A 72,089-nucleotide genomic window follows, 5' to 3' on the forward strand; every position below is an offset into this window, starting at 1 on the left:
ACGCTTAGAACTAAGTATTTGATTGATTTGTCACTCTTCGAACGAAGAAAAATACGAAATATATAGTTAAACATTGAAATATTGGTGTAGCAAATAAACGTTTCATGGCATCCGGCTTATCGCACTGGGAAATCCGGAAGAGCACTTGGCAAGGCTCGGCATCCGGCGAACCAAAATGGGGTTGTCACTGACATTCCTGTGTATGAAACACTCAATAGCACCGCCAACTTACAAAATATTCCCGCACCAGCATTAGCTTAAAACGTAAAACTTGTTTAATTCTTCAGATTCTCGTGAAGCATCACGCGTTTGTCTCCAAATCATGCATCACTATGCATGGTCAAGTGCAGTGCATACCATGGCTGGTACCAGCTTGAGATGATGAGGTGAAATGGGGTTTAACGTCGCGTCCAAGATTATTGCACATATATAGCGACGTGCATGTACGTACAAATGTATGTGTGTTTGTGTGGCTGCTTGTACTAGTCCGGACTGATGCCGATTTATAGTGCTAGCTCACTGAGATACCATGCCGCAGTTTAACATGAATACCCCACTCAGACACAGTATACTGACTCCGAGCCGACCAGTCGTTGTTTTTAGCCCCTAAATGCCGAGCGCCAGACAGGGTAACAACAAGTACCATCTTTTAACGTCTTTTGGTATGACGCGGCCGGGGATCGAACCCCGGACCTTCCGCTCTCTCGGCGTAAGCTCTACCACTAGACCACGGAGGCGGGCTGCTGCTGTCAAGAGTTGGCTATAGTGAGTGAGTGAGTACTGTTTTTACGCCGCTTTTAGCAATATTCGAGCAATATCACGGCGGGGGGACACCAGAAAAATGGGCTTCACACATTGTACCCATGTCGGGAATAGAACCCGGGTCTTCGGCGTGATGAGCGAACGCTTTAACCACTAGGCTACCCGACCGCCCCTAAGAGTTGGCTATAACTGCCCTCTCAGATGACAATAAAGAATTAAGAGATGTATGCATGTTGAAGTTGAAAATATGTCCCCCCCCCCCCTCCCCCCCCCCCCCCCCCCCCCCCCCACCACCACCACCACAACCTTATTTAGAGGAGTATGATCAGCTCTAATAGCCATCGCTTTCACGCTGGTCTTGTTCTGGGTATCAGTCAGGCAGCAAAGACTGGAAGTGGGCTGTTTCATCATAGGCTATGAATAGAGAAATCGTAATGGGTGTTCCAGAACGGAAATTATTTCTGTAGATATACATTGGACTGGACTCCTTGTGTATCCTTTATGCGCATAAAGGTATTGGTATCCGAATCTGCCCTTCGTAATTAGAACTCCTTTATAGGTATCAGTGGTTTTGTTTTTTTTTGTTAACAAAAAATATAATCGTTCGATCATATTTTACTAGCCCTACGTTATGGAAGATGCTATTTGCAATATGTATTTAAATTGTTTTGAGATTATGACGCTAACCAACGGTGAAGGTGGTAAGTTGCTTTGTACTATACGTTTGTCTCACGTTTGTGGTGGTTCTTAGACTCTCTCGCGCGTTGTCAATAACGCGTGTACATGCACATCAGTCAAAATCAATGTACTGCAAAAACTACGAGATTGACTACAAGTTTCAGCGAGACAGTCGGGCTAGCTTTATGGAAATGTAACTAGCCCAATTTAAGAGGCACCGGCATTTGGCTAGCGGACAAACAGCTATTTCGAACACTGGTGTCTATACGTGTCTACTTTTCACGGGTCTCACAGAATCGATGTCTAAGTCCATGTCACCAGAATATACGTGTCTAGACGTCATCAGTATACACGTGTCTATGACACCAGTATACACATGTCTATGTCGACAGTACATACGTGTCTTTCTCACAAGAATACACTTGTCTGTGTCTATGCTACCAGTATACACGTGTCTATGATAGCTGGAATATTGCTGAGTGCGGCGTTAAACAACCAACCAACCAACACGTGTCAACGTTACAAGTACACACGTGTCTATGTCACCAGTATACACGTGTCCGTGTCATCAGTATACACGTGTCTATGCCACCAGAAATCAAGTGTATGTGTCTGTGTCTGTGACTCCAGTATACACGTGTCCGTGCCACTACACATGTCTATTTCACCAGTACAAACGTGTCTGTGTCACCAGTATACACGTGTCTCTGTCAACAATGTCCACGTGCCTTAGTCATCAGTATACACGTGTCTATGCCACCAGAAATCATGTGTCTGTGTCTATGACTCCAGTATACACGTGTCCGTGCCACTACACATGTCTATTTCACCAGTACAAACGTGTCTGTGTCACCAGTATACACGTGTCTCTGTCAACAGTGTCCACGTGCCTTAGTCATCAGAATACACGTGTCTGTGTCTATGTCACTAGTAGACACGTGTCCTTTTCACCGGTATACACGTGTCTGTGTCTATGTCACCAGTATACACGTGTCTTTGTCACCAGTATACACGTGTCTATTTCACCAGTATACACGTGTCTGTGTCTATGTCGCCAGCATACACGTGTTTGTCACCAATATACACTTGTCTGTCACCAATATACACGTGCCTATTTCACCAGTATACACGTGTCTGTGTCTATGTCACCAGCATACACGTGTCTGTCACCAATATACACGTGTCTGTGTCTATGTCAACAGTATACACGTGTCTTTGTCACCAGTATACACGTGTCTATTTCAACAGTATACACGTGTCTGTGTCTATGCCACCAGCATACACGTGTCTGTCACCAATTTACACGTGTCTGTGTCTATGTCACCAGTATACACGTGTCTTTGTCACCAGTATACACGTGTCTATTCCACCAATATACACGTGTCTGTGTCTATGTCACCAGCATATACGTGTCTGTCACCAATATACACGTGTCTGTGATACAAGTATATACGTGTCTATGGCACCAGAATACGCGTGTCTTTAAATTTGTCACCAGTATCCACGAGTCTGTCACCAATATACGCGTGTCGGTGTCACCAGTATACACCAAGTGATTATCCAGCGCTAGAAATTGGCACTCGTCTTGTCGTCCTTGCCAAACTGCCCAATAGTTAAGGTATCACAAGGAATAGTAGAAATGTGAAAATTTTAAAGGCCTTGTTATAATAAGGACGATTTGACAAAGAAATTTCTTCCGCTTGTGATTATGATACACGTACCTGGGCCACTGCTATGTCTGTGACAACAGTATATACCTGTCTGAGTCACTCGCACACGTGGGTCACCAGTGTATACACGTGTCCGCATTACTAGCATGCACCAGGCTCTCTGGTACCTCTGGTTTTAAGCACACGTAAAGGAACAAAATTCTGCTCCCCAACGAATTACGCGAATAAAAGCTGACGCCCCGACCAAGAAGGGAGTTGACTCTTGTTTCCGGACACATAAGGGGGCATAACTCGTGTGTCCCTACATGTGCAGGAACATAATTGTGTTGCCGATGTGATCACATTCCTGCAAATAAAACATCAATATCTAATGCAAGCCCTTCCGACTGCCCCATATACCTAATAAAATAGTTTTTCCACACCGACGAGCACTTTGAACAGGTCTGAATATTGTTCGAGAATAATAATCTTTACAATGGTATCACAATCGATAATTATGCCAAGTCTTGCACCTTCAGGCGCTCATCGATCACCCGTATTGTGATTGCACTTTTGTGTAAGATCAGTACGTTAGGAATCTAATGTATTTTTGCTGTTGAAGATATTTTGAGTGCCAGGAACGGCTATCTAGAGAATAACATATCCGTAATCCCAGACATTAAAACATACACATCCCCTTCCATGTGTTGTGCTCGTTACCCCACCGCTGTAGAATCTCACTCTGTTATTGTTACGTGTGTGCGAAGTGTTTTAAATACAAGTTTACGACATCTCATAAACCGTCTCTATGACACGCAATATCCCCTTAGTTCCTTCAGTGGAAGTCAGACAGCACATGGCTCGCTAGATACTTAACACACTACACTCATGTACTTACTGCCTGGGGTGTAAGTGGAGGTGAGAGATAGGGTACGTTCATTAACTGATCATGAAATGTACAACAGAAGCAAGCAGGGCTGTTAGGTTCAATCTTGGAATAAAAAGCTCGTGAGAAATTTCCTTGCAAGACTGTACTGAAAATTTTACGATTTTTCGCCTCTGTGTCTATGCTTTTGCAACGGATTGTTAGTCAGTCGGATCGTAGCTACCACGTAGCACAAAAAGCAAGTACTTACGCTTTGAAATCGTTACAAAAATTAAATGCAATAAAATATTTTTTTTCCAATGTGCTTTAGTGTGTTGTTCTTTCAGTTGTTTGTTATAGGTACATGATCTTTTGTTAATTGACAGGTTGCCCCGCCTACCAGTGTCAAAACTGTCGTTGATGAGTGAGTTAGTGAGTTGGGTTTAACGACGCTTTTAACAGTATTCCAGTTATATCACGGCGTGTCAGCTTGATGTGGGAGGAAAGCCCGAAGTGATGCAGGTCACAGACGTTTACCACTTCGGTGAAACCCATGAGCACGGGTATGGTGCTGACAAACCTAGAAACATAATCGGGGCGAACCGGGATTCGAACCCACAATCATAGGTTTCTGGCGAGCCCAAGGGACGCAACTCTGCACAGCGAATCGCGGCGCCTTAGACGACTGGGCCATCCGTCCCCCCCTGACGTTGATGAGTTGGTTCGATGTTATGGTTTGCTTGTAACATTTCTGTAACATTTCCTTTACCTTTTCGCGAACACATGGTGGCATCACTGATTTTCAGTGGTCCATTCATAATATTTTCACTGCTATTTGCCCTTTACGCCTAATGGAATGATTATCTGTTTCGGTGGATGCTCTAGTGTGATTATTCTCTTGCATTGACAATCTATATTTTATGAGGATATATGGGTTTGATCACAAAAATCAAACTGTATTATTCTGAAATGTGTAATTACAGAACGAGAAAAGGATATTTAGTGATATTTCTTTTTTAGATATGTTACACAGACCTGCTTGTGGTTGTGTTTGATAAGCGTTATGAGTGTTTAAGGAAAAAATAGAACAGTCTGCAATATGATTTCTTACATTTTAATTTCCCGTAGCTACGCTCATGGCTAACCCGATAGGTCTTTCCAGCTGCGTGAGGGGCACGGGTGGCCCAGTCTTCTAAGGCGCCGCGATTCCCTGTGCAGAGTTGCGTCCCTTGGGCTCGCCAGAAACCTATGATCGTGGGTTCGAATCCCGGTTCGCCCCTATTATGTTTCTAGGTTTGTCAGCACCATACCCGTGCTCGTGGGCTTCACCGAAGTGGTGAATGTCTAAAACCTGCATCACTTCGGGCTTTCCTCCAACATTAAGCTGACACGCCGTGATATAACTGGAATACTGTTAAAAGCGGCGTTAAACCAACTCACTCACTCACTCCAACTGCGTCTCACTGTTATTCTCTATTGGTAGCGTCCTGCGTGCCGGGGAACGACTTGAAGACTGTCAGGCCTAGCCTTTTAACGTATTTTGGTGTGATGCGACGGGGATAGAACCACCGACCGTCCTCCGTCCGGACAGACCCTCTATCCACTGGACCATGGAGGCGGGCGTTCTGAGCAGGGGTACATCTCACCCTTCATCCACCGCTCACAATCCATCCAGCATCAGCTGTCCGACCCACGATCACCCAGCATTAGCCTAAGAAAGGAAGCAAGCAGGGCCGACTAGCCACATAGTACAGGGTCTGTTTATCCCAGGAGTGAACAGAGTCAGTACGCTCCTTCTAACCATTTCGCTAGCCACAGGCTGAGAACTAGTTACATGTGGAAATCTGACTATGTCATCCCGATAGTTGGACTATAACTTGTGAGTGAGTAAGATTTTACGCCGCACTTAGCAATATTCTACCAGTCGTATGATGGTTAAACCAGACATAGGCTTCCCACATGGTACCCGTGTGGAGAATCGAACCGAATCTGCGTTGTTACGTGCTCAGCGTAAAGCCACCAGACTACACTAACTATATTTAGGCGTTTGTTATTCGTATAACTGGTTAACAGTAATAACTCTAACTATAATTCCATCTTAATTACAGTTACACCTCTAACTATAAGTGGGGGCACGGGTTGCCCAGTCGTCTACGACGCCGCGATTCGCTGTGCAAAGTTGCGTCCCTTGGGCTCGCCAGGAACCTATGATTGTGGGTTCGAATCCCGGTTCACCCCGATTATGTTTCTAGGTTTGTCAGCACAATACCCGTGCTCGTGGGTTTCACTTTCCTCCCACATTAAGCTGACACGCCGTGATATAACTGGAATACTGTTAAAAGCGGCGTTAAACCCAACTCACTCACTCACACTAACTATAATCAGGCGTTTGTTATAATTCCAACTAAGTTACAGTTATACCTCTAACTATAATTAGGCGTTTGTTATAATTCCAACGCAACCTGAGTTATATATCTAGCTATAACTAGGCGTTTGTTATAATTCTAACTAAAGAACAGTTATAGCTCTAACTATAAATAGGCGCATATTATACTTGTAACTAGACCACAACAATACCTGAAGCCACATTTGAAGGTGACATGAGACAGATGGATGGATAAGTGGCAGACACATCCTCGTTATTCCGGTGGGATGAAGACGTGAACGCTGAATCAATTGTGGCTCTGACCATGACGTCATAGCGAAAGCGTATTTCCCCGCTGTGTAATTGTGTATTACCTCGTGAAGATCCGGGCTAGAATTGGTCCTCAGCAACGCATGCTTCTCGTAAGAGCCGACTAACGGGATCGGATGCTCACACTCGCTTAGTTGATGCATATCATCGTATCCCAAATGCTTAGATCGATGCTCATCATATCAATCACTGGGTTGTCTAGTCCAGATTCGATTATTTACAGACTCGTCATAAAGCTAGAATATATCTCGAAAAGTGCGGCGTTAAACAACAAACAAACACTTGCACACTACCTCTAACTGTGATGAAATGAACCAGAAATGAAAAACGCGAACGCACTTATACTCACGCGTACGCGTTTATATGTGGAGAAACGAGAACAGATCAGTTGCATGTAAAAGATATGATATGAAATGTCACTACATGTATGTTCAAGGCACTGTGTTGATAGAAAGGGCCGACGAGTTATGTATTTGGGTGATCAAAACAAACTTCACACACCATTCAACCCGATTCATTTTCGTTAGTGCGTTGCATTGAGCAAACTCTCTCCGTCATACTCAAACTAACCGAACCTCAAGCCAGGACAAATACGAGGAAATAACCATGTAGGGACGATTAAGCACGACAGATTACTGCTGTCAAGGCTATACCCCCAATTTACAAGCATGTTTCAACCATTAAAAGCCATAAATTACGGCTGTATCAATGTATTGTATTTTTTGAATTGGCGATTGACTTTATGCGCCATTCATCGATCACTTGCATAAAACATAAAACGGATATTAAAAAAGCTTCACAATGAATAAAGAATGATATCTATCTGGTGATGCGGTAGATTGCATCAATGGCGGAGTCTCCGGGCAAGGAGGATGTGTAGGTGCAAACAAAAAACTCAGTCAACGATGATACCGTCGTAATTAAAGGCTTGCGCGTGTTAATGTCGCTTATCGTAGAGACAAAACACATTGATTTCCCCAGTGATGAGATACCGAACCCTACAATACCCGTGTACACACAGACTCGTGTTGAGGAAGAGGCAGGAACGGTTAATTGAAGCTAAGATATGATAACAGCAATGGTTTAGACATGTCAAATACACGTCGCTTCGTTGGATCTTGTTATGTTTCATGCTTTGCATTTCTCAGTCAATCTATGTCGAAATCTGCCTACCCGTTTGTTGATTTACTTAACGAAATATTCGTCTGTTAGTATTCCAGCTTTTTCTTCTTTACACCAGTATAAATTTAGTATGTGAGTCTAGCTATCTATCCGGATACTAGTCTAACGGTCTATCTATATACTAATCTAGCCGCCTATCTATATAATAATCAAGCTCTCTATGTATATACTAATCTAGCCGCCTATTTATATAATAATCAAGCTCTCTATCTATATACTAATCTAGCCGCCTATCTATATAATAATCAAGCTCTCTATCTATATACTAATCTAGCCGCCTATCTATATAATAATCAAGCTCTCTATCTATATACTAATCTAGCCGCCTATCTATATAATAATCAAGCTCTCTATCTATATACTAATCTAGCCGCCTATCTATATAATAATCAAGCTCTCTATCTATATACTACTCTTGCTATCTACCTACAATGTAAACTCACAGATGAGTCCAAGGTTCGAGACCAATCTGAGCTGTCTATCTATAAACTAGCCAAGGCGTATAACTGGAGGATGTGAAAGCAGGTCTCATCCATCCCCAAAACGTTGCAAGAACCTTGCAGATTCAGCTTCAAACAGAGCTAAAGTACTCACGGAAATGAAAAAAACTGTTTTTTCGATCTCAGATTTTAAATAAATGCAGTTGATATACAAAATATATAAATATTCAAACTCAATTAGTACTAATTGGGCCTTGGCACAAATACAGTGTATCAAAGCTTTTTATGTCTTTTTACACGTAAAAGTGTGTAAAAATATGAACAAAACAGACTATTGTGAAACTGAGCATAACCAGGTGTTAATAGATCAAGGTGAATGTCCATGACCTATGACACCTTGACGGCAGGTGAAAACAGGTGCTTGAAACCCACGTGTATGTGATTTGTCAGAGGTTAGTGATTTGTGAGTGGCATTGTGGGATAGTGAATCATCGTCAAAATATCAGAACGTAAAAGAAACATATTCCGTTCTCAAACCACAACTTACATGTCATTATTATTTTGTACATAAACATAGCTGGGTTTTTTAATTCTTGTTTTGATAACTTTTTTGCAGGCTTATTTGCCTAATGCCTATAACCTGTTTCTGCCATGTCAATTTGGACTTAGTTTTATTTTTGAATGTTGAAAGTGCCTACAAATTACCTCCTGCAAAGTACATTTTGTATTGAGCACTGATATAAAAGTAGCAAATCCACACTAGTACTTTTCCAGTTGTTTGGTTATTTCGTATTAACATCTACGTAATGCTTTGTGTCGATTATTAAATCAAGCAAAACAGGGTTTTTTTCATTTCCATTAATACTTTAGATCATCAGCCTGTAGCGTTTTTGATCAGATGTCAGAAACGTTGGAACCGTACGAGCTGATACTTTCTTCATTGCCAAAGTGTCTGCGAGAATTGAATGTACTCTCTCCAGGGAAATGCTAGAACTAGCAATATGACGCTCAGTCATTCGCTGGTCGGCCTTCACCATATCGTGGATTCTCTGGATCATTTCTGGTAATGAAGACATTCCAGAACGGAGGTTGTTTTCATGTCTCTTCCTGCCACGCTTAAACACTGCTGCCCACCTCTTTACAGTGACATAGGAATGGTCATCCTTCCCTAGTGTTGACCGCCGTGATATTGCTGGAATATTGCTAAAAGCGGCGTAAAACCGTAAAATTCATATCCTCATGTATGGCTTTTGGTGTTAAGTCTTTTTTTCTGCGTGTAGTGCGTTTAGTTTGTCCTTTTTCTACAGATCACAGTGAGTGAGTGAATGAGATTAGCTTTACGCGGCTTTTAGCAATATTCCAGCAATATCACGGCGGGGGACACCAGAAACGGGCTTCACGCATTGTACCCATGTTGGGATTCGAACTCTGGTTTTCGGCGTGACGAGCGAAAGCTTTAACCACAAGGCTATCCGACCGGCCCCTTACAGGTCACAGACCCCTGCTGGTTTTACTGACTTGCCACAACGAAACAAGGTCTTCAAATCACTCAAGTTCTATGACATCATGGACCGCCTCCGTGGTCTTGTGGTAGAGCGTCCGCCCGGAGAGCGGAAGGTCCGGGGTTCGATCCCGGGCCGCGTCATACAAAAAGACGTTAAAAGATTGTACTTGTTGTTACCCTGTCTGGCGCTCGGGATTAAGGGGCTAAAACAAGGACTGGTCGGCTCGGAGTCAGTATACTGTGTCTGAGTGGGGTATTCATGTTAAACTGCGGCATGGTATCTCAGTGAGCTAGCACTATAAATCGGCATCAGTCCGGACTAGTACAAGCGGCCACACACACACATATCATGCACGTCGCTATATAAGTGCAATAATCTTGGACGCGACGTTAAACCCAATTTCACCTCACCTCACCTATGACATCATGTAATGTCTATAACAAAAGATGTTACTGTTACGCAGTTACTTCTTTGTGAGGCTCAGACCTTATCAGTCGACCCTCATACATACCAGTCTAGGTCATACATATAATAGTCTAACTCTACGATTATATACTCGTCTACATGTGGTTAGTTGTCTGTGCATATGGTGGTCCACTATACTGTATACTAGTGTAGCTAACTTTAGGTGCCAGTATTGGCGTATGTGCATGTGTGTGTAAATATCTTCTAGTCTATCCCCCCATCTATACACTAGTTTAGCTGTCTATTCATATACCATTCTATGTGTCTATTCATATACCAGTGAAGCAGTCTATCTATATACCAGTCGAGTTGTCTTTTCATATACTATTCTATATGTCTAACTATATACCAGTCTAGCTGTCGTTCCATACACCAGTCTAGCTGTCTATTCATATACCAGTGTAGCTGTCTATCTATATACCAGTCTAACTGTCTATTCATATCTATGTGTCTATCCATATACCAGTCTATTCATATACCAGTCTATGTGTTTATCTATAAACCAGTCTAGCTGTCTATTCATATACCAGTCTGTGTCTATATATATATACCAGTCAAGTTCTTTTCATTTACCAGTCTAGCTGTCTATTCATATACCAGTCTAGCTGTCTTTTCATATCTATGTGTCTATCCATATACCAGTCTATTCATATACCAGTCTATGTGTTTATCTATAAACCAGTCTAGCTGTCTATTCATATACCAGTCTGTGTCTATATATATATACCAGTCAAGTTCTTTTCATTTACCAGTCTAGCTGTCTATTCATATACCAGTCTAACTGTCTATTCATATCTATGTGTCTATCCATATACCAGTCTATTCATATACCAGTCTATGTGTTTATCTATAAACCAGTCTAGCTGTCTATTCATATACCAGTCTGTGTCTATATATATATACCAGTCAAGTTCTTTTCATTTACCAGTCTAGCTGTCTATTCATATACCAGTCTAGCTGTCTTTTCATGTATCAGTCTAGCTGTCTATTCATATACCAGTCTATGTGTTTATCTATATACCAGTCTAGCTATCTATTCAGTCTAATCACGGATGCTGTCAACATTCACCGCACCTGTGTCGTTAAACACTTTCCGAGCGATCCAACAGATCGATTTCCCTTGAACATGCATGAACGCACAACAAAGCCAAGTTTGTGAAGAATGTAATTTATTGAGTGCAGAAAGCCCCTGGGTAGGAGACGGAGTCTACAGTCAGAGAACCAGTTTACATGGTGGCAACGTTTGAAGACAACCTACAGTGATATGAAGAGTACACACGAGTCTCCGGTGCACACGTCTACTGTAGTCAGCTGATGAGGCTAGGAAGTACGCATACCCCATAAGACGGAACCCAGCTTTGGGACCCATCCCATGTGGTTATATGTACACTGTGCGAAGATGATGCAATACACTCACATGACAGAACGTGTGTACATAGGAACATGTGCATTTGTATATTCTAATTCAGTGTAACCTTTGAGGACGAGTCAGTGCTCGAGACGATGTGTGGTACACACTCCATAGACTGGAGGCCACGACCAATGGGTTACTGTGAAAATTATACACCATGTGTAATGTTATACAACGAACATAGCGTTATACACCGTGTATTGTTACACGCTGCGAGTAATTTAATACAGCGTAGGGCGTTATACACTGGTGTAGGTTTACACATAGTGTATACTCTTTACATGGTGTATAGCGCTCTGCATCATACGTAACCTTACACCGCCTATGATAATGAATATAATATACAGCGTAAGTACATCACTTAAAAGATCCTGCTATAGCGTCAGTCTATTCATGTTCATTAATCTGCCTATCAATTTATGACATGAATATATATCCATTTCAGTGTAGCATGGGTGACATATGACTTGTTCCTTGAGCCGATAACTTTTCTCCAGTCAGCGTACAGAACCAAGTCTGGTGGTTTACAGTTGAAAAGTGTCCCCACAGCATTGATTGTCTTACCGAGTTCAGAGCCCTCAGAAACAGAGATGATATGAATATTTATACCATAATGAATAACAAATACTAGACTTTCAAAATGCAAAATACACATCAATAATGCATAATGTATTATAATGTATGACTGAATCTTGTAACGGTGCTGTAATACAACCTTTGGGTAAACGTCTAGCATCTAATGAAATACTCATAAAAGCTTATCAAATGTCTAACTCCGGTTATACCTTGTGGTCAACATTGTCTATGTACATGTGTGTGTATGTATGTATGTGTGTGTGTATGTATGTATGTGTGTGTGTGTGTGTGTGTGCGTGCGTGCGTACGTACGTACGTATGTATGTATGTATGTATGTATGTATGTATGTATGTATGTATGCATGTATGTATGCATGTATGTACGTACGTATGTATGTAGATAGAGATATAGATATATACAAAAGTAGACATGCACTACTTTAGTAGTGTGTAAGTATTTGTGTAATATTTACATAAAATGGATCAACATTTAAGATTCCACACACAATTAGATCCCTGAATTTTCCCACAGGGACACTCTTGCCGTGTCCAGGTGGTGTAGAGGGTGTGGACATGACGTGTGATTCTGAGTTCGGATCTCGGGTAGGGGTCACACTCGAGACCAAAGCCAGACACTGTTCGTTAGCTCACACACTGGCTCCGTATACAACACAACATCTCACTGTCAACGTTGCGAGGGTTCTTTGTACAGTGCATTGCATTCATTTATCATTATATAACAATCACTGATGTGAACAGTAACAACGATAATTTAGATATAAAAGCATATAATTGTAAAAGGTGCATAAGCTTGTTTTATATCGTGAAAGCTGTGGTAATTCTCATCAAATATACAAAGTCACGCTTACATTCATTCAAACATCATGCACGCACGTAAATACGCATTCGCGCCTGCAAGCACGCAAAAATGAATTCGTAAGCCCTCCCGACTTAAGTTATTCAAATATCACTGTAACATGCCTGACTTTTTAATCAAACAGTTTAATTTTGACAGAAAGTTTTCTGCGTTTGTCTCATATTGAAAGAAGCGTACGTAAATAATACACTTTGGTGATTTTTTCATTTATTTCTTTGAAAAGATCACGTAAAGCTGGTGAGTGAGTGAGTTGGGTTTTACGACGCTTTTAACGGTATTCCAGTTATATCACGGCGTGTCAGCTTAATGTGGGAGTAAAGCCCGAAGTGATGCAGGTCTAAGACGTTTACCACTTCGGTGAAACCCACGAGCACGGGTATGACTTGGATAAAACTAGAAACATAGGGTTCGAACTAAAAAGTATAGGTTTCTGGCGTACCAAAGGGACGCAACTCTGCACAGCGAATTGCGGCGCCTTAGACGACTGGGCCAGGCGTGTCTCCCTCATTCTGTGACATGTAGCTCTGGTCTGTATCACAACTGTTTCAACAGTCACGGTCACGTCGACACACAGAAACAACACCACTTCATCATTATGTGTCGGAGAAGATCCGAAATTGTCTGAACGTTACTCGAACAAAGAAAACATTATTTTATGTCAAATTCATTGATCAATGGCAATAAAGTGCAGACTCTGTCTGCTTGAATTACACAACAGATGCTCTCGTCTCCCCATCACTATTGATTGCACCATAAAGTTTCCCAACTTGAGTCAATTTCCTTAATTTGTTAGTCTTGGGTTCTGACTCGATAATGTCTGAATTATCGACATGTATCATTCTATATTTAACATGTGCACTCGTAGTAAACGACTGAAAGGCGAAATAGTTGGTTTCCAAGTTCGTTTCTTCCTAAACAAGTTCAACATTTTTAAAATAGCTTTGCATTATCCAATTTCGCTTAATTTTCTTTTGTGGTTTCGATCCTGGTTTTTTTTCCTTCAAATGATTAGGGCGTATTTTACCTTTTTCTAAAGAATCCGATTCCGTTCCTACAGCTGGAGATTTAAGTTGTTTCTGGTGTCAGACATTCCTGTTTTAGAGTACAGGCTTCCGCAAGAAACATAATCCCAAATTTCGATCTTCCCGAAATACCGACAAGCATCGCTTAGCAGTGACAGTGGCAATGAAACAGTAATTTCCACATCACCTTCTACACCAACGTTCTCTAGTTAGTCCCATATTGCTTCTGATCACTCGGTTTGTGATCGGTTCCACTATAATGTCCATTGATCGTGGCCCTAGAAGATCGGAAATTAGACTCAATATATGCCTCCATTTTCCTATAATTGCTATTCAAAAAGTTGGAAACATAGTGGTATTTTAAGTGCTAGAAACGTCATATCGTCAGCCTGATAGATACCAGGGCCGAGGAAGCTTGTCGAAGAAAACGTCAGGTTTAATTAGAAAGATCAATACCATCTACATGTACAATAGACTCGAGACTAGAATCAACACAATTACCTCTTATCGTGGTCGGTATTAAACCCTCCTCGTCTTTACAATGAACCCCTAACGGCCATTCCTCCATACATGTCCCCAAAGGGCAGGGGAGAGTCTGAATGTTCCACACAGAAGAACTCTAGAAAGAATTACCCTAAACACAGGAGAGCTCTCTGAATGTTTAGCTTCATCAAACGAGAGCTCCCGAAAGGTATACGTTAAACCCACGAAAGCCAGCTGATGGTTTGTGAGAGCGTTGTTAAGATGGCTAATGCGTTGGTCGTTCCATAAGGAAATCTGAAACTGCGTTTGCATTATATATAAAGGAAGCAACCGCATCGCGGATTTTTCCTAATTTGCCACACAACGCCACAACGTATTTATAAATGGACCGAGACTAACATTACTCTCTAAACATCAGCTGCCGTGCAAAAGAAAGAATACATTTGAAATTTGGATTTCACCAAAACATCACGAATGTTATCAAAACGTTATGCAGAAAACAGTCGCTGCAACACTGAAAACATCAGGTTCAAAACACCACTATGATACCCGTATCAAATATCGAATATCTATTTCCTGTTTTTTTTCAATTTAGCCATCATCAAACTTGGGTGTATACTTTTCTTTTGTCCGGCACTTTATTTCAAATGTCTTGAACTGTGATCATAACAATCGGGTAATCAAGTGACAGTTGACCCTAGGCCCTGTTATTATCTATTCACATTGAAATTCTAGAGCGGATTCAGCCAATCAGGTGATATCTGATTGCATTGATAGACAATGCTATTCACACAGTCAAATACTACCCACGTTTTTGTTCGATTTTCAGTATTTTGGTGGCCATTAACAGAAGTTAGAAACATAATCGTTTTGACCAACTAGGCTTACATAATCAAATTATTATTGTTATGCGAACATAGGGAATAATAAACTTTTGACGATGCGCGTATCAATACAGTACTACTTTCGATTGCAAATCATGGCGGAGATACAACTTGACGCTTCTTACCATATATCAAACGTTTTGACTGATTGACCTTGACATTCACTTTAACGAATGTTGCGATGTTGAAAATAGCATATTGTACTCATTGATACTGGACTAATGTGATCCTTGGTGACCTTGACCTTTGACCCAAGTCAGTCAAAATGTTCAGAAATAGTGATCCCACCAAAGAAATTTTAATGTCAAATTTGGTCAAAATCCTACATAAAGACTAACGTCACTGTTCTCACAAGCCTAAGTTATAATCAATAACCTTGACCTTCAAAACCAGCCAGGCATACATTGGAAACTCAGACACACAATGTGAAAGATTGATGCTACGTTAAGCCTGTGTGATGAGTAACCTTGACCTTCAATATCAGCAAGCAAGGGAGACAACCGTATGACAGTGATGCTACATTCAAACAGCATGGCGCCGTACACACCCATACACGTACAACACCATAAGCATGCTCTGACTCCGTCGAGGGAAGGAAGGACCAACATTAGTTAAATAATTACGGAACTGTAAGACAGAACGCAGCTGATATAATAAGATGTCTGCACCAAGACAGGAGGCTATCGGAACCTCGCCCTAGTGAGGACCCAATTGCCGTGGACACAGCACAGTCTGGTTTAACGAGGCTGAATTTTCAGACGTTCTATTGCTTTTGTCGCAACTCGCAACAAGACCACACACTGCAGATGTACAAGCAAGCGCTCCATGTGTGTTATTGTAAGAGTAAATAGGGTTGAAATTTCTGTTTCACGTAGTTTTGTATTTGGTACTTGACCATTAAAAATCACGAATCGTGCATATCAATAGTAACCATCACTTCAATAATCAGCAACCTAAATAACATTCATTGTTCAGATATCAATCAAACTTTATTTATGAGGTCGGTTCTGTTTAACCATTGTGTTTAATCCTATGTTTTACTAATTAGCTCCTACTCTGAGGCCGCATTCCCGAGGTGTGGAATATTGTGTATGGTCTTGTGGTCCGACATGAGGGGTAGGGGAGGGTAGGGTGGGGGAGCTTTAAGGGTGATTTCGGGGTGAGTGTGGCTGGTTAACTTTTTCACATATCGGCCGACGCTACATAATTTTCAGAACAAAATCTCTCGGTTTTGGGTGAGAAAATATTGTCCTGAACATTCTCCCGTGTTTGTCTTTTCCAGCTACACCCATTTCTCATTCGTCGAAAGCGAAAAGTGACAGAGTATTACTTTTATTGCTTTTAATACCTCATTTCATCTAAAAGTAAGTTAAACAAATAACAACAGCGACGTCAGCGTGACAGATGACGGCGGGAGATGCACAGGATGCGAGCGTGGATGACGTCACGAGATAAGTGATAAGAGGCAAGGCTGGTGTGAGTAAAAGCCAGCAGATGTGATATATATCTAACAGTAAAGCACGATAGAAACAACACACATGTTGAATAGTAAAAATAAAACATGATCCTTTTAGATGGACGATATATTCTATATAATAACATTGCATACTTTGAAAAATAAGTTATGGCTTAATCTATTCAGCCGCACTTTGATGGAATATTAGAAATGGTTGTAAAATATACCCCATCGTACTGTGATCTGTCACATTATATAACCATTTTCAGTCACTGAATGATAGTACCACAGTTCTCCGCACATGGACAAAAACGTGAGTATTTACAGTGTTTCATATTTTAACGTGAATAACGACTGTTTTTGGTGTAATATGAAATAATATAATCTCGTGAGAATTCTTTGTTGATGACGTCATGGCACTGTTGTTGCTGCAGTAACCGTTAACAGGGTACTGTTTCCTGATTATGTACAATTTACTCGGGAGGGAGGGGGGAGGTTTGGGGGTCACAGGGTACGCGTTGGTGTGGGGGTAAGGGATGGTCTAGTATAAAAATAGTTTCATCATCTGCACGTAGGAACTGTTTTAGATAAGAAAGGGATACTTGAGTTACAAGGTCTGGCTAGAGATTGATGTTATGAGACACATAGGTCGGGCATGAGATTGATATCATGAGAGACAAGGTCGGGCGGCTAGAGACTGATGTCATGAGAGACAAATGTCGGGCTGAAGATTGATGTCATGAGAGACAAGGTCGGGCGGCTAGAGACTGATGTCATGAGAGACAAATGTCGGGCTGAAGATTGATATCATAAGAGACAAGGTCGGGCAAGAGACTGATGTCATGAGAGACAAGGTCGGGCAAGAGACTGATGTCATGAGAGACAAGGTCGGGCTAGAGATTCATGTCATGAGGGACAAGGTCTGGCTAGAGATTGATATCATGAGAGACAAGGTCGGGCGGCTAGAGACTGATGTCATGAGAGACAAGGTCGAGATAGGGACTGATGTCATGAGAGACAAGATCGAGATAGAGAATGATGCCATGAGAGACAAATGTCGGGCTGAAGATTGATGTCATAAGAGACAAGGTCGGGCATGAGACTGATGTCATGAGAGACAAGGTCGGGCTAGATACTGATGTCATGAGAGACAAGGTCAGGCTGAAGATTGATGTCATGAGAGACAAGGTCAGGCTGAAGAATGATTTCATGAGAGACAAGGTCGAGATAGAGGATGATGCCATGAGAGACAAATGTCGGGCTAGAGACTGATGTCATGAGAGACAAGGTCAGGCTGAAGAATGCTTTCATGAGAGAAAAGGTCGAGATAGAGAATGATGCCATGAGAGACAAATGTCGAGCTAGAGACTGATGTCATGAGAGACAAGATCGGGCTAGAGGCTGGCGTCATGAGAGACAAGGTCTGGCTGGAGACTGATGTCATGAGAGACAAGGTCTTGCTAGAGACTGATGTCATGAACGGCAAACGGATATTACGATATAGATGTACCAAATAGCTGGTTTCCGATACTTTTATTTGTGACCATTGTTTGATTCCATACCGTGGACTGACGTCGGCAGTGGTGACCTCCGGTACCTTTCAAGTCAAAGATCGCCTTGACTGGAATAACGACGAGAGTTGTTCATTGTGCAGGGTACCAGTAAAGATCCGTGTTAGAATTCATCTTCAGCAACCCATGCCCGTCATGAAAGGCGGCAAGCAGGAATGCGTGGTCAGGCTCGATTGATGCATGTCACTATATCTTCAACTGCGTAGATCGATGCTCATGTTGTCAATCACTCGGTTACTTACAGACCGCCGTCATATCGCTGGAATATTGCTCAGTGCGGCGTTAAACAACAAACAAACATACTCAATGCACGGGGTAAAGGGGGATCATTCATGCATTATCATGTATAATTAATGACAAAAATTAATTCAAGGAAATGGCATGAGGTCGGGACTGATTTTGATATTATGCAATCCAGAGTATAACTTTTCCTGTTTGAAAGATCCACTTGTATACTGATTTCCCATCATATTAAAAACGGAATTCGAATAATAATTTGATATGATATAATGCGGAGATAGAGCGGACATTTGTTTGATGTGGCGTACATGGGGGTAACTGTATGATTTGGTGCCATGTAAACTGATGAATATCACCCTGTTAATGGAGGTCGTGGCGATGATTTATTCAAAATCATAATGGTATTATGCTTGAGTTGACATCATTACGCCTGGAATGAACATTGACGAGTATTTACTTGACCCCCAAATGCACTTCATCCTTCAGTTGTAACTCTACGCAACATTATCTATACAGTATAGGCAGCCAACTATGACCTATTGTTCAATTGCCCATTGCGTGAGTGTGTGAATGAGTTTGATTTAAAAATGTCATGCTGCATTAATTAGTATTTCTCTTATATGACGGTTGTCAGCTTACGGTGTGTGCCCTAAGTGATGCAGGTCTTTCACGTTTACCACGAGTATGTGCTGACAACCCTAGAAACACGAACCCACGAATTTAAGTTTCCTGGCACGTCCATAGGGCTCAACCGTGCCCACCATAAATGAAAATAAACTATTGATGTCTTCTCTTAGCCGGTACAGTGCTAATAATAGAAAGATAGTCAGGATTATACCATGTTAGATCAGGAGGTCGGGAACAGGTGATATCATGCAAGATCAGGAGGTCGGGAACAGATGATATCATGCAAGATCAGGAGGTCGGGAACAGGTGATATCATGGAAGATCAGGAGGTCGGGAACAGGTGATATCATGCAAGATCAGGAGGTCGGGAACAGGTGATATCATGCAAGATCAGGAGATCGGGAACAGGTGATACCATGCTAGATCAGGAGGTCGGGAACAGGTGATATCATGCTAGATCAGGAGGTCAGGAACAGGTGATATCATGCAATATCAGGAGGTCGGGAACAGGTGATATCATGCAAGATCAGGGGTTCGGGAACAGGTGATATTATGCAAGATCAGGAGGTCGGGAACAGGTGATATCATGCAATATCAGGAGGTCGGGAACAGGTGATATTATGCAAGATCAGGGGTTCGGGAACAGGTGATATTATGCAAGATCAGGAGGTCGGGAACAGGATGATAAAAGTGTAAGATCAGGAGGTTGGGAACAGGGTAATACCATGTAAGATCAGGAGGTTGGGAACAGGGTAATACCATGTAAGATCAGGAGGTTGGGAACAGGGTAATACCATGTAAGATCAGGAGGTTGGGAACAGGGTAATACCATGTAAGATCAGGAGGTTGGGAACAGGGTAATACCATGTACGATCTGGAGGTTGGGAACAGGGTAATACCATGTATGATCAGGAGGTCGGCTACTGGGGATACTATGTAAGATCAGGAGGTCGGGAACTGGTGATATCGTGCAAGATCAGGAACATGGTGATATCCTGTGACACCAGAGGTCGGGAACAGAGCGATATCGTTTAAGAACAGGAGGTCGGGCATATGTCTTATGTAAGACCAGGAGGTCGTGAACATGGTGATATCATACCAGACAAGGAGGTTGGATACAGGTGATATATCATGTTTACAGATGTACTCACGAATATATATCCTGTTTATGTTTTGTCCGGATGCGTGATAGTGTGATTTGATTGTAAAATAGTAAGCACTCCAACGTAAGGAAGTTAGCACCACGTGACCTTCTGGGCAGATAATCTGTGTCTCGTGTAGACGAAATATGTGCCAAAGTTTGTCGTAACATCATGGATTATCAGATATATCAAATATCTACATCTGTACAACTAGTCATTATAACTCTACGACACACCTGTTCAAACAGCAAATGCGACCAGTTTGACAACGTTCTTTCCACATAAATCCTAACACGTCATCTATTAATCTGGAATCCTTCAGAATTTCCTATTGCCTCGCTCCTTGTGCACACCGGTTCACTGTGATACTCAAACTATCACTTCAGTTGTCCTTTTCTAGTTCTGTACGGTCGCTGTCTTCGCCATCCAGTACAACGCATGTGGTATTCACATGTCCATCCGCCTCTCATATGGGTTCAAGAATCACTTTCCTCCACTATGAGTAAACATCAAGAAACTCAACCAATCAAAACAGGGTCTGCCATCGCCTCAGATCGCAATCAACCCCATGATACAAGGATAATGCCAGGTAACAATCACCCGGGCAACTGTCATCCAAGGTAAGCGTCGTCCTTGGTAACCATTTTTCCCTGGTATACATCGTCCGAGGTTGCAACTATCTCAGGCAATCTTCTAACTGGGCAAAAGGTTCATATTTCCAAAGTAGGTAAACAACCAGCCCCAAGTCAACCATCACCCCGTCTAACCATTCCCTAGTCAACCATCACCCCGTCTAAAACTAGTCAACCATCACCCCGTGTAACATCCCTTAGTCAACCATCACCTCGTGAAACCATCCCCTAGTCAACCATCACCCTGTGTAACCATCCCCTATTCAACCATCACCCCGTGTAACCATCCCCTAGTCAACCATCATCCCGTCTAAACATCCCCTAGTCAACCATCACCCTGTGTAACCATCCCCTATTCAACCATCACCCCGTGTAACCATCCCCTAGTCAACCATCACCCCATCTAACCATCCCCCAGTCAACCATCACCCCGTCTAAACATCCCCTAGTCAACCATCACCCTGTGTAACCATCCCCTATTCAACCATCACCCCGTGTAACCATCCCCTAGTCAACCATCATCCCGTCTAAACATCCCCTAGTCAACCATCACCCTGTGTAACCATCCCCTATTCAACCATCACCCCGTGTAACCATCCCCTAGTCAACCATCACCCCATCTAACCATCCCCCAGTCAACCATCACCACGTGTAACAATCCTCTAGTCAACCATCACCCTGTGTAACCATCCCCTAGTCAACCATCATCCCGTCTAAACATCCCCTAGTCAACCATCACCCCGTGTAACCATCCTCTAGTCAACCATCATCCCGTCTAAACATCCCCTAGTCAACCATCACCCCGTGTAACCATCCTCTAGTCAACCATCACCCCGTGTAACCATCCCCTAGTCAACTATCACCCCGTCTAACCATCCCCTAGACAACGAGCATCCACGAGGCAACAGGTGCAGGATCTAGAATCTCCATCCTCTATTCCTTGTCCAGGATACCCAGCTTCACCCCCAACCAAGCAAACTTGGCCCGCACCTCCTCCTGCATCAGGTTAAAGCACATGGCGATAAGGGATAGTCCGACCACAAGGTAGAACGCACAGATGATCAGCTTCTCTTGGCTGTCCCAGTCATCCGCCGCTCCTGCGGCCCCGGGGACATAGTCCCCGAAACCAATCGTGCTGAGTGTGATGAAACAGAAGTAAGACCCAATCAGGTAGTCCCACCCCTCCCAATTGGAGAATATCAAAGCACCACCAAAAATATATATAACTATTATCATAAGACTGACAAACATTGGCACTCTCACTGGGTCTTCCTTTTGAGACTTCTGATCTTTCTCAACCATCACAGCCACATCCGTCCCCTCCCCTTCTACCACAGTCTTCCCTCGGAGAGGGTTCTCTTCCTCCGAGTCACCTGACTTCCGGTATCGTATCCTTGCGGAATATGATTTGGATCGTGCTGCACGTGCTTGTGGTGGGCAGCACAGCCACATGAGACCGATGCAGATTTGTTTGTACAAACACCGGAAGCAGTCTCCCATGAAACTGCCGAGGTTGGCGAGACACAGCAATGTGAGTGGGATTCCGATCAGGGCGTACAGCATGGTCACCAGCTGGCCGTACATTGTCTTGGGGGCAATGTGTCCGTAACCTATAAATATAGACGAACATGGTTTAAAATGAGCAAAAACAGAATTGCGGCGTCTTGAAAGACACACACACACACACACACACACACACACACACACACACACACACACACACACACACACACACACAAACACACACACACACACACACACACACACACACACACACACACACACACACACACACACACACACAACACACACGTGTCAGAGGTCCCACACATATATTAATATACATTATATCCCTTGTCATAATGATTATAGTGTAATTTGTTAATACACAAATGAGTAGAGTGTAATGGTTGATACTGAAGAAGTGCTGACAACATGCTTTAGCATCCCACGCTCCATTGAGGAATCACGCGAATGTACTGCACCGCCCCATTCTGCTCCGATGCGACCCGACCTGATGTGCCCTGTCCTGCCCTGCATCGCCACACCCTTCACCGACCCGAGCTGCCCTGACCCGCCCTGACCTGCCCTGTATCGCCAAACCATGCCCCGACTTCAGCCGCCCTGACCTGCCCCACATCGCCCCACCATGCGCCGATTCGAGCCGCCCTGACATTCCCTGATCTGCCCCACATCGCCCCATCATGCCCCGACCCGAGCCGCCCTGACCTGACTTGCATCGCCCTACAACGCCCCAAACCGAGCCGCCCTGACCTGACTTGCATCGCCCTACAATGCCCCAAACCGAGCCGCCCTGACCTGACTTGCATCGCCCTACAATGCCCCAAACCGAGCCGCCCTGACCTGACTTGCGTCGCCTCAAACCATGCCCCGACCCGAGCCACCCTGACCTGCCGTGATCTGCCCTGACCTGCCCTGCATTGCCCCACCCTTTCCCCACCCGAGCCGCCCAGACTTGACTCACATCACTTTGACCTGCCCCGACCCACCCTGCCTTGATCCGAGCCGCCCTGTCCTGCCCTGGCTAGCATTTGCTCCTCTATAGTGAAAACTGCTGGACATTTAAAGACTCGATGCATGAAATAAACGACGCATTGCCCGACATAAAACTGCGATTAATATACTCAACAAGTTGATGCTAAATGTCACGTGATGGGGTCACGTTGGAGTCTGCTCACGAATATGAGATGAGTAGAGTATTTACTTTGGTTATCAGTTATGATTAGACCACAAATTGAGTCCGGTGCCCAGATGAGCACGGTTGAATGGAGTTGACGTATCATTAAAGACGTATCAGTCCTGTTATACATCCATCACACTGCCCAGGGGTCACACGTGTCTCGCGGAAATCAATGGTAATCAATCAGCTTACGCAGTTACGTCCCCTTCATTGCCCAGATCATTCGAATGTGATGCCAACTGAATGACGTCAAATTGATGATGGTTAATATATTGAGGGGTATGCAACTGTACTCTGGACAGCCTTCTTTTATTCGGCGAAGTTTCCGGCAGTTTCTGTCATACACATGTTTGTCCACTTCGTGCAGCAATTGACCGCCTATACTCACTGACATATTTACATACCACCCAGACATTGATATACGTCGACAACTTCGGGATGAACGAACTCCCCTGATCTTTATCCAATTTTCGTTATTCAAATATACAAACTAAAACATTAAGTATCACCACTATTGGATAAGTAAAGGATTTTGTTTGTGTTATACATAATATCCCTGGCTGTCTCTACCTACGTGTATCTGGCCCACGTGCAACAGACACCAACGTACAGCATACCAAACATCAGTATACAGCAGCAAGCAGAACCAAACATCAGTATACAGCAGCAAGCAGAACCAAACATCAGTATACAGCAGCAAGCAGAACCAAACATCAGTATACAGCAGCAAAGCAGAACCAAACATCAGTATACAGCAGCAAGCAGAACCAAACATCAGTATACAGCAGCAAGCAGAACCAAACATCAGTATACAGCAGCAAGCAGAACCAAACATCAGTATACAGCAGCAAGCAGAACCAAACATCAGTATACAGCAGCAAGCAGAACCAAACATCAGTATACAGCAGCAAGCAGAACCAAACATCAGTATACAGCAGCAAGCAGAACCAAACATCAGTATACAGCAGCAAGCAGAACCAAACATCAGTATACAGCAGCAAGCAGAACCAAACATCAGTATACAGCAGCAAGCAGAACCAAACATCAGTATACAGCAGCAAGCAGAACCTGACATCAGCATACAGCAGCAAGCAGAACCAAACATCAGTATACAGCAGCAAGCAGAACCTGACATCAGCATACAGCAGCAAGCAGAACCAAACATCAGTATACAGCAGCAAGCAGAACCAAACATCAGTATACAGCAGCAAGCAGAACCAAACATCAGTATACAGCAGCAAGCAGAACCAAACAGCAGTATACAGCAGCAAGCAGAACCAAACAGCAGTATACAGCAGCAAGAAGAGCCAAATAGCAGTATACAGCAGCAAGCAGAACCAAATAGCAGTATACAGCAGCAAGCAGCACCAAACATCAGTATACAACAGTAAGCAGAACCAAACATCAGTATACAACAGCAAGCAGAACCAAACATCAGTATACAACAGTAAGCAGAACAAAACGTCAGTATACAACAGTAAGCAGAACCAAACATCAATATACAACAGTAAGCAGAACAAAACGTCAGTATACAACAGCAAGCAGAACAAAACATCAGTATACAACAGTAAGCAGAACCAAACATCAGTATACAGCAGCAAGCAGAACCAAACATCAGCATACAACAGTAAGCAGAACCAAACATCAGCATACAACAGCAAGCAGCACCAAACATCCGTATACAACAGTAAGCAGAATAAAACGTCAGTATACAACAGTAAGCAGAACCAAACATCAGCATACAACAGTAAGCAGAACCAAACATCAGCATACAACAGTAAGCAGAACCAAACATCAGCATACAACAGTAAGCAGAACAAAACATCAGTATACAATAGCGAGCAGCACCAAACATCAGTATACAACAGCAAGCAGCACCAAACATCAGCATACAACAGTAAGCAGAACCAAACATCAGCATACAACAGTAAGCAGAACCAAACATCAGTATACAACAGTAAGCAGAACCAAACATCAGTATACAGCAGCAAGCAGAACCAAACATCAGTATACAACAGTAAGCAGAACAAAACAGCAGTATACAGCAGCAAGCAGCACCAAACATCAGTATACAACAGTAAGCAGAACAAAACAGCAGTATACAACAGTAAGCAGCACCAAACATCAGTATACAACAGCAAGCAGAACCAAACATCAGCATACAACAGTAAGCAGCACCAAACATCAGTATACAGCAGCAAGCAGAACCAAACATCAGTATACAACAGCAAGCAGAACCAAACATCAGCATACAACAATAAGCAGAACCAAACATCAATATACAGCAGCAAGCAGAACCAAACGTCAGTATACAGCAGCAAGCAGAACCAAACATCAGTATACAGCAGCAAGCAGAACCAAACGTCAGTATACAGCAGCAAGCAGAACCAAACATCAGTATACAACAGCAAGCAGAACCAAACGTCAGTATACAGCAGAAGCAGAACCAAACATCAGTATACAACAGCAAGCAGCACCAAACATCAGTATACAGCAGCAAGCAGAACCAAACATCAGTATACAACAGTAAGCAGCACCAAACATCAGTATACAGCAGCAAGCAGAACCAAACATCAGCATACAACAGTAAGCAGAACCAAACATCAGTATACAGCAGCAAGCAGAACCAAACGTCATTATACAACAGCAAGCAGAACCAAACATCAGTATACAGCAGCAAGCAGAACCAAACATCAGCATACAACAGTAAGCAGAACCAAACATCAATATACAACAGTAAGCAGAACCAAACATCAGTATACAACAGCAAGCAGAACCAAACATCAGTATACAGCAGAAGCAGAACCAAACATCAGTATACAGCAGCAAGCAGAACCAAACGTCAGTATACAGCAGCAAGCAGAACCAAACATCAGTATACAACAGCAAGCAGAACCAAACATCAGTATACAGCAGCAAGCAGAACCTGACATCAGTATACAGCAGCAAGCAGAACCAAACATCAGTATACAGCAGCAAGCAGAACCAAACATCAGTATACAGCAGCAAGCAGAACCAAACATCAGTATACAACAGCAAGCAGAACCAAACATCAGTATACAGCAGAAGCAGAACCAAACATCAGTATACAGCAGCAAGCAGAACCAAACATCAGCATACAACAGCAAGCAGAACCAAACATCAGCATACAACAGTAAGCAGAACCAAACATCAGTATACAACAGCAAGCAGAACCAAACATCAGTATACAATAGCGAGCAGCACCAAACATCCCAAACAGCCGCATAGAGCAGCATGCAGTTATATTTAGCAACATTGTCTGAAGTTGTGTCTGACCCTGCTTTGGTAGGTTTCATCGCTGAAATATTACAATTGTTGGTGGATTCTAGACGTCATTCGTATCAAAGCCGTTGTTGGATATCAATGTTGATTTAGCGTATGTTAGAAGAAAACCACTAAATATGTAAATAGAGAAAAGCATTCACAATTCTAGTATTTGACCGCGTCTGTCATTGAGAGCAACCCCGAGATGATAACGTCTGGTTTCCAAATCGTGCGGCATTGGATACGGACACAACAAATATGCCATATAGTATTTTTTAAACGATTATCATTATTGACTTCAAAGACTGATAAAAGTCAATATCATTTTTCTGCAAATGTTATTCTTTCACGAACAGAATATTACAAAATATTACAAACAACGGATTTTAGATATTAGGATTTATTCTTTTAAGTCTAAGTAGAGAATTATTACCTTACACATTTTTGTGTATTAAGTAGCTAAGCAATATCAACTTGTCTGTCAGCAAAATATCACAATCGAATGTGTAAGTTGATTTTTAGATATCACGAAGGGATACTAATTAAAAGAACAAACAATAAAGTTTTGGCGGCCCTCTCTATTGTTCTACTTAATATCCGATTTCCCGCAGGTGTTCGAGTGCAGGTGGGATGATTATTGCACTAATATAGCGACGTTTGTCTTACTCACTCACTCACTCACTCACTCACTCACTCACTAGCTTATAATAACATGTCAAAAGATATCAGCAGTTTTTTACAGTATACAAAGCCTGACAATTCTAAACAGTTTACCTAATAGACTGTCATTTCTTCTCTAATCGTGTTTTTCAAGCCAGAAGGTGTAAAGTCAATACTAACGTCTCGAGTGCTTGCGTTCATCTCTAAATCGAATTCTCCGGACGACTGTTTACTTTCAATTTCAACCGAGCTCCAGCGCTTAGACAGAGCAAAACTTCCCAGAAGACCATTCATAGGAAATTGGTGCTATATATAGTTCCGAGCGTTGGGTAGTGTGTGTAAGATTAATCTGATAACTCTAACCTTATTCTTGACATAAACACTTGGCGAAAACGATCCGGGCCGGACAAGCGGAGACGAGCTCGTGTCGTAACCTCTATTATCTGCACGGAAATGAAAATACGACAAGGGTCAATTTCTCCAATCTCGTACCCTTGCCGAGACATCATGAGAGCTTCGTAAACAAAATGGAGACGTCTTTTTATCAGTCATTTTTTTTATTATGGATTATTTGTTTAGATGGCGATTATTACGTAACCCCTCAAATCGAGATCGCGTGTAGCACGAGATCACTCGTCAACGCTGGAGGCACCGGAGATCACGTGTAAAACTGATAAACCAATTGCCATGCTTCCCGACAACCCGAGCACGTGTTCATAACGTAATCAGAGTTTATCGATATTTATAGGTTCCCTTTTTATCTCGAAGTCCACAATCATTCAAGAATTATCAAACTCTATTTATCTAGGAAACGATATATTTGGTGGGTTTTCTTCACATTTGAAAAAAGAAAACGTTTCCTGAAATTCCCATTTCCAAGGTAATTGATCTTTATTTTTAGATTTAAGAATCTTATGTTATAGTGCAAAGACAGTTTTCGACTGACTGACATTTAAAAGCTGCTTGGATATCCTGTTTAAATTTATATTAGAACAAGTTCAAAGGATTGGGTTTGACGTCTTTTTGCAATGTATCCTTGTAATATGGTCAAAGCCAATAGAGTACGTCAGACTGACCATACGTCAACACACTAGACAGTGATAATTATCCATGTTCCTCAACGGGATCACGATAGTATGAATTTACAACAACACGGGTGTATTGTTTTAAAGATAACTTCAGCATCTGGAGACGTTCCGTCAATGGTTCTTCGTGTGCACTTATCATCAAGTCGCTCACTCACTCACTCACAGTTAAACGTCCTCTAATACCATACATGGTACATTCATCAGCGACCCTGGGTAACATGGCACAACAATATTGCTGGGTGATCTGATAGCTTCTCGGGAACATTATATTAACGAGATTTACTGACGGCAGGATTGTCATACTAAATGAGCTTTATAGCATCATAACCTGCTGATGTTATTACCATCCTACTGATGCAAGATTTCCTCCAGGGCAGTTGTCACGGATGTTTCAGAGGTAGACCAATGCAAACATTGTGAGATCAAAGATCAAAAATCGTTTGTGATAAAATCTGCTACTAAAACACCATCCTGGCTTTAAGGTTACAAGGAAGCCGATGTGATTCCAGATTTGACATAGCGTGACCCTACAAACAATATAACAGATGAACGGAGAAATATTTCTTGTTGATGAACGCGCTAGTCATAACGCCGGCGATCACAGGGACACTGAACACGGACGTTTTATGATGACGACAACTTGGAAATGTAGAAATAATGTTCAGGATGTTTGCAGTCATTTTAACTCGGAACAGAACTACACAGGCACCATTTGGCCTTCCGCCGCCTCGATGATTGACCTTGGCCTCCTTGATGGATTGGCTAGGAGAACTGGACATGATTGACTGATGCCGCTGCCTCAATGGAAAGTTAGGATTAGCTATTGTCAATGCCTCAAGGGTTGGGACGGATTGACTGTTGCCCTTTTCTCATGTCAAAAAGGATTGGCTATTGCTAGTGCTTCCAGGTTGGGCAGGATTGGCTATTACTAGTGCTTCCAGGTTGGGCAGGATTGGCTATTACTAGTGCTTCCAGGTTGGGCAGGATTGGCTATTACTAGTGCTTCCAGGTTGGGCAGGATTGGCTATTGCTAGTGCTTCCAGGTTTTGGCAGGATTGGCTATTGCTAGTGCTTCCAGGTTGGGCAGGATTGGCTATTGCTAGTGCTTCCAGGTTGGGCAGGATTGACAATTACCGCCTCCTCGATGACTGGGCGTGATTGACTGTTGTCACTGCTACAATGGCAAGAAAGGATTGGCTATTGCCAATGCCTTAAACGTTGGACAAGATTGACAATTACCGCCTCCTCGAGGAATGGACATGATTAACAGTTGCCACTGCCTCAAAAGTTGGCCAGGATTGACAACTACCGCCTCCTCGAGGACTTGACATGTTTGACTGTTGTCACCATATCGGAGGTTAGACAGGGTTAACTGTTGCAACTGCTTCACTGGCAAGAAAGGATTGACTATTTCCACCACCCCCAGGCCTGGAAGGAAGTAACTGATGAAACCTGCCTCAAGGATTTGCAAGATTAATTGTTGCCACAAACAAAAGCACTGGACAGGCCTGACCGTCGAACACCGCATTAAGCGTAGTTCACTTCCGGGGAGTAATGTTTGATATCGGTTACAAATGATTACGGGAAAAAAGGGTAAATTAATCAACGCAAGTGTCTCTAAATAAACCATGCTGCGCCCGACATGAGGCAGGACGGACGTGCATGTCCAAGTCCCATAAACACAGGAGCCGGCGCAACAGCCAGTCACAACACCCAGCGACAACCACTATCTGAGCATCGGCCTCGCGATCGCGTAGAACCATGATACCATCGGGGTTAGGCGTTGATGGTATCGTCCTGCGGCAGTCAGTCAACAGCTAAAACATACGGTTATTTGATGGTGTTTTTGCAGTAGGAATTACTTCATGTTTCTTTTATAAAGCCTTAATCACTTCCGCTTGCATTTCCACATATAACACCCCATGACATATGATTTAGACTGGTCTAAGCACAAGCTATTCGTTGATCATACGGTGGGTAGTTATATAACGCAAAAATGGTTTGATGTCTTTTTAAGCATTTACATCAAAGGGTTGCCGCAATCACGTGACACATAGCGTGGCTACCCTAATTTTGCAGGATGAATAAAAGCTGGATTTTTTTTTTAAAACGGAAAAAACGTTCGTAATTGGTCGCTCATCTTCGCCCGACAGAGTGTAACACGGCGCGTGATTTACTGCGGTGGACGTACTGCTTGACCAGTTGACCATTTCACCAATTTACCAGTGAATACTGCATGACTGTGCAGATCGAATAGGGTGGGAGTTCCAGGGCTTAAACGTATGGACAGAGTTTGTTTGACATATGAATGTTCGTTTGTTGCTTAACGTCGCACTCAGCAATATTCGAGCTATAGGACGGCGGTCTGTAAATAATCGAGTCTGGACCAGACAATCCAGTGACTGACATCATGAGCATAATCGACGCAACTGGGATACAATGACATGCATCAACCAAGTCAGCGAGCCTGACCACCCGATCCCGTTAGTCGCCTTTCACGACAAGCATGGGTTGATGAAGACCTATTCCAACCCGGATCTACACGTGTCCATGGACAGAGGGATGAACAGAGGTATACACTGAACGCATTGAACATCGCAATAATAATAATCTTTAAGGTCTGCATATTACTGACACACGCACATCCTGTGACTGACATAAGTACAACACGTGACTGACACAAGAGCATCATGTGATCGACACACGTATAGAATTGGTTTTCAAGTTGTGTGTGTTCCTTGAAGTATGAAACTTCATAGAGTGAGGACCAAACTGTATGAACGTATATCACGCTTTTTTACCACGAATTATATAGTTCTAAAACAGTTTTATTTAGTCTACATGTGACTTCCGGTTTACACTGACAGCCATACAACAGCCATCTGTATCGTGGAATTAAGTAGTTCCTCAAAAGGAGAGGTGACACGGACGTATGTTTGCTTACATTGTTCTACCGAGACATCTTTTGTAGTTTGTTTGCAACAATTAAATTCAAACAATATCATCATTAGATGAGAAAGGTCTGTTAAGAACTACCTCAGTCAGTCACAGTGACAACGCCTCGTAATACCTTTACATCAAAACATGTAAATGACCGACACGATAAAAGTGATGGGAGAAATTTCCGTTGTTTTTTAACTGTGGCTATTACAAGTGTTAGCCAGCAATGCTCATTTGGCCGATCATTGAAAGCTGATTGTAAAGATATGTTAAATAAATACTGATGTAAATTGATAGATTGCTGTAGACAGTATCTGTCAGACTGGACACAGATCGAGTCGATGCTACGTTAGTTTGGATGTGTATTTCTTCGGTTCGTTCACTTGGATGGGTCGCAGCGAGGATATTTGTTAACGATCATGCATTGAAACACTCTGACTTTTCTTAATGTATACTAAAACGTTGAGTTCAAGATTAAATGGTCCAAATGATCAGAAACAACGCTTCTGTGTGCATTCGTGCAAGGGAATTCCAAGGGATTTCCCCAGAAAAGAGGAAAAAGTCCGTCAGTGTTTATGTCATTTCAAGAACACGAACGTCTTGAAAAACGTATGAACGTCCAACTGTGGCGTTCATATCCTTATGAACGTCATTTTCGCGACCATGTGACCGGCCGCTCGTCCAGTGCAAAATCGTATATCGTGTAAACTTCACATTGAAAAAACACGATATCCGTCATTCATTTATACTAACATAACATTTTCTATTGACATAGGGGCGGTCGGGTAGCCTAGTGGTTAAAGCGTTCGCTCGTCACATCGAAGACCCGGTTCGATTCCCGACGGGTACAATGTGTGAAGCCCATTTCTGGTGTCCCCCGCCGTGATATTGCTAAAAATGGTGTAAAACCACACTCACTCACTCACTCTATTGACTCTATTGACTCTATGTACCAGCAAGGCAACTGGTGCTGCTCATTGTACCAGTAATGTCGACATGTACAATCAAGGAAACTGGTGCTGCTCATTGAACCAGTATTTACGACATGTACCATCAATGCAACTGATCCTGCTCATTTTACCAGTATTTACGACATGTACCATCAAGGAACCTAGTCCTGCCCACTGTACCGGTAATTACGGCATGTACCATCAAGGCAACTGGTCTTGATAACGACATTACCATCTTGGCCACTCGTCCTGTTCACGACATGTACCAGAAATTACAACAAGTACGATCAAGGAAATGATCTTGATTACGACACCACCATCCAGGCAACTAATCCTGATTACGACATGCACCAGTCTGTTAGGCGCAATAAGTACCTCTCAATGGCGGCATTAAGAACCAGGTCATCAGAAAAAGATGAAAACATACGCAATCAGTGCCAGGGACTGCCTCCCAATCCCTATAGTAAGAGATCAATAGCAACTCTACTCTGCAAGACGTTGTACTGATGCGCTATCTAACGACCACCATTATATGTGTACTTGACTCGTGTTTTTTTTGTCCCTTTGATAGGTTGCTGGAATACATCGGAACTTGCCGACAAAGCTCTGGCGAGGTTTTTGCATTACTAACGACAATTGCTACTGATTAATAGCCAATAAATACCGACACTAATCATGACACATACATCTTTATATCGGTAACGTCTCATACATATCCAGGGAACTTTTTCTTCTGACGATACCAGACCAGAATCAATTTACAGACGCCATAAAACACGTTTACTCCTTCACAAACGCCTTACAGCTATTCATAAAATGCCATTGGAATGGAATATCTATATGATTAAAGCCGTATAGAATTGATAAGAACACCCCTGCAAGAGTTATGGTGTTAACGCTATGTTTCCATACGGCCCACTTGAAGTTTTTCGTCAGTGTAACTAGTTGATAGGAAAACGCTACGATTCCACTATCCATTACTTCCGTTCTGAGAACAATGGCTGTCGGAGTATAGCGGCGCTGCACATGTAATACTGTCATTAAATGAGAATCACGTCGTTCAGGAACATTGCACATTGTACACCTCTATAGTTACAATGTTATATTTCAGACGCAAACATATTGATTAAGCATTATTTCCATGTTGGTTTTCTTCTCTGATAAAGGGGATATTTTTGGAAGACTCGTAAATGGGGTAAGGTGCGGCTTCGGGAAATAATTTACACTGCAATTGTGGGAACAAAAATGTGAAACTTGCTTTGAACTATTCGCGTAGGTCTGTGCTTGTAAATGTAGCACGTGGAATTATGTCCATAAGTTATTTACAGTTACTTCTTCACACCCCCTTCACAGGGCGATTCGTTTGTACACAAACCAATATGGCGCCCTGGTGTCGGGACATAGCTGAAGGACAAGAAGGTGGTATACAGGGATGGATTTCGTCGTCTATATCAGGAAACTCAAACCCGGTGGCTGCTTGTGTGGAAAGTCTCAAGTACCTCCTTTGACATGGTCACAGCTATCCCAGGGGGCAGGCTAGCGACACCTACAGATGGCCATGTTTCATTGTTGTTAACATAAACTCTGCATTCTTACCTTTCTAATTCGGACCCTGTACATACTGATCTCTCTACTCACTGACACCTCCATATTGTTACCCCTCAAATTACGGACCCTCTAAAATTTGACCCTTCTACACAATGTCCCTCTAGACTCTGAACCCTCTTCGTTCTGACATTGGCAATAGTAAGCCCTCTACATTTGACCTCTTTCGATACTGACCCCTCTACACGTTGAACCCTCACGACATGACCCTTCTACATTTTGACCCCTTTCGACTTGACCCCTCTACATTTTGACCCATTTCGATTCTGAATATTAAACTACGTATCAAACCCCCTTGATGAACGTATCAACTCTCGTTAAGGAGAATGCAAATGATTCAAGTATTCCTTTGAGGCAAACCAGTATCAGGTTAGTGGTCCGTATCTAAATGAAGCAAGTCTAGATTTTCTTAACCTCCCTTCTTACTGAGGCTCACTTTAAACGTATATTATAGAAAGGCATTTACATATACATTTACAAGTGATACACATAAGAAAGAGACTTTATAGATGTCAACTTCTTTATTATGAGGGGCGGTCGGGTAGCCTAGTGGTTGAAGCGTTCGCTCGTCACGCCGAAGACCCGGGTTCGATTCCCGACATGGGTACAATGTGTGAAGCCCATTTCTGGTGTCCCCCGCCGTGATATTGCTGTAATATTGCTAAAAGCGGCGTAAAACCATACTCACTCATTCACTCTTTATTATGAGGAACACAACGTTTCGGAGTATATACTCCGAAACGTTGTGTTGAACCAAGTTAAAGAAGTTGACATCCATAAGGTCTCTTCTTATATTATAGCTGCTTGTTTCATTCACAGTTATATATTTTCAGAGACTATCTGTATAGTGAAACCCACTCCCATAGTTATGGCGCAAGCATACCAAGCAGCGACTCGGAGACACAACTCTGCACTACACCATCGTCCATACCTGTACACTCCGTATATCTAAAAATGTATTCTAGTAGTTACACAACTCAAAAAGCTCAAAACCATCTACGCTATTGATTAAAAGGACTCCACACACTATAACAGTATTATAGATTACTCGGCACTAAATTACAGTAAATAAATAGATCACTCGTCACTCTATTACAGCATACAGATCACTCCGCACTCCATAACAGAATATTGATCATTCCACACTCTTAAACAGCATGTAGATCATTCCGCACGTCATATAAGTATATAGATCACTCCGCACTCTATAACAGTATATAGATCACTCCGCACTCTATAACAGTATATAGATCATTCCGCTCTCCATAACAGTAGACCCGTGAAGATCCGGGGTAGAATAGGTCTTCAGCAACCCATGCTTGCCGTAAAAGGTGACTATGCTTGTCGTAAGAGGCGACTAACGGTATCGGATGGTCAGGCTCGCTGACTTGGTTGATGCATGTCATCGATACCCAATTGCATGGATCGATGCTCATAATGTCAATCACTGTATTGTCTAGTCCAGATTCGATTTTTTACAGACCGCAGACATATAGCTGGACTGTTGTTAAGTGTGACATTAAGCAACACACAAACACACACACAAACACTAAATGAATACGTATCGTCATCCTTGTCTGGGTATTTTTCACAATGTTGCGACTCACCAATTGTTGTGATGACCGTCACCGAGTAAAGAAGAGCCCCCGCAAACGACCACTGTAGTTCCCCTTCCCCATCCTTGCCGTCCCATCCCTTCTCCTTGGTCGCTGTGTACACCTGTTTCTGGAAAGCCTTCAACACATCATCGGCCAGTTGAGTCCAGTTGCCCTCATGCAACACATTGAGATCTACAGTCAGGTTCCACAGCGTAGTCACCTGATGCCTCCGGTTAGCCGCCATGTTGTTTCTCTCCACTACTTCCGACGGAGCCTCCAACTTCATGAAGATGAATCCACCCAACACTGAATAAGCCACTACTAACGAACACAAGCCTATATGTGAAAATACGAAAGTCGTGAAACGTTTACAACACACTACACACGACTTCTTGTCAGACGGTTGCCTTGTCTTTCTGGATTTCTTTGATGGACAGCACGAACAACACCCTGTGCTATTTTCGGTTCCAGAATCCGGTTCCGTTTCCGGTTCCGATTCCGTACCCGCAACTTTGTCTCCAGTTTTGCAACAGCAACAGCAGCTGCAGCAGCCATTACAACACTTTTTCTTCTTTTTCTTCTTGTCCCTTTTACGGGGTTTTCGTATGGGTCTATTGACGGTCCCGGCATTGGAAGCCACCAATTGTTGTCGCAGAGCGCCGGGTTGCTCTACGACCGGTGTTTCGTTTCCGCTGTGATTCTCAATTTTGAAAAATCTCAGAAAAACACACTCTCACCAAAAATAGAACATACACGCACTGTGTGAGATTTTCACATGAATCCCATTAATATGTATCCCATCCAAGGTGAAACAAGGCTTTGTTATTCCCGACATTGCATATCTGAAGGATCATCTCAGCTACACAGGGGTCAATAAAGCCCCTAACATCCTCGGGTAGGGAATACTTATCCAGCTCACAATAAACCACACGAGTGAACGGCACGCAACGCAATATCAATTATTTAGTTCCTTTGGCACTGTGTAAACTTTTTGGAACCAGCAACCCACGAGCTTTCATAAGTTAACGCCAATTTGCTAATGTTTTAAAGTTATAAATTCCCCTTCCGTATCTGGGATGCTCACTTTGACTTCGATTTTGGAACATTCACTTTGACGTCACTGGCTGGACGATTTCCCTGATGTCATCACTTGTGATGGTGTTGAATACGTTTGCGTGCGCTGTCGTAAACGATGACGCTGTTCCAGGAGACGTTGTACATGTAAGCTTCACATCACTGAAACATACAGACACATTGTTACAAACGAATTCATGTAGGTGAATAATACACACTAGACATCGAGCAAAACTTTGTTTAACGCCACACCAAGCACAATTCCAGCTATAAACGGCAGCCTGTAAATTATCGAGTCTGGACCAGGCAATCCAGTGACTGATATGTCGAACAAAATCATTCAAGTCAACGAGCCTGATCCCCCGATCAATTTGGTCGCCTTTTACGATCAGCATAGGTTTCTGAGGACCTGTTCTAACCCAGAATCTCTACGGGCGGCTGATGGATGTACATATATGACACGGTTAAATATCTTATCCCGTCCTACAATCACAGACTTGCTCCCTAACTACCATGGTCCCGTGATCGCCCCAGCGCCTGTGGAACGATGCGCTAATGTTCTCTACCAAGACGTGGCCAGATTAAGCACTGGAGGATGCTCCCTGATAGAATCGCAGTACATTGTCCGTTAACATCCCCATCCTCATCCCCATCGCTTTAATTACACAACCCGGACACCGCTTGGTACAGCCAAACATCATAAAACTACAATCTCTCAAAAAACTGGCCCTGCGCTTATCGTGCGATCGAACGCTGTAACCGTGAGGTACCAAGTCAACCCACCCTCGATAACATCCGGGTCTCGCTTGAACCTGAGCGAGTCTACAAGACTATCATAAGTTTGCCTTATACAGCAAAAATATCATTATTGTCTCTAGAGATTCCGCATCAAGTGCTTGAACCTCCTCTCGTAAATGCCGTGAGTACTTTTCAATTGAAGTTAATACACAGCATCACTGAAGCAGCACGCGGCTCCAATGTCCACTGAAAGGATCTCTCTCCGACCGCTGATGGTCACTGTCGAGGGGTAATCGATACAACTCGGTTGTATCTGATTCTCATCAAAGAAATACATTCCTTTGAGCGGAACTACTTATTCATACAGTAGCTAAGCCGGTGTCAAAGATTACTGCTTGCCTGGACACTTACACGTGTATGTAAAACGCTTAACGACCCCGCTGATGTTGGTAGTAGATGCTTTAGCGTGGTTTCATGTGTGGTTAAACGTCTTGGCACAAACGTCTTCCCACCAATAGTACAGATGTGACATATACTGCAGCACTTGATTGACTCACTGACTCGCTGACAGATGTACTGTAGGACTTTATTGAGATGCTACGATATGAGTGAGTGAGTTTGGTTAAACGCCGCTTTTAACAGTATTCCAGTTATATCACGGCGTGTCAGCTTAATGTGAGAGGAAAGCCCGAAGTGATGCAGGTCTCAGACGTTTACCACTTCGGTGAAACCCACAAGCACGGGTATGGTGCTGACAAACCTAGTAACACAATCGGGGCGAACCGGGATTCGAACCCACAATCATAGGTTTCTGGCGTGCCCAAGGGCCGCAACTCTGCACAGCGAATCGCGGCGCCTTAGACGACTGGGCCACCCGTGCCCCCCCTGCTACGATATGAGGACATATATACTGAAGGACTTAATTGAGATGCTACGATATGCGGACAGATGTACAGTAGGATTTAATTATTATTATTATTATTATTATTATTATTATCAAAAACTTCACATTCAGAGCAATTTCAAAATAACATCTTTGAAGTTGCTGGAACATGATGACACAACACTTTTGTGAATAACAACTTCTTTATTCTTTCTAATGACGTCTCCGTGCTGCTTCTTGCCCCTTTGTTGCCCTGAAATGACGTTGGAAACAATAAAGTGGACGTTAAACATAAAAGCTCAATGCCATCAATTTGAAATAATCCATTTCACGAGGTCTTTGATGTTGAATGTTTGTGTATACTGTAAACACAATCAAAGTATTCCCTCGTTCATCACAAAGACGTTGTCGTCAGCCTCAGAAGAAAGTATGCGGATCGGGATCAAAACAGTATTAAACTTCGCGTCAGTACGGCTTTCACAACCGAATAAATGTTGTTATATGGCACTGTATTCCTTTGTTGAACAATAATTTGTAACAGAATAACATTGTTTCTGTTGAGATTCGGAAGACGCTCATTGCTTTGTTTTTGGACAGTGATCAGTCGTCAGGGGGTTAATATATTTAGGTGCCTGTGTGGTGTGTCCGGTACACCGCGGATGTCGATAGTATGTTATGGAAAGTTCTTTAATGTTCTTGTACTGTTAGACTGGTGTGGGCACTGCATAGAAATTTCCGGTAGCTTGTTAGATATACATAGTGGGACAGGAGCGTGTTTACGTATCTCTCACGCATTTTCATCACATTGGAACAGTGTGTGTGTGTGTGTGTGTGTGTGTGTGTGTGTGTGTGTGTGTGTGTGTGTGTGTGTGTGTGTGTGTGTGAATGAGTGTGTGTGTGTGTGTGTGTGTGTGTGTGTGTGTGTGTGTGTGTGTGTGTGTGTGTGTGTGTGTGTGTGTGTGTGTGTGTGTGTTTGAGTGCGTTCGTGCGTCCGTGCGTCCGTGCATGCATGCGTCTGTCCGATATGCAGCCATGAAGAACACTGTGGGCTTCACTAGAAACGATATGCTCCGTCGCCTCTCCATGCAGAACCCACAGCGACACCACACAAACACACACAAACACTCTGAACGGAGCCTGACATCGAGGAACGCCGACGGATATAGTATTACATGACGCATAGATGTTTTCGTTAACGCTTAAAGAAATGTTGTAAATTAAACTCAGCCTTTGAAACAGGTTCCTGATCTCTGAGGTTTTGGCCATTGATGTTTCCTTCAACAATTCCCATTTCAATTAAAATATAAGTTTACTGTGTATTTGATTACGGACTCTCTTCCATATTCGATGTGTAAATAATGACACCTTCAACGGCCAACACTAGCAATGACACACAGCCCTGTTCCGGCACAGCGCATTTATATTTCTACACGACTCTCACGACACAGTTGTCGACAACCCGCTGCGTTTTACATTTCAATTTCAATTATTTTCTTTCACCATGTTGTATATGTGCCCTGTCTATCTCGCTACAGCGCCATGACAACGCATAGGGGCTGTGTACGACCGTTGTACTCGACAACAGCAACAACGCTCTTCTTGTGATATAGGTGTAGTTTAAGCAAGTTTGAAGTGAGTTATTGCTATGGTTAACTGGGAGGCAGGTGGACGGTGACGCGTGATGGCGTCCTGCCATGTTTCTCGGATAGTTCCATTAGACAGGAAGTACATTCGCCGCCATTGTTCATAATGACGTTGTTCTCGACAGCTCACGTGTGAATGCCGTTGTGATGCATTTATACTGCAATCTGTAGGCAGTCTTCGGTGACTTAGCACACGAACGCAGACAGAGAAAACAGAGACCTCTCACCACCGGTCTTAAACTCAGTAATATCCTCGAAAACTCATGCCGCTGCCTGAGCCAATATTCGCCTATGAGGTGGTAGTGACCCAATAAAATTTTAACCCTGTTTGGGTTTATCACAACTGGGCGGAGTGAGTGAGTGAGTGAGTGAGTGAGTGCGTGAGTGCGTGAGTGCGTGCGTGCGTGCGTGCGTGTGTGCTTGTGAGTGAGTGAGGGAGAGAGGGATGGAGCGAGACCTGCGACAATAGAAATGGGCTTCAGACGTTGCACCTATGTGGGGAATAGAACCCGACTCTTCAAACGCTTTAACCACGTGGTTCCCCTACCGGCCGTTACTCATACTCGTACTTTAGCATAGGTTACCATAACGTGACAATGGGAGTTTTAAAATATGATTATATTATTCATTCTTCGCCAATAACCCCTGGCTGACTGTAACCATATGTCCAGGAATCAGGGTTGGAAGCTAGGACATAAAACATCCCCATTAAAAGCCAGAGGAATACAATGATAGAAGACATGTCATTAAACTAACTGGTCTCCGACACTAGTGAATAGTTGTGAATTATTTGGAAGCGCGCATGTGTCCGAGAGTGCTCCCTCCTAAGGGACAATACCATTGTCAATATCATTATTATCATTATCATTATCTAGTGTGAACATCCACTTTGTCCAAGTCCTCAGAGTGCTACAGTAACTAAAGAGCCGAGTTGTTATCGAGAAACAGACTTATCGATCAGTCAATGGCGTCAAACGGAGACAATATAAAACAATATTTATCGATTTTCAATAATATTCTAGATATACTTCTTGTAAAATGATAAGATGTTATATGGTAAACCAGTCGATACCTCAACAGTAAGCTTTCTGTAGTAGGTGTGGGGATGGAAACTTAACAATCGGACTTGAGTTTGACAATTCACGGTAAATAAAAAATTAAAAAAACCAAATAATCAAAATACGGCAAATCATTAAAATAATGCGTCACTAATTTGAACAGAATTCCGACCGAAGGCTGAAATGAGTCATGGAATCCATGCGAATACTTGTGATATTTAAAAGGTAATCAGCAAAACACAGCAAGACTGTAGACTTCCATGATGCAGGTTTGGATAAAAGCAGCTTGATTGTAAAATACCGTTTGCTTTCTTGACACTTAAAATGTGATCTAACTTCCGTGAAATCAATAGCAGGACATTACAAATATTCATGAGAAGGTCAACGCATACGGGTCACGAATCAACCAACAGGCTCTGTATCTTGATAGTTGTAAAAGATTGTCGATTACTGATGTCAGAGCCTTACATGCGAGTTGATAGAATTGCCCTACATCCACATCAAGAAGATCGGGGTAGAATAGGTCTTCAACACCCCATGCTTGCCGTAAAAGGCGACTATGCATGTTGTAAGAGGCGACTAACGGGATCACGTGATCAGGTTCGCTGACTTGATTGAAGCATGTCATCGATCCCAATTGCTTGGAACGATGTCCATGATATTAATCACTGTATTGTCTGGTCCAGACTCGATTATTCACAGACCGCTGTCATAGAGCTGGAATATTGCTGAGTGCGGCGTTAAACAACCAACCAACCAACCAACCAACATTCACATCAGTCCATGCTGTGAGACAACTGGTAGGTAACACGCGTGAGGCTGCACATGGTCAACGCATGTCTTGGTTTCTAACTGCCCCACATCACACACTCAATGAAATATGGTAAACCTCCCGGGTATACGTTATTAAAATGTTACCAGGTTGAAAACAGTCAATACTTAACGTGCTGTTATATCCGTATTAAATACACCAACATAGGGTATACGTTATCAAAATGTTACCAGGTTGAAAACAGTCAATACTTAACGTGCTGTTATATCCGTATTAAATACACCAACATAGGGTACACGTTATCAAAATGTTACCAGGTTGAAAACAGTCAATACTTAACGTGCTGTTATATCCGTATTAAATACACCAACATAGGGTATACGTTATCAAAATGTTACCAGGTTGAAAACAGTCAATACTTAACGTGCTGTTATATCCGTATTAAATACACCAACATAGGGTATACGTTATCAAAATGTTACCAGGTTGAAAACAGTCAATACTTAACGTGCTGTTATATCCGTATTAAATACATCAACATAAAAAAAAATCTTCTTTCTTTCTTTCTTTTTTATCCACCATCACATATGTGTGTATATTTTGTTGTTTCTGGTAGTTTAGTTGCCAAAACAGCTTTAACATTTTAAGCATGTTTGTTTGTTAACGCCATTCGCAGCGGGTTTGGACATGTGTGGTTTGCATGCTCCAAACCCAATCTCGACACTAGATCGACGCACACATTGTGAAATCAATTAGCACAAAATCACACTATATCATCGTTACGTGGACGGTGTGAATTTTAGTTGAGAATTCCATACCAATTATGGAAATAATAAAAGATCAAACTTTAGGGGGGGCGAATTTGTTTGTGCGATAAATCGTTACCCGAGGCAAAGACGTCGTGATGTGGATTTGGTGATGGAGAGGACGCTGGGGATGAGGGGGATCAGTGATGAATAAAAGTGAGATTGATTTTACAGAGAAGGCTATCTATCATCGTACAACATGTTTCAAAGTAAAATTCAATATTGGCAGCGGACCACTGAAGCGTAAGATGAGGGTGGCCCTCAAAATACACGGGGTAAAATAGCAGGTGTTGGTAGAGTTGGTGTGTAGGTGAGACAGGCAATGAAGTCAAAGGTTTTATGAAGATTATGAGACGATGGACATATGGTGAACTGTTTTCGGGGAGAGAGGACAACATCATCTGTGTAACTGAAGTGATGCTGATGTCGGTGATGGTGGTGATGATGGTGATGCTGTGGTTGCGTTATTGAGGTGACTGTAGAATAGATGCAGGATGGTGTTTCAAATGGGAGCGAGTTCGTTATCGCAATGCAACATCGTCCAGAAGAGGAGTTGGAATCTAAATATTAGCATGAGACTTAAATTTCTGTATCAGACGCAGTGAGTGAGTGAGTGAGTGAATGAGTGAGTGAGTGAGTGAGTGAGTGAGTGAGTGAGTGAGTGAGTGAGTGAGTGAGTGAGTGAGTGAGTGGGTGAGTGAGTGAGTGAGTGAGTGAGTGAGTGAGCGAGTTCGTTATCGCAATGCAACATCGTCCAGAAGAGGAGTTGGAATCTAAATATTAGCATGAGACTTAAATTTCTGTATCAGACGCATTGAGTGAGTGAGTGAGTGAGTGAGTGAGTGAGTGAGTGAGTGAGTGAGTGAGTGATTGAGTGAGTGAGTGCAGCAATTTTTGTATCAAAGCCTGCGACAGCAGAAATGTGCTCCATAATGTGCACCTGTGTCGGGAATCGTAAATGTTAGGATAACACTTAGATGTAGTGAGTGAGTGAGAGAGTGAGTGAGTTTAGCGAGTTTTGTATCAAGACCTGCGACAAAAGAAATGGGCTTCATACGTTGCACCTATGTGGGGAATCGAGCCCGACTCTTTAAACGCTTTAACCACGTGGCTCCCCCACCGCCCTTTACTCATGTGTGTGACTATAGCATAGGTGTACCATAACGTGACAATGTGAGTTTTAAAAAATCCATTCCTCGCCAGTAACCCCTGGCTGACTCCAACCCCATGTCCAGGAATCAGGGTTGGAAGCTAGGACATAAAACATCCCCATTAAATGCCAGAGGAATACAATTATAGCAGACATGTCATTACACTAACTATTGTCAGAGCAGGGTCACCTGTTGAACCAATAATTGCACCGATGCTTTCGTGTCGCCATGGTAACGTAACATCACTAGACTCGTTCCTTGCGATATTGGCGACGTATTGGACACAATGGATCAACCGTTATCCCAATATTGCACAAACAAGTATCTTTGATGTGAATTGTCAGGACATTCATCTACTCCTAAGCACCGCAGTTATGCCGATGATTGTAGTAAATAATACATATTACTATCAATGCTGGTCACAAAAAGTAGAATTGTCTTCGTGTTTGCTCTGGCTATTAAACAAATGCATTCATACTTTAACTTTAAGAGGACAGTTGTCAACTGTGGAGTGGATACAACGAATCTCTAAAAAGTGTTCCAGCAATTTATAGTTATATACGCGAGTCTACTACACAGTCGGGTTCGTCGGACCGGGATAAACAATGATGGCGTATTGCCAGATGAAGATATATATGCCAAAATGGTGCTGAAGAAACGAGTAATAGTTCAAGCATCCCTTTGAAACTTTTCTCAGTGTTAGTTGTTTACTGCTAAAGGATGTAGATTGGAAATCAATAGGTTCCTTGTTGCGGCGAAGTAACTGGCGTAGTTTAGGCATTCGGCTTTGAACAAGATAAAGGTCAGCTGTGAAGTCAAATATATTCGTAATTCTCACCCACTGTTTATTGCCAAACAGACACCTGCTGGGTTATGAAAATGCAAACTCATTTTTTGTCTTCTTCGGAAAGTAATGGATTCAATTACATTCAGACGATATATACCACGTGTTCAATTAATGTCAAATGGACAATATAAATTACTTCTTTGCATGTCATTTATCAAACGACAATCATCTGAAATAGCTATAGGGTATTCTGTCCCATGGCAATGTGCCAAAGGCATGGATATATGTGAACTGTAACACTACCCTTGATTTTGTTTGGAGGCGGGTTTTACCTGTTGTTTGAGTGACTGGTCTGGTGGTTCCAACCCCCACGTTGCCCTGTGAATTATTATTTTAGAATTATATCTCGTTGTAACGCCGCGGCATGTTGAATTTATATCTCGATATAACGCCTTGCTATGTAGAATGTACGTTTCGAAGAAACGCCACTTTGTGCAGAATGTGTAACTCGATGTGGAGACACGTGATGTACGATGTAGAATGTATATTTCGATGTAACGCCGTGAGATTTAGAATTCATATCTCGATATAACGCCACGCTATGTAGAATGTACATTTCGAAGAAACGCCACTTTGTGCAGAATGTGTAACTCGATGTGGAGACACGTGATGTACGATGTAGAATGTATATTTCGATGTAACGCCGTGAGATTTAGAATTCATATCTCGATATAACGCCACGCTATGTAGAATGTACATCTCGAAGTAACGCCACTTTATGTAAAATGTGTATTATTATGTGGAGACGCGTGATGTATATTGTATATCTCGTTGTAACGCCGCGAGATGTAGAATGTATACCTCGATGTAACGCCGCGTATCATTATCAAGTAACGCCGTTGAACAACAGTTCCTATCAAACACATTCAGAGAGTCCACACCGACGGAATAACTACGTTAAGATGACTTGGTACAATTTATTGTCACGGCAACGAAAAAAACTCAAATTCATTATGAAAGCTTTAAAAATTGAGTCAATTCAATCGGTAGGCTTGCCACGGCACAGATTGCACTGATAACTCCATACTAATTGACGGTGATGTGTATCAGTTACGCGTGTAAACAAATCTGTTACGCTTCATAACGTATTAAATAGTATTTACTGATGCCACAGTGGACCAGTGCATGTACATCACATTGACCAGACTGCACTTGGCTTCCAGTGGATCATCAAATCAAGGATAACAACAGTTGCTGTTAATTGGCGCGCGTGCCAGCCCAGCATCAACACATGATCTTGTATACACCACTGCACTGGACGTTGTGATGAGAACACCAAGTTCTTCACAGTTCACCCTTCCTGCCAGGAGGAGGTTATGACGTACAGAGCCTTCTCGGCTCGGCTCGGACCCATGGGACCTCGACCATCTCCATCTTCCCGAGGCAAGTGAGTTACCTGACTATAAAAGTCCAGTTTCCACCCTTGCCGAACTAGGCTGGTATTATGGAGTTACATTTTGGCTGGACTAACGAGTCTATGCATAGTCCAATCAAAATCGCGCACCGAAATCGAAATCCGGTTCGTAAAGTGTCATGCAGATATCGGTCGAATTGAATGATTTGCAAAACATGTGCAACGCTAACTCGTTGTCAACAGATATTTTCTAAATCTTTTCATGTTTTTAATCAAGGTGCTCACGTGATTTGATGCAACTTCGCGATGTAAGACTCGTTTTATCACAATATAGATCTTGATTATCGATCAGATCGTCTTGACTGGGTCCCACCGTTTTGTTTGAAGCAAATGCAAGTGATACGATAGAAAGGACATAACTGGTAATAGCCACTGGTGGCGCTACGATGGAGCCCAGGAACTCCAGCCTAGTTCGGCAAGGGTGGAAACTGGACTTTTAAAGTCAGTTAACTCTCTTGCCACGGGAAGACGGACCATCTCTGGCAGGAATCCATTTTGGATCCAGTTTCGTTCACGTGACTATCATATGGAATGACACAATACAAGTGGGCAAGCGGTCAAAAGCGCCATCCTAGCAAGCTGAGATGGTATCCCGCTAGTCACCGGGTTGTTATTCAGCCTTAGTGCAACAATGTTTACAGGTCCTTACAGTGTTGTCACTACCCTTAGTGTAGAGTACAGTATTCACCCTGTGCACTCAAAAGAACCCACTTGCCCGATGGTAGATGGCGGTAACACGAATACATACATACACCCGAAACACAAGTGTAAAAACTTGTGGTGTCACCCTGGCCAAGTGACTAAGTTCAAATGTGCCTCTGTTCACCCCGCAGGGAATGGGTACCCGATATGTGAGGTGGATCTAAAAACAGTCTAGCAAACCTGGGCAGCTTGGGTGGTACAGTCCTCAGGAAGTTGAGAATGATAACTGAAATGCAAACGGATCAACTGGTCGGGGATAAAATAAAACCGCATTTGAGCAGATACTAGTACCCGGATACCTGAGGTATACAAATGTATAGTTTAAAAAAACAAAACCTTCGGTCATAATTCTTTTTTAACGCTTCAAGTTGTTTCGGTATGCTTTAGTTTTCAAATCAAAGTGTAGTGCTAATCGCTGTTACGCACAGACTAACGAGTCTTCAAAAATAAACGCCATGTTATGAGAACTATATGCGGCGGAATCTGGGGTTATACGGCCTACAGTTATTTATTGCAATATTACTACTCCACTGCTGCCCGGGGTATAATGTAGGTAGCGGAACAAGCCGATTGGATCCGATTGCTTAAGAGGCATGCTGCCGAGCTACACTCCCTCTTTATGTAGGAAGCTGCAAAAGAAATTCACAACTGATTGTTAAGTATTACCTATTTTCTCCTCTGCCGTTTGCACGTGCTACAGGAAGCTATACTTACGACCAAGTAAAACATGCACTAGTGACGATCCAGTACAACACGTACTTGTGACGACCAAGTAAAACAAGTACTAGTGACCACCAAGTAAAACACTTACTAGTGACGATCTAGTAAAATATGTACTAGTGACGACATAGTAAAACATGTACTAGTGACTACCCAGTAAAACATGTACTAGTGATGATCTAGTAAAACATGTACTAGTGACCACCAAGAAAAACACTTACTAGTGATGATCTAGTAAAACATGTACTAGTGACGACATAGTAAAACATTCACTAGTGACTACCTAGTAAAACATGTCCTAGTGACGACCAAGAAAGACATGTACTAGTGACGACCAAGTAAAACATGTACTAGTGACGACATAGTAAAACATTCACTAGTGACTACCTAGTAAAACATGTACTAGTGACGACCAAGAAAGACATGTACTAGTGACGACCAAGTTAAACATGTCCTAGTGACTACCCAGTAAAACATTCACTAGTGACGACCAAGTAAGACATGTACTAGTGACTACCCAGTAAAACATGTACTAGTGACAACATAGTAAAACATGTACTAGTGACGATATAGTAAAACATGTACTAGTCACTACCCAGTAAAACATGTACTAGTGACGACCAAGTAAGACATGTACTAGTGACGATATAGTAAAACATCTCCTAGTGACTACCCAATAAAACATGTACTAGTGACGATATAGTAAAACATGTACTAGTGACGATATAGTAAAACATGTACTAGTGACTACCCAGTAAAACATGTCCTAGTGACGACATAGTAAAACATGTACTAGTGACGACACAGTAAAACATGTACTAGTGACGATATAGTAAAACATGTACTAGTGACTACCCAGTGAAACATGTACTAGTGACTACCAAGTAAAACATGTACTAGTGACGACCAAGTAAAACATGTACTAGTGACAACCAAGTAAGACATGTACTAGTGACGATATAGTAAAACATGTCCTAGTGACGACCAAGTAAAACATGTACTAGTGACGACATAGTAAAACATGTACTTGTGACGATATAGTAAAACATGCACTAGTAACTACCCAGTAAAACATGTACTAGTGATGACACATTGTGTTCCTCGTAATATAGAAGTTGACATCCATCAATTTTCTTCCTTAAGACATATCATCAATACATTCTGCTCTATTCCTATCATAATCCGATTTCTCGATCCTATTCAATGATTCCTTCACTCTCCCACACCCCAATATACCCCTTCCTCTTCACCATCCACCCCCTGCGGCAAGTATCTGTTTACAAGGACTCCAGAGCTGTGTCCACAGTCCCCTCCCCATGCGGTCGCCTATCAACATACTAGAAAAAGACCCCTCGTCACCTCTGAACGGTTATCTTTGATGTAAACTGACACTGCGCTTCCATATAGTGGATAATTCTCAGGTTAAGAACACTATCAAATCTATTTGCATTATTATTTCATCTTGATCTTAGTGATTCATCGCGGGGGTCCTTCGGGCGCATTTATTCAGTGTAAACGATCTCCGGCGTTGTCAGGTTGGTAGAGACCTCTGCCTGATTTCAGTAAGCGCTGTCAACCATCAGTGTTCCACCCACTATGTTTCATAAATTAGAATAATACTGGTTCACAGTGAAGCAATTTGGAGTGATTAACGCGCCATTTGCTTCATCAATCACTCCACTCGGAACAATTAGGTTTTTGTTAATTATGCAATAAGTTTGTTTATTTCGCGTATAGTATTGATTGTGTTATGTTTCCACCTGGATACATGTTTAATAATGTGTCTATAAAATATTCAGAGCGTGGCCAGCTCAACGCGTTGCACATCTCATCTTTTATACACCGGCTTTGTTCACTGAAGGCAGACACGTGATGTACAGTACGTTAGACTTCAATGCAGTTGTACCATGGCAGTTTGTCGTTACTAGATCTTTTAAATCGGTGTTCAGGCAAGGCATAGATGTTCACAGGTAGGTGACCTTGACATGTGGCCAGGAGGCCCAGCAGATTGTGCACCTCAGTGTGTTTGATTCTTACTCAACTATGTTGCTGACGTGCAGGCCTTCACATGATTGGGGCTGTCTTCATGGCTCTCTTCGCCACGCTTAAACTGTGATGCCTCTTTTTTCATAGTGACATAGAGGACCAGTGTTTCAGTTACACACATCATCTAGATACATAGAACCAGTGTTTCAATTACACACATCATCTAGACACATAGAACCAGTGTTTCAGCTACACACATGGACTAGATACATAGAACCAAGTGTTTCAGTTACACACATCGACTAGATACATAGAACCAGTGTTTCAGTTACACACATGGACTAGATACATAGAACCAGTGTTTCAGTTACACACATCATCTAGACACATAGAACCAGTGTTTCAGTTACACACATCAACTAGATACATAGAACCAGTGTTTCAGTTACACACATCGTCTAGACACATAGAACCAGTGTTTCAGTTACAAACATCGACTAGATACATAGAACCAGTGTTTCAGTTACAAACATCGACTAGATACATAGAACCAGTGTTTCAGCTACACACATGGACTAGACACATAGAACTAGTGTTTCAGTTACACACATCAACTAGACACATAGAACCAGTGTTTCAGTTACACACATGGACTAGATACATAGAACCAGTGTTTCAGCTACACACATCAACTAGACACATAGAACCAGTGTTTCAGTTACACTCATGGACTAGACACATAGAACAAGTGTTTCAGTTACACACATGGACTAGATACATAGCACCAGTGTTTCAGTTACACACATCAACTAGACACATAGAACCAGTGTTTCAGCTACACACATGGACTAGACACATAGAACCAGTGTTTCAGTTACACACATGGACTAGACACATAGAACTAGTGTTTCAGTTACACACATGGACTAGACACATAGAACTAGTGTTTCAGTTACACACATGGACTAGACACATAGAACCAGTGTTTCAGTTACACACATGGACTAGACACATAGAACTAGTGTTTCAGTTACACACATCGACTAGATACATAGAACCAGTGTTTCAGTTACACACATGGACTAGACACATAGAACCAGTGTTTCAGTTACACACATCGACTAGACACATAGAACCAGTGTTTCAGTTACACACATCGACTAGACACATAGAACCAGTGTTTCAGTTACACACATCGACTAGACACATAGAACTAGCGTTTCAGTTACACACATGGACTAGACACATAGAACCAGTGTTTCAGTTACACACATGGACTAGACACATAGAACTAGTGTTTCAGTTACACACATCGACTAGACACATAGAACCAGTGTTTCAGCTACACACATCAACTAGACACATAGAACCAGTGTTTCAGTTACATCGACTAGACACATAGCACCAGTGTTTCAGTTACACACATGGACAAGATACATAGAACTAGTGTTTCAGTTACACACATCGACTAGATACATAGAACCAGTGTTTCAGCTACACACATGGACTAGATACATAGAACCAGTGTTTCAGTTACAAACATCGACAAGATACATAGAACAAGTGTTTCAGTTACACACATCAACTAGATACATAGAACCAGTGTTTCAGCTACACACATGGACAAGACACATAGAACTAGTGTTTCAGTTACAAACATCGACTAGACACATAGAACAAGTGTTTCAGTTACAGACATCGACTAGATACATAGAACCAAGTGTTTCAGTTACACACATCGACTAGATACATAGAACCAGTGTTTCAGTTACACACATGGACAAGACACATAGAACCAGTGTTTCAGTTACACACATAATCTAGATACATAGAACAAGTGTTTCAGTTACACACATCATCTAGACACATAGAACCAGTGTTTCAGCTACACACATGGACTAGATACATAGCACCAGTGTTTCAGTTACACACATGGACTAGATACATAGAACCAGTGTTTCAGTTACACACATGGACAAGATACATAGAACCAGTGTTTCAGTTACACATATCATCTAGATACATAGAACCAGTGTTTCAGTTACATACATGGACTAGATACATAGAACCAGTGTTTCAGTTACACACATGGAATGGATACATAGAACCAGTGTTTCAGTTACACACATGGACAAGATACATAGAACCAGTGTTTCAGTTACACACATGGACTAGACACATAGAACCAGTGTTTCAGTTACACACATCGACTAGATACATAGAACCAGTGTTTCAGTTACACTCATGGACAAGATACATAGAACCAGTGTTTCAGCTACACACATCATCTAGACACATAGAACCAGTGTTTCAATTACGCACATCATCTAGATACATAGAACCAGTGTTTCAGTTACACACATGGACTAGACACATAGAACAAGTGTTTCAGCTACACACATGGACAAGATACATAGAACCAGTGTTTCAGCTACACACATCGACTAGACACATAGAACCAGTGTTTCAGCTACACACATCAACTAGACACATAGAACCAGTGTTTCAGTAAATCACATCGACTAGACACATAGAACAGGCGTTTCAGTCATACACATCAGCAACATATTTAGAGCCTGTCATTCAGTAACCAACTCAGTCTCATTGAAATAAGATCTTAGTTCGCACTACCGTTAAACAAAGATCTGAGGACATCCCATTACGGGTCACGTCAGACCGACCTTGCGCGATCTTTGACCGACCAATGGAATGGCCAAACAGAAGGCAGCTTTCTCGTGATTTACGGCACAAATTTCAAATTGGCGACTACGCTTCGAAACATACATGTATTTTGACAAATTATCGATTTCAAATTTGAAACCTGAACAAACAAAAAACATCCTGGAATGGCTAATAGATGGTCTAGATTGTAAAGAGTCAGTCGTTAAACCCGTAACTATCGTTCGGAATACCCCATGTTAAAGTTTTCGAGATTGCATGATTAGAAATCACATTCCGACTGTCACTTTCATTATCTGGTAAGCGACGCACTGATTGGTCGGATGAAAGTTCGTTCTGACGTGATCCCTAATGGGATGTCCTCAGATCTTTGTTTAGCAGTAGCGAGGACTAAGATCTGATTTTAATGAGATTGTAACCAACTAGACATACTGGCCTGGTGTTTTAGTTATGCAAGTCAACAAGGTATATAGGAATGGTGTTATACGAGACTTGCCCTCCATCACCCCACACTGCCGGTGGCTGCACTCGGCTTCAGCTGGCCTGGTGTTTACACAGCCCTTTATAAGTGAATGTCACAGTATGTTACTACACGCTACATGTGTGCATAACCACGCGACCTATTTCCTGCCACTAGGAAGTCTGATTGTTGCAGGAGTACATGGCTTTTACTTGACACACCACACCACACCACACCACACCACACACACCACACCACACCACACCACACCACACCACACCACACCACACACACACCACACCACACCACACCACACCACACCACACCACACCACACCACACCACGACACACCACACCACACCACACCACACCACACCACACCACACCACACCACACCACACCACACCACACCACACACACCACACACACACACAAACCACACCACACCACACCACAACAACCAATACACCACATACACACATCACATACATGAACCTAAAATAAGTAATAAATTACATTTAATGTGACTTAAGTTCTTTATCATACGTTTGGAGATTATTATTTGCAAAATCAACTTTAAAAAATATTCTTAAAAGCTATGAGACCGCTTTTGGAAGCGAAGGAACACACGTTGGTCAAGTAACAAAAATGGCGCTATGCTCGATTTACGAGTTAAAAGAGACATTTACAGTTTATAACAAAACATTCTCAAGAGAATAACAAACAGCAAGAAGTGATATTAACTCCATGAATTACTATCTGTCATTAGTTGGCTTTGTCAATGTGGAACTAACGTAAAAAGGAAGTGAACAGTACGGGCCAGACACTTACTATACGGGAGACAATTTGCGGGAGAGGGAGCTCTTATGACCATAGTTCCGTCAAAGTGTTAAAAAGTGTTCACTGCAGTTACATTTCAAGTGTTTTCCTCTCTGACATGAAAATATCCCTTTTTCTCAACTTCAGAAAACTCTGCACTGCAAGCACACGCATCACATCAACGTAACACAAACTGCCTGTGCATCTCACATTGTTGTGCATGCTGAAAGGTTTCCCCTTTCCAGTGCTTTATTATTCAGCCTGCATACAAGTAGACCAAATGACAGTGAGTATATCCGATGGGTTTACTAAATGATGAAGCGTTAATCACCATGGAGAAGACGGTTCTGATAACCTGCTGAATGAGCTCCCTACCTCAAACACTTAAATTGCAAATCATTGCTTAAAAGTTCCCCAGGGGTCATATCGGGTAAAGGTCCTGAGCGACTTAATGGATGGTGTGGTCAGACTCGGTGACCTACTTGCGACTTACGACAGCATGGACCATTGCTCATAATATCCATCACACGATAATACACAACCGCTGTCAAAAGGAAAACAAACAAAACACCTCGTAATATCTAAATTGAAAAGCGCAGACATTGCACATAATAAATCAACGTGGTATATTTACTGACACCAACACAAGATAACAAATAGATGATGCGGGGCGTACAATATATTTTTTCACATACAATATTCACATCGACTCGTGTAATGTTAATAACACTGTTAAGTAATAACCAACCAATACTCTGAAGACACTCGATGCCTAAACCAGACAGGATTAATGTAAGAAGCAGGTATAAAAAAACAATATTTTTTAAAAAAAATGTAATATTGACGCTGATAACATACCTTTCCTGCTTGATCAAATACGGCTCCACACGCAGGTGACCAGCGCTCACTACCCCAGTAATAAAACATGCATGTTTCAATCTGCCTTGAAAGCTTCTAGTTCAATGATCAGCCTGCTGTAGGCGATCGACAGCGCCGCAGTTCATTCTAGGACTAGATCTGTTCCGTACGATAGCTATGGCAGGGCTCCCAACAATAGACCGTCAAGTAGGGCTCGATTAACTGCACTTTTTGAGAGTGAATGGTTTGGTTACAAAAATGGAAGACCCTCTGCGAATACAGGGAACAAGATCTAAGATGACACACCCTATAATACGTGACATCACATGCATGATTTGTTTAGGCTGGTCGAGGTATATTCTCTGCTGCATAATTGAGAAGAACGATCTTCAGCGACCTCTCACTCTTTTTCGTCTGTTTTGACACCAGGCATTCTTATGTACTGTTATGAATGACGATTCAATAAGGTATTTTGGGATAGGCTTAATGCAAGTGCATTGGTTTTATGAGGCGTATGTGAGTAGCTAGTCTTGCACCATGACCGTGGAATATATTTATTTTATGAAAAAATAATAATCTAGAAATGCATACAAAAGCAAGTCTAGCCAGCTCAAGCTAGCTCTATTCCACAAGCATAGGGATTTTTTTTATTTTTAGAGTCAAGAAGGATATTGTGTAATATAAGATTTCAGAGACTAAATGTTAGTCTAGTGAGTAGCAGGTGCTAAAACGTACGTTGACTTCTATTTATTTGGTCGTGGAGTAGCTATAGATCTTTAATCAGGTGCATGCTTTGACTTGATGGCCTAATTCTGTCATTATAGTGCCACCGATAGCAGATTTTCTCCAAGAACAAGGCCGCCGATCTCATTGCTTCCACTCTGCAACTTAGCGATTGAGTGCAATACTCTGATACAGTACGCCATCGATCTGCTCAGTGTGGACTGCAGAGTGGCAGGGGTGATAAGCTAGTGTATAATCTGTCATATGATATAACTATATTGCAATATTTAGCAATATAATAAATATAATTTCTCAGAGCAATAATCAAAGGTATTGTTTGGTCATCATTTAAAATTAATATTAATATTAGCAGCGATATTGTATATAATGATTTATTGTTGTACATACTTGTCAATTCAGGCACATCTCTCAGCTCATCCATATTCATCTTTATAATCACTTCACTGAACAAAGAGTGACCTGTTGTCAGACGTATTAAAAAGTGACGTTTTTTAAAACAGAATGCAATCATTGAAGCGTTGGTTAATGCAGCAGTTGTAATACCCCCCGATAATGCAGTCTCAGAACTGACTCGAGGCTATGCCCCACATATGATATATATATTCATCCAATATTCACTGAGGAGGAAATAATCAATTGGTTGGAAGAGTTTTCTTAATAAGAGGACACGGTGTCCAGTCTGAGGCGTCGAGCCATTCGCTACGGAGAGTTGCCTCCCTTTGACGTTCAAGAAACAAAAGGTCATGATCCGAATCTGCGTTTTGCCCTGTTAATGGTTCAAGTTTTGTCTGCACCTACCCATGGTCGTTGGTTCTACCATAATGGTGAACGTCTTTGAGAGTCAACGCTTCAAGACAGGCACTAAAATGAGGCGCTAAACTTTCTTTGTTTATACAAAATTATTTTTAAAACGTCAAAAAAACAAAAACAAAAAAATTCCGGAATTTTCGGAAACAGATAAATATAAAACGCCAAAACCGGAGAATACCCAGTCTCGATTATTGGGTCTATGAAAGGTACGTCATGACTGCCTGTATATAATTCCGCGTTGACAAGGCAAACCAGTGACTGAAAGCATGAACAACGATCCACGCAATACAATACAGCACAAGACATGTTCTTATCTTGGATATTAACAGTTGTCAAAATAGCTTGTAGGTAAACAAAAACAGATAAAATTGAAGTTCGTCATATAACGAGTTCTAACTCGGAATTAGCCATACCACACGGAATGTACCCATGCGTATGTGGCAGAGCGTGGAGTCATCCCACAGATGACATCCTTCACTTGTCAGCTTGCTGACGGGGTTCACCGCTTTGGTCATGTGGAGGAGACGTCCGACCTAAATTCATAAGGTCCGTGTTTCGAATCCCATCACGGTAGTTGGACATGTTTGGGACGCTACACGTACAATCTAGTTGCCCCCTTTAGCTGTGATTCAGATGCATTTCAGGTAACTGAATTACCCGCGAAGATCCTGTTTAGAATATTCAGCAACCAATGCTTGTCGAAAGAGGCGACTAACGGTATCGGGTGGTCTGGCTCGCTGATTTGGTAGATGCGTAGATTCAATTGCGTAGATCGGTGGTCATGTTGTCAGTCACTAGATTTATTTACAGACCGCCTTCATATAGGTGGAATATTGCGGCATAAAACAACAAACAAACAAATCTGTGCCTGGCAACCACAGGCACAGTGACGGTTAACTTGTTATATAATGACGAACACTTTAATCGACTGCAAATGTTTCGCAATGGAGACAATCGAACTTAAGTTGTTTTCCTTCTCATTTCCAAGGCCTCTATCGACTGCACTAAACACCCGCCACCAATTTTGATGAAACATTAACATTGACGTATTCACAGTATGTCATTTATGGTCGCCATGGTTACAGATAAGTGGATGTCTCAGTTTCCAACTGAAATATCAATAAACATAATAGATTTTCTCAACACATACACCAAGATCATATACATCAAAACTTAAATTATTTTCATAGTAAAGGCTTAACGTGAATAGACATATTTCAATTGGATGTTCTCAGTATTAAGTATGCTTCAGTTCGAAATAAACATGATTAGTGTTTTTTAATGTGTGATTGTGTAGGTAAATGATCCTCCGGACGGTCTATCCTTGACTGACATGCAAACATAATGAATTAAATGTGTTTACACTAAATGAACCTTTAAAAAACACAGTCTTAAAGCGGCTCTCACCCACCGTGCACTGCATGGATCACCACTCCAGTGTTATTTTCAATGTCAGTCCTACCGCGCTTCCACTTTTTTGTACCCATTTTGATTGGTCTACGTTTCAGGCCGACACAGTAAAAAAACTACAATGTATTAAATAGACTGAAAACATTTGAAATATGTTGGTCCACGTTCTTAATTCTTAATTCAATCCAATATGACTGGCAGATTTTCTAGCTTCGCGAGTAACGAACTACGGGTATAACGAACTGATGTTCATGGTCCCTTGGAGTTCGTCATATTCAAGTTGTCATATTAACAGTTTGCAAAATATTGTCGCAAGTGACGAGTCTCTAATAAAAAAAATCGTTCCTAGGAAACTTACTTGAAAAGTTGTTTTAGTTAAGGTTAATAATTCGCCAAAAATTACGCCAAGAGGGCTCCTTAAGAGTACTTAACATTTTTGTAAATCTCTTAACTGACGGGCGGGCGGGTAGCCTAGTGGTTAAAGCGTTCGTTCGTCACGCCGAAGACCCGGGTTCGATTCCCGATATGGGTATAATGTTTGAAGCCCATTTCTGGTGTTCCCCCGCCGTGATATTGCTGGAATATTGCTAAAAGCGGCGTAACACCATACTGACTCACTGTTAAATGAATTATATCCGGAATCATCGACACCAAAGGTGACTAACTGGAGGGTAGGTTAGAGAATGACTTCGGTAGAGGAATTTGTGATCCATGAACTACCATCAAGGCACCTCTTTTACAGTATTCACGGGCCAGAAACACCTCTATCCAGGTCATTCTCCAATACATGAGGTCGTCTAAGGCGCCGCGATTCGCTGTGCAGAGTTGCGTCCCTTGGGCACGCCATGATTGTGGGTTCGAATCCCGGTTCGCCCCGATTATGTTTCTAGGTTTGTCAGCACCATACCCGTGCTCGTGGGTTTCACCGAAGTGGTAAACATCTGAGACCTGCATCACTTTGGGCTTTTCTCCCACATTTAGCTGACACGCCGCGATATAACTGTAATACTGTTAAAATCGGCGATAAACCCAACTCACTCACTCACTCCAATACGTGATCATAGCATCACCTAGATCAAACTATAACTTAGGTCAGGCAGGGAAGCATAGCTAAGACATGACATTGATCCAAACCTTGCTGTGGTCATAGCTTCAACTAAAAAGAGCAGAACGTAATTAAATAAGGAAAAAGGACGAGCCAATCGTTTTTACTGCCATCAATTTAGCAACTAAATAATTACTAACCAGCGGATCCTCCTCCCAAAACATGATCAATAAATAGGGAACATACAGGGGATTATAACTAACGGGGTCAGTTAATGGCAATAATAGATGAGGTGAAATTGGGTTTAACGTCGCCTCCAAGATTATTGTACTTATACAGCGACGTGCATGCACCTGTGTGTGTGTGTGGCTGCTTGTTCTAGTCCGATTTATAGCGGTAGCTCACAGAGATGCAACGCTGCAGTTTAACATGAACACACCACTCGGACACAGTATACTGACTCCGAAACGACCAGTTTTAGCCTCTTAATGCCTAACGCCGGACGGGGTAACAACAAGTACCATCTTTTAACGTCTTTTGGTATGACGCGACCGAGGATGAAACGCCGGAACTTCCGCTCTCCGGGCAGACGCTCTACCACTAGACCACTAGACGGTCTGGCAATAATAGAGCAACAGAAGAAGTACGAGGCAATATTAACACCAGGGACAATATGAGGGTTATAATAACCACACTGTGAAGCTGGACGGCAATGATAACAACAGGGGAATTATCGGCGCAATACTAAACATTGAGGCAATATAATGGCAACACTAACCACTGGGGCAACGCGAGAGGAATAACCACTGGGTTGATATGATGGCAATAATCACTACCAGGGCAGGATGATGGCAATAATAACTACTTGAGTAATAAAATGGCAATAATAATTGCAAGGGCAATATGATGGCAAATAAAAACTTCTTATTTCTTTGCCACATAACTAACAGGGTAATATGATGGCAATATTAACTACTTGGGTAATATGAGGGCAGTAATAACTAATAGGTCAATATGATGACAATAATAACTACTTGGGCAATATGATGGCAATAGTCACTATTTGGGCAATATGATGGCAATAATCACTAATTCGGCAATATGATGGCAATAATCATTATTTGGGCAATATGATGGCAATAATAACTAATTCGGCAATATGATGGCAATGACACTATTTGGGCAATATGATGGCAATAATCACTACTTGGGCAATATGATGACAATAATAACTAATTCGGCAATATGATGGCAATAATCACTATTTGGGCAATATGATGGCAATGACAACTTATTCGGCAATATGATGGCAATAATCACTCATCCAGCAATATGATGGCAATAATCACTACTTGGGTAATATGATGGTAATAAAAACTAACAGGTCAATATGATGACAATAATAACTACTTGGGCAATATGATGGCAATAATCACTATTTAAGCAATATGATGGCAATAATCACTCTTTGGGCAATATGATGGCAATAATCACTATTTGGGCAATATGATGGCAATAATCACTAATTCGGCAATATGATGGCAATAATCACTATTTGGGCAATATGATGGCAATAATAACTAATTCGGCAATATGATGGCAATAATCACTATTTGGGCAATAAGATGGCAATAATAACTAATTCGGCAATATGATGGCAATAATCACTATTTGGGCAATATGATGGCAATAATCACTATTTGGGCAATATGATTGCAATAACAACTAATTCGGCGATATGATGGCAACAATCACTATTTGGGGAATATGATGGCAATAATAACTAACAGGGCAATATGATGGCAACCATCACTTCTTGGGCAATATGATGGTATTCATAACTACTTCAGTAATAAGATGACAAAGATAACTACTTTGGCAATATGATGGCAATGATCACCACTTAAGCAATATGGTGGCAAAAATAACTAACAGGGCAATATGATGGCAGCCATCACTACTTGGGCAATATGATGGTAATACTAAGTAAACTAATTGGCAATATGATGGCAATAATAACTACATAGGCATATGAGGACAATATTACGCCAGCCGGATCCTCATGCACAAAGCAATCTTAGCGCCATGACGATAGTAACCCGCATTCTTTAGCATAGACTTGTAACGCTGGGATCGTATTGTGGGCCGAGTGGCAATATGCCGCTAATAATAACCACAGGTAATTCTGGAGTCAATAATAACCAAGAACCTTGATGTTACATCATGACTGCAAGCGGAAGAAATGATGTAGTGCATGTGCATATTACTGACGATTCAATTTGAACACGGTAACATGGTACCAAATCCTGTTTCAAATTAGAAATCTATTTGGTGTAAAGGGGTAAATACGTTGATAAATAATGCATTTGAATGAATATTATCCAGCCATTAACCAAATGCAGTTGCAAGTTCTATCGCAGCACCACATGGCTTTGAAGCATGTTCAGTCAACAGCCAGTGTTCAGCCTTGCAGAGGACTACAACAGCTTGCAATATGACACGAGTTTACTTTCTCTCAACAAAATCTGTTGACGCAAAATATTCTTTTGTATCGTACTTTTATCATAGCGTCGATATCCTGCTACTGTTGACCAAACCACAAAGGATCGTTTGCGCGCCCACGACGACAGGACATGGATATTAGCTCTGTCTGTCACCAGACCCACGCTTCATGAACATTAACGTGTTAAACCGTTGGAGTCAGAAGCGACACAATAACGTTCCCGGATGTATCTGCGCCATGTCAACAGTCGCGGATACAATGTTATAATACGCACAGAAATAAAACGTGTTTGAGTAAGGGGAATTTTCGATAAAACATATTATCGCTTTAAAATAAAGCGTAAATAATTGTTTGATCGCTATCAGAGGGTAATGCTGCTTGTCAAATATTTGATCTGAACTGTTTCATCCAGATGTGGCCAGTCATTACTTTCCAAAAGAAACTAATGTTCGTGTAGATTCAGCTTGGGCCCCGTGGGGATTCCGGTTTAGAATAGGGTTACTATAGCAACCTATGCAGGTCGTAAGAGGTGACTCATTGGATCGTGACTTTGTTGATTGCATGTCATCGTAGCCCCACGGCATGGATCGATGCTCATAATATCAATCACCGGATTGTCTGGTCAGACTCGAATATGTACAGATTGCCGTCATATGACCGGAATTTAGCCGTACGAGGCGTTATTATCATATTAACAAACAATTTGTGTAATTCGAACTGATTGTATTTACTATTGAAAATACTTTTCCAAGATTTGTTATAGGAACTGTGTTGCACAGCGGATGAGTAAGTATGTTCTAAAGGTAGTCATCGAGATCTCATTCCAAGCGCTGCTTATCACACAACGAAAATTTTAACACAGGGGAAGTGTGCAGAAAGGGAATTTTGAAATAGAATTCACCATAGTTCGACATAACGGTACTCGGCAGTTGTTTATAGATTTATCTGTAAAGCCTTTGTGCTTTTTTAATTTAGTTCCACCCTCAGCAATATTCCATCCATATGTCTATGGCGTGTAAATACTAGAATCTGGACCAAACAAGTCGGTGATTGATATAATGAGTAACGTCCGTTACACCGTCCGGGTACAACGACATGCAATCAATCAAGAGACCGAGCCTGACCACCCAGTGCACACAGTCGCCTCTTACGATCCTTATAGGTTGCTGGGGATCTATTCTAACCAGGAATCCCCATGCAGACCAGTACAGGTTGCTGGGGACCTATTCTAACCAGGAATCCCCACAGGCAGACCAGCACAGGTTGCTGGGGACCTATTCTAACCAGGAATCCCCACAGGCAGACCAGCACAGGTTGCTGGGGACCTATTCTAACCCGGAATCCCCACAGGCAGACCAGTACAGGTTGCTGGGGACCTATTCTAACCCGGAATCCCCACAGTCAGACCAGTACAGGTTGCTGGGGACCTATTCTAACCCGGAATCCCCACAGGCAGACCAGCACAGGTTGCAGTGGGACTATTCTAACCCGGAATCCCCACAGGCAGACCAGCACAGGTTGCTGGGGACTTATTCTAACCCGGAATCCCCACAGGCAGACCAGCACAGGTTGCTGGGGACCTATTCTAACCCGGAATCCCCACAGGCAGACCAGTACAGGTTGCTGGGGACTTATTCTAACCCGGAATCCCCACAGGCAGACCAGTACAGGTTGCTGGGGACCTATTCTAACCCGGAATCCCCACAGGCAGACCAGCACAGGTTGCAGTGGGACTATTCTAACCCGGAATCCCCACAGGCAGACCAGCACAGGTTGCTGGGGACCTATTCTAACCCGGAATCCCCACAGGCAGACAAGCACAGGTTGCAGTGGGACTATCCTAACCTGGAATCCCCACAGGCAGACCAGCACAGGTTGCTGGGGACCTATTCTAACCAGGAATCCCCACAGGCAGACCAGCACAGGTTGCTGGGGACCTATTCTAACCCGGAATCCCCACAGGCAGACCAGCACAGGTTGCAGTGGACCTATTCTAACATGGAATCCACATCGGCAGACCAGGACAGGTTGCTGGGGACCTATTCTAACCCGGAATCCCCACAGGCAGACCAGCACAGGTTGCTGGGGACCTATTCTAACCCGGAATCCCCACAGGCAGACCAGTACAGGTTGCTGGGGACTTATTCTAACACGGAATCCCCCCGGGGAGACCAACACAGTTTTCTGGGGACCTATGCTAACCCGGAATCCAAAGGTCTGCTTTGAAGTAGTGATCAGACTAATTAACCGTTGAAAGTTTGGTATTGTGACAAAATCCCTTGCGCTGTGAACTGATGCAGCTGATGATGCATGACACAAAATCAGTCTGTCATTACCGACTCAGCGGGTAGTGCTGGACCTATACATCACCCGCAGTCCCCCAGCACATCCCCGCCTCCCGCCCCGGTAGGGATTACAGTGATTACACTACACTCTGATCGACAGAGACGCCACCCGATCCCAAAGGTCGCTTCTTATGACCAGTGCTGGTTCCGTGGGACCAATCCCACCCTGGAATCCCCAAAGGGTTTCTGGTACTTGGGGCTGCTCTGTTAGACACGGGTTATGTTAGATGAAGAACACAAATCGAACTAGATATCACGTGACAAATGAACGCGGAAAGGCTTTGCGTTAACTCGAGGGAATTTATTAATCTGTTCATCAATGGCATTTCTGAAGCATGTATACGACACGGGGCATTAATCTGGCGCTAACGTGATTCTTCATATCTCTGAATATAAATCAATTTGTTTTTGTCATTTGAATGACATTTCCAGTCAATAATGATTGTCATTCAGAAGCCGTTACTGCAATAGCCATGGCAGCACTACCTACTCCCATGTCCCCGGGTGTCACTTATCACATTAATTACCAGGCGCTGTGGGGTGGTTTAAAGAGGGACAAGCGGGACAAGGTCTCCTACGAGTGCTCAAGTAAGGGTGGGAGTGGTCTGTGGAGATATGATGACAAAATCTTCCCCGTGTGATGACGAAAAGGTGAGTGAGTCCAGTGAAGATGTGTGATGACACAATTGTATTAATCAAAGCCCCGACACTGCACCACAAAGAGAACATTCAACATCATACATTCAGCATATAAATATAGCGTATACGTATATGTGTGCATGTATGTTAATATCGCTTCTTGTCGTAAATTTCTCATTTTAGCTTCCAACAGTGGTCTCGTAGATTTCAAGATTTTTTTTAACATAATCATATCCAAATGTATGATAAATAATCTTACTGACCTCAAATATTGTTTGTTACTTTTGCTTATAAATGTATAACATTTTGCAAACACGGTACTATTTTTTAAGTCGCAATCACATGAGGCGGTGAAACATCCCTGCGTTTTAGTCCGGGCTTTACATTATATATTTCATAATGAAATAATTTACTTTTCCGGTAGACAACTAGACAAAAAGTTTTCAAAAACTTTATAACGCTACAGTATATAGTCATCATGTGTACGAATAGTATCTTCAGTTAAATGTCTAATATGTCTGGAATATTAAAATATTAAAACGACTATTTTGTTACCTCAGTATGATTTAGTGGAGGTATAAAAATACATATTTTGTAGATGCATTCCTTTCTCATAATCCGTCAAATGTGTAAAACTCCTAGAATTTACTGTGAATGACAAAAACCTGTTTTGTGAATTTAAACAGCGATGAGCGAAAAACTTACACAGACATCACCTAACAATGGGTGCTTTCTTGAATCAGTATTTGTACATTCATAAGTGTCTGTGTAGTGTAATGTTCATATTTACACATCCCAGAAAGTGTTTCTGTGTCCTTCACACTGGTTCTGGGTAGGTATGATGTGTGTTTTACAGTTAAACGTGTCAACAAAATAACCCACGTGAATATGAGAGATTCTTGAACCTCTTCTATTCAGCGAGACTGGAGCCTCTTACCCCTACTGACCCCTCTCTTTGTTCAAATACTCGCCCCACGTGTGATGTTGACACGTGTTGTAGTGCGTAACGCCCCCTGTGAACGTCGTAATGGATTCACGATATGACATAAGAAATCTACTGTCTGTCGTGACAGTGACTCCAGTACCCGGTGTCTACCTGTCGTTACAGTGACTCCGCAGTACCCGACGTATGTCTGTCGTTACAGTGTCTCCAGTACCCGACGTATGTCTGTCGTTACAGTGACTCCAGTACCCGACGTATGTCTGTCGTTACAGTCACTCCAAGACCCGGTGGCTGTCGTTACAGTGACTCTGGGAACAGGTGTCTACCTGTCGTTACAGTGACTCCGCAGTGCCCGATGTCTGTCTGTTGTTACAGTATCTCTAGTACCCGACGTATGTCTGTCGTTACAATGACTCCAGTACCCGACGTATGTCTGTCGTTATAGTAACTCCAGGACCCGGTGGCTGTCGTTACAGTAACTCCAGTACCCAATATATACCTGTCGTTACAGTAACTCCAGTACCCGGTGTCTACTTGTCGTTACAGTGACTCCAGTACCTAATGTCTACCTGTCGTTACAGAGACTCCAGTACCCGGTGTCTACCTGTCGTTACAGAGACTCCAGTACCGAATGTCTACTTGTCGTAACAGAAACTCCAGTACCCGGTGTCTACCTGTCGTTACAGAGACTCCAGTACCCGGTGTCTGCATGTCGTTACAGAGACTCCAGTACCCGGTGTCTACTTGTCGTTACAGTGACTCCAGTACCCGGTGTCTACCTGTCGTTACAATGACTCCATTACCCGGTGTCTACCTGTCGTTACAATGACTCCAGTACCCGGTGTCTACCTGTCGTTACAGAGACTGCAGTACCCAATGTTTACTTGTCGTTACAGTAACTCCAGTATCCGGTGTCTACTTGTCGTTACAGTGACTCTAATACCCGGTGTCTACCTGTCCTTACAGAGACTCCAGTACCCGGTGTCTACCTGTCGTTACAGTGACTCCAGTACCCGATGTCTGTCTGTCGTTACAGTGACTCCAGTACCCAATGTCTACCTGTCGTTACAGAGACTCCAGTACCCGGTGTCTACCTGTCGTTACAGAGACTCCAATACCCGGTGTCTACCTGTCGTTACAGAGACTCCAGTACCCGGTGTCTGCCTGTCGTTATAGAGACTCCAGTACCCGACGTCTACCTGTCGTTGCAGTGACCCCAGTACCCGGTGTCTACCTGTCGTTACAGAGACTCCAGTACCCGATGTCTACCTGTGGTTACAGTGATTCCCCAGTATCCGGTGTCGACCTGTCGTTACCATAACTCCAGTACCCGACGTTTGTCTGTCGTTACAGTGACCCCAGTACCCGGTGTCTACCTGTCGTTACAGTGATTCCCCAGTACCCGGTGTCTATCAGTGACTATCCATCATATCCAAGCCTCTGAAGACGTGTTAATACAGCTATGTAAGTGAGTATGGTTTTACGCCGCATTTAGCAATATTCCAGCAATAACACGGCGGGGAACACCAGAAATGGGCTTCACACATTGTACCCATGTCGGGAATCGAACACGCATTTCATGATAAAAAACACTCCCACTGACTATAAGTTTCATTGTAGCGCACAGAACACTTATGCACAGTGAATGCTGCGCTATACAAATTCATAAATTATTATCATTATCATTATCATTATCATTATCATCATCATCATCATCATCATTATTATTATTATTATTATTATTATTATTATTATTATTATCCTGATTATTATAACGTGGCTATATATGAGCATGGCCTTCCTCACAGCCAACTTTGTGTAACCATGGTTTTCACACAACGTGTACGTGCCTATCAATAATACAATACCTCAATAACTTTAGAAGTCCATGCGTCAACAACACAACGACAGCATGTTATGATGATGCATGACATACGCTGCATCTGTTACCAGTGTCGTTGAACCATATCGTCAATCAGTTAAATGTCTAATATGTCTGGAATATTAAAATATTAAAACGACTATTTTGTTACCTCAGTATGATTTAGTGGAGGTATAAAAATACATATTTTGTAGATGCATTCCTTTCTCATAATCCGTCAAATGTGTAAAACTCCTAGAATTTACTGTGAATGACAAAAACCTGTTTTGTGAATTTAAACAGCGATGAGCGAAAAACTTACACAGACATCACCTAACAATGGGTGCTTTCTTGAATCAGTATTTGTACATTCATAAGTGTCTGTGTAGTGTAATGTTCATATTTACACATCCCAGAAAGTGTTTCTGTGTCCTTCACACTGGTTCTGGGTAGGTATGATGTGTGTTTTACAGTTAAACGTGTCAACAAAATAACCCACGTGAATATGAGAGATTCTTGAACCTCTTCTATTCAGCGAGACTGGAGCCTCTTACCCCTACTGACCCCTCTCTTTGTTCAAATACTCGCCCCACGTGTGATGTTGACACGTGTTGTAGTGCGTAACGCCCCCTGTGAACGTCGTAATGGATTCACGATATGACATAAGAAATCTACTGTCTGTCGTGACAGTGACTCCAGTACCCGGTGTCTACCTGTCGTTACAGTGACTCCGCAGTACCCGACGTATGTCTGTCGTTACAGTGTCTCCAGTACCCGACGTATGTCTGTCGTTACAGTGACTCCAGTACCCGACGTATGTCTGTCGTTACAGTCACTCCAAGACCCGGTGGCTGTCGTTACAGTGACTCTGGGAACAGGTGTCTACCTGTCGTTACAGTGACTCCGCAGTGCCCGATGTCTGTCTGTTGTTACAGTATCTCTAGTACCCGACGTATGTCTGTCGTTACAATGACTCCAGTACCCGACGTATGTCTGTCGTTATAGTAACTCCAGGACCCGGTGGCTGTCGTTACAGTAACTCCAGTACCCAATATATACCTGTCGTTACAGTAACTCCAGTACCCGGTGTCTACTTGTCGTTACAGTGACTCCAGTACCTAATGTCTACCTGTCGTTACAGAGACTCCAGTACCCGGTGTCTACCTGTCGTTACAGAGACTCCAGTACCGAATGTCTACTTGTCGTAACAGAAACTCCAGTACCCGGTGTCTACCTGTCGTTACAGAGACTCCAGTACCCGGTGTCTGCATGTCGTTACAGAGACTCCAGTACCCGGTGTCTACTTGTCGTTACAGTGACTCCAGTACCCGGTGTCTACCTGTCGTTACAATGACTCCATTACCCGGTGTCTACCTGTCGTTACAATGACTCCAGTACCCGGTGTCTACCTGTCGTTACAGAGACTGCAGTACCCAATGTTTACTTGTCGTTACAGTAACTCCAGTATCCGGTGTCTACTTGTCGTTACAGTGACTCTAATACCCGGTGTCTACCTGTCCTTACAGAGACTCCAGTACCCGGTGTCTACCTGTCGTTACAGTGACTCCAGTACCCGATGTCTGTCTGTCGTTACAGTGACTCCAGTACCCAATGTCTACCTGTCGTTACAGAGACTCCAGTACCCGGTGTCTACCTGTCGTTACAGAGACTCCAATACCCGGTGTCTACCTGTCGTTACAGAGACTCCAGTACCCGGTGTCTGCCTGTCGTTATAGAGACTCCAGTACCCGACGTCTACCTGTCGTTGCAGTGACCCCAGTACCCGGTGTCTACCTGTCGTTACAGAGACTCCAGTACCCGATGTCTACCTGTGGTTACAGTGATTCCCCAGTATCCGGTGTCGACCTGTCGTTACCATAACTCCAGTACCCGACGTTTGTCTGTCGTTACAGTGACCCCAGTACCCGGTGTCTACCTGTCGTTACAGTGATTCCCCAGTACCCGGTGTCTATCAGTGACTATCCATCATATCCAAGCCTCTGAAGACGTGTTAATACAGCTATGTAAGTGAGTATGGTTTTACGCCGCATTTAGCAATATTCCAGCAATAACACGGCGGGGAACACCAGAAATGGGCTTCACACATTGTACCCATGTCGGGAATCGAACACGCATTTCATGATAAAAAACACTCCCACTGACTATAAGTTTCATTGTAGCGCACAGAACACTTATGCACAGTGAATGCTGCGCTATACAAATTCATAAATTATTATCATTATCATCATCATCATCATCATCATTATTATTATTATTATTATTATTATTATTATTATTATTATTATTATTATTATCCTGATTATTATAACGTGGCTATATATGAGCATGGCCTTCCTCACAGCCAACTTTGTGTAACCATGGTTTTCACACAACGTGTACGTGCCTATCAATAATACAATACCTCAATAACTTTAGAAGTCCATGCGTCAACAACACAACGACAGCATGTTATGATGATGCATGACATACGCTGCATCTGTTACCAGTGTCGTTGAACCATATCGTCAATCCAAAATCATTCATTTATTCATGATCAGGCGTTTGTTGTCATCGTTCTGGTCTGTTTATAGCGTTTGCTGGTTGATTAGTCCCGAGGTATGTAGGGTTATAACGTGGGTGTGTGTCATGCCACTCTATTCTATTCTGTTTGTAACAGTCTGTGGGATTTGTATGTTTGTTTGTTTGTTTGTTTGTTTGTTTGTTTGTTGTTTAACGCCGCACTCAGCAATATTCCAGCTATATGACGGCGGTCTGTTAAATAATCGAGTCTGGACCAGACAATCCAGTAATTGACATCATGAGCATCGGTCAAAGCAATTTGGATCGATGGCATGTATCAACCAAGTCAGCGAGCCTGACCACCCAATCCCGTTAGTCGCCTTTTATGACAAGCATGGTCGCCTTTTACGGCAAGTATGGGTTGCTGAAGACCTATTCTACCCCGGAATCTTCACGGGTCGGATTTGTACGTAACTGAAATATGGCCTTATGGGTAATTGAATAGGAAGCACATACATTTTTTATTTTTTAAAACAAGTGCTGATAACGTGTCACATGTTGTTAAGACGTTCTTAAAATTCCCGAGTTTTCATTCGTTATTCAGTTTTAGTTTTATTCAAACCAAAACTGAAATGGAGGACATTTCACAGACAGTTTACGCAATAATGAGAGGAAGATATATTTTCTGAGAATGAAGTTAATGTTCATACGAAATTACCGAAAGCATTGGTATATCATGGTTAAGGTCACTGGTTCAGATACACAATGTTTGTGATAAGTTGGTTTGGTGTGTAGTTTTGCCTGTCATCAATATTCCAGCTATATCACGACAGCCTGGAAATAGTTTGAGACAGATCAACCAGTGACTGATATGATGAGCATCGCCCCACGCCGTCAGGATACGGTGACACGAAATCATCCAAGTCACCGAGTCTGACCCCTGCTTCATTTAGTCACCTATAACTTCAAGCATGTGTCTGGACACCAAATCTATCGCAGAACCGCTCGGGTGATTTGTAATTAAACCTGTTACTGAAACAGCTTAAGTCCCAGTCGATGTAGGATCAAGGATGTAGGATGTAGGTGTAGGACACACAATCAAGAGAGTCCACCCAATCCTCCTACTGATAGCCCACGCTTACCAGCCGTGAGTTAGTGAGTGAGTTGGGTTTAACGCCGCTTTGAACAGTATTCCAGTTATATCACAGCGTGTCAGTTTCATGTGGGAGGAAAGCCCGAAGTGATGCAGGTCTAAGAAGTCTACAACTTTGCTGAAACCCACGAGCAGGGGTATGGTGCCGACAAACTTTGAAACATAATAGGGGCGAACCGGGATTCGAACCCACAATCATAGGTTTATTGCGTGTCCAAGAGACGCAACACTGCACAGCGAATTGCAGAGCCGAAGACGACTGGGCCACCCGTGCCCCCGTGTCCTCACTCTTACTAGGAACCCCCACGTGTGTGAATTACCATATTAGTTGAGTGAGTGAGTGAGTGAGTGAGTGAGTGAGTATTGTTTAAGGACGAGTTTTGCAATATTTCAGCAATATCACGGCTGAGGACACCAGAAAACGGTTTCACACACTGTACCCAAGTGGGGAATCAAACCCGCATCTTCGGCGTGACGAGCGAACACTTTAACCACAAAGCTACACCCACCGGTGGTAGAGCGTTCGCCCGGAGAGCGGAAGGTGCGGGGTTCGATCCCCGGCCGCGGCATACCAAAAGATGTTAAAAGATGGTACTTGCTGTTACCTTGTCTGGCTCTCGGCATTAAGACAAAACAAGGACTGGTCGGCTCGGAGTCAGTATACTGTGTCTGAGTGGGGTATTCATGTTAAACTGCGGCATGGTATCTCAGTGAGCTAGCACTATAAATCGGAATCAGTATAGACTAGTACAAGCAGCCACACAAACACATACACGTACATGCACGTCGCTATATAAGTGCAATAATCTTGGACGTGACGTTAAACCCAATTTCACCCCACCTCACCTCGAATTACACGAGTGGTCAACTACAGTTGATTCGCCGATGACACTCTAATATGCAAGGCAATGTAAGGCAACATATGGTAAATCAATCTGTCACTACCGACTCAGAGTGCGCTGGGCCATCACAATCTGTGCCCCACATCCTCTACTGTTGCAATGATAACAGCGATTTAAAATACTCATCCGTGTCAGGGTCGTCTACACCGGTCTGTATTGTAAAGTAGTGGTAGGGAGATAGTAGCCGACCGACGGGTCTTTTGTCACTGGTCATAGCGCAACGAGGCGTTCTAAGGTCAGTGAGGGCAGGTATTGTACTGACTCTCACTTGTCCTCGGGAGAATAGCATGGCTATAGTACGTATACAGCGTGCAAAGTGAGGCATATGTAAATAAGCGACAATAATTGTTATCATAGTAAATATATCATAGTCCCCCCTTGTACAGCATTCACTTCCTAGGTTGTTGCGGTCTTAAGACGGCTTGGCAGTCACATTGCAGGGGCCGGGAGGTTCGTAGAGGGCACAGCTGGGTCAGCAATACGCTCTTAATAAACTGTCGTATAGTATATATTTACATATGTATAACGTACAATGACTATGCTGTACTGTATATGAGAAATGGAATTCGTAAAGAGTAGTAATAATATCTACATCTGTAATGTAGGGTCTACAGT

General features: G+C 42.6%; 1 protein-coding gene across 1 annotated transcript; it reads right to left on the reverse strand.

Moving 5' to 3' along the window:
- Window positions 1–13,808: 13,808 nt before the first annotated feature.
- On the reverse strand, window positions 13,809–36,360 carry LOC139472233 (TWiK family of potassium channels protein 7-like). The gene is made up of 2 exons (XM_071254613.1): window positions 35,999–36,360; window positions 13,809–22,772 (listed from the first exon to the last, which is right to left on the reverse strand). The coding sequence occupies exons 1-2, from the start codon at window positions 36,273–36,275 to the stop codon at window positions 22,096–22,098; spliced, it is 954 nt and encodes a 317-aa protein (XP_071110714.1). The 5' UTR covers window positions 36,276–36,360; the 3' UTR covers window positions 13,809–22,095.
- Window positions 36,361–72,089: the final 35,729 nt, after the last annotated feature.

This window comes from Haliotis cracherodii, unplaced genomic scaffold (assembly GCF_022045235.1).
Source record: "Haliotis cracherodii isolate W230 unplaced genomic scaffold, xgHalCrac1.p SCAF_24, whole genome shotgun sequence".
NCBI classification, from domain to species: domain Eukaryota; kingdom Metazoa; phylum Mollusca; class Gastropoda; order Lepetellida; family Haliotidae; genus Haliotis; species Haliotis cracherodii.

What these genes read in the sequence shown, in the direction of transcription:
- LOC139472233 (XM_071254613.1), bottom strand. Translation starts at nt 36,275, where the DNA reads ATGAAGTTGGAGGCTCCGTCGGAAGTAGTGGAGAGAAACAACATGGCG. An exon ending in GACGGTCATCACAACAATTG is followed by an intron (nt 22,773 to 35,998) that starts GTGAGTCGCAAC and finishes CTATATTTATAG; the next exon opens with GTTACGGACACATTGCCCCC.